The 72,089-nt window shown below is 40.1% G+C and overlaps 2 protein-coding genes and 2 pseudogenes across 3 annotated transcripts; 1 reads left to right on the forward strand and 3 right to left on the reverse strand.

Moving 5' to 3' along the window:
* Positions 1 to 150, reverse strand: part of LOC139450505 (multiple epidermal growth factor-like domains protein 10) — a 20,797-nt pseudogene extending 20,647 nt beyond the window's left edge.
* Positions 151 to 8,793: 8,643 nt separating this feature from the next.
* Positions 8,794 to 27,840, reverse strand: LOC139450259 (protein draper-like). The gene is made up of 10 exons (XM_071231937.1): positions 27,774 to 27,840; positions 26,374 to 26,445; positions 19,843 to 19,986; positions 18,082 to 18,297; positions 16,198 to 16,395; positions 12,471 to 12,614; positions 11,493 to 11,636; positions 11,066 to 11,203; positions 9,378 to 9,507; positions 8,794 to 9,205 (listed from the first exon to the last, which is right to left on the reverse strand). The coding sequence occupies exons 1-10, from the start codon at positions 27,838 to 27,840 to the stop codon at positions 8,893 to 8,895; spliced, it is 1,566 nt and encodes a 521-aa protein (XP_071088038.1). The 3' UTR covers positions 8,794 to 8,892.
* Positions 27,841 to 31,345: 3,505 nt separating this feature from the next.
* LOC139450260 (uncharacterized) lies at positions 31,346 to 38,464 on the forward strand (annotated as a pseudogene).
* Positions 38,465 to 42,093: 3,629 nt separating this feature from the next.
* Positions 42,094 to 56,298, reverse strand: LOC139450506 (uncharacterized). 2 transcript variants are annotated; one of them, XM_071232236.1, is made up of 4 exons: positions 56,256 to 56,298; positions 48,832 to 48,975; positions 43,620 to 43,749; positions 42,094 to 43,446 (listed from the first exon to the last, which is right to left on the reverse strand). In XM_071232236.1, exons 1-4 carry the CDS (start codon positions 56,293 to 56,295, stop codon positions 43,134 to 43,136), a joined length of 627 nt encoding a protein of 208 aa, XP_071088337.1. In that variant the 5' UTR covers positions 56,296 to 56,298; the 3' UTR covers positions 42,094 to 43,133. The 2 variants fall into 2 exon arrangements, with proteins under 2 accessions (XP_071088337.1, XP_071088336.1); XM_071232235.1 differs by lacking the exon at positions 56,256 to 56,298 and adding an exon at positions 49,650 to 49,717.
* Positions 56,299 to 72,089: the final 15,791 nt, after the last annotated feature.

Raw genomic sequence — 72,089 nt, forward strand, 5'->3', positions numbered from 1 at the left:
ATGCAAAATGAGGTAGTGACATTACAGTAATCGACCTAAAGATTTAATGTATATCAAATAAGGAAGCATGGTGTGTCACTCACCAATGATAACCTGTATCCAGCAAGACGATGTGACCACGATGACAGTCAATATCCACACACCCGCCATGTTTGACAACCAGGAAGTTGTTTCCGCTTGACTTGAAAGCTGGGACACCTGACCTTGCCCGCAGTCGAAATATTCATGGACACTATAAGCTAGGGGCTGCTAACATACAATGCGAATGCCTTAGATGCATGTGTGTCTTTGTCTCTCACCATGCAAGTAAACGTAGAGGAGGCTCAGAATTCACATTCAAAAAAACATTAAGTCTCATTTTAGTCAACTCGTCAAAAAAAGGATATTTTAGGTGGCCTCAAAATATGTTGTAACTTGAAGTGCATTGTAATAGATAACGTGGACACGTTAATGGCCAAGTCACAGTTTCTGAGGGGATGTTATTGTTGGGGTCGAGGTTTTTCATAAAGTAAGAAAACTTTCCTCAGTTTATGAATTAGACATGATCATTGTTTTACATTAGTCGCGTGAATGAGACACACAAACAACTCGTGATCTGTGTGTAGGAATCAGGCAATATCCATCATTGTATACTGAGGAGGCAGACAAACCGAAATAATATAATTTATGTGAGTTACACAAACGACCTTTGTATTATAGTAGTTGTATGGAGTCATTGACAGCTGTCGACTAAATGGAGAGTTTGCAGCATATGTTGAATACTTAATTTCTATGCTGGTCATACTTCCTTAATTGTGTGGATAGGTGAAAAGCATCCATACGTAACATGATACATTGTGACTGCATATCCTGTATTCGAGAGAGGGGAACAACTGAAGTGTGTTTTTGTGTGTAACTTAATGGGACGAGGTCATGATCAAGCTGCACTAAAAAGATGGGGATACATGTTTTCAGGAAACAACACACAGCTTCCTTCTAGTGTAAGGTAAAAGTTATAACGCCATGATTATAAATAATAAAGGCAAAGGCTATTCGAGTACGTTATCAGATTGTGGTACGTGTATGTTTAAAACTCACAATGAAAGGGCGTATATTACAGCATAATGTGATTTAGTCTCACTGTACATGAAGAGAACAATATACTTCCCTGTGACATTTTAAGCAGTACCTCTACTACTGGTTGAAAGTTACAACTTACTCACTGTGGATATTCCCTAGGTATGTAATAAACATATTATCGTGGGTTCTATTTCGAGTCCGTTTACTATATTATATTTGTCAATATCACACCATCCCATGCTGACGACCCGTGATGTCATTGTTAGTGAGGAATGCTCAAAGTGGTCGTGAGTGTAATCTCCTCACTCTTATCATGGCGCTTATATTTCATAATAATTAATCATCAATTTCCGCCATTAGTGAAAGTCTACCATGCTTCAGCACCGTTTCCATATTTGCCACAACAATCATGTGGTATGCAAGCTATTCCAAACTTGGGCTGTCCATTGCGTATGAGCATTCTTAGCGTTAACACCGTGTGCTAATTTCCTCAGCTCGCCAATGACTGCCCTCGGTAGATAGTTTTACCCATACATCAGCTGCCAACTGAGAAACAATATACATCTACCATGATTTAGTCGCTTTTTCTATTTATTAACAATATTTATTTGTGAATAACCATCCTCTTTGTTTATATAAATCATTTTAAACTTAGTCAGTGTTTGAGTTGTAGATCAGCTGGAACCTCTTACGCTTGGTCATGTTTTCCCTAACCAGTCAGAGTGAGCGGACTAACATCGTCTCGGTCGGAGGGTCTTACATTAGCAAACTCGGTCATAACTTACACATAATATAGTCAGTAAATGTGTCTCTTTCTTCCCTCATCAAAAAATGCAAATGTGCGGATAGAGAAATAAGTAAAGAAATTCAGATATTGATTAAATAAAAAGAAGCTTACATGGCTAGGATCATGGTTCATAATTACCTTCACAGTAATGGAACCCGATAGCTTTCCGGACCACCGAGTGTATGTACTTTTATACGCATGATACGCGTTTTCCATCACATAAGAACCTGCAGGACATGTTTGTGCCTTCCACACTGCTCAGGTTGAGTCAACTTACCTGTGACACACTTGTCTCACTGGTTATAGCAAGGTTGATACAATAATGTCCTGCTTCGCGACCTGTTTCTGTGGTTTTGTAGACCGTCAGCCTTAGAGCGGGAGGTCGGCGGTTCGATCAAGTGGCTGCGTCATACCAAAATACATAATTAAGATGGTACTTGTTGTTACCCTGCCCGGCGCTCCGCATTACAATCCCAAAACAAGGACAGTTATATTTATTGTAATTGTGTTATTTTTAGAAAGTATGTTTGTGTGTTTTGTGAGGCATATGCTGTCGTCTTGCCTTTGAGTAATCACAGGAATCGGACAAACACAGCCTGTATGTGTTGGAATGGTTTTAGAATTCAGACAATTACAATTCTTAACGCCATCACCAAGTGTTAATATCATTGTATTACTTGTTACCGCATCAAATGTGAACTTTCTCAGCAGACCGGAGATACCATGTCGACAGTCAGTCATCTAGACACCCGCTATTCCCGACGACCGGGAAGTTGTTCAGTGTTTGCCTGCACTAATCACACGGGCCTGGTGTCTCTGACATTATCACAAAAGTACTCGCGCACAAGTACGTTTACAATAGAGAGTCGATCTTTGGTATTGTGATATTGCAAGTCTCGTGCAATTATTAAGGCCCAGAGCATATAATAGTTTTTGTCGAAGCATCATCACAAAATTCACCACCACAGTAGATTTACTAATGTTAACTTTTAGTTGCAAATGAGAGTTGACCCCTTTGAATCCATTCGCCAGGCAATAGAAACATCGTGTTCACTATGTCAGCAGATGCAATCCCGTATCGTGAATTTGGCTGCTCGTAATTTATGTTGTCCTTAGGAAATTACAAGTTTATAGCAAATATAATATCTGTTGACTTGCATGAAATCACATGACACGACGGTATGAGTAGATCGTGTCTCGGACTCCCCTTTCCTACACTAGATCGAGTCTGATATAATGAAGCTAGATAAGTCCTTTGGATGAAGATGTTTCTGTTGATGATGTCTGTGGTAAGGCTATTATTAATACATTTTCAGAATCCTATCTTTTCTTATAATTGATATCATGTGCAAAGTTGCGCCCCTAGGGCACGCCAGGAACCTATGATTGTGGGTTCGAATCCCGGTGCGACACGATTATGTTTCTAGGTTTGTCAGCACCATGCCCGTGCCCTTGGGTTTCACCGAAGTGGTAAACGTCTGAGAGACACTTTTAGTAATGTTTTATTGATTACCTACCGTCAGCCAGTAAGGAGTAAGAAAACACCACCACAAACTGTTACTCATATGTTTATTTACAGCACTAAGAATTCAAATGACATGAGTCATATCAACAAAATCTAATTAATGTCAGCACTATCAATTCAAATCGGAGGAGTCATCTCAACACTAAAAGTCAATAGCACATGAAAAAACCCTTAAACCACCTTAATGAGTGGCAACGGCATCCAGGTACTTCATTGTCATCTTTTCCCCGCTGTCAAGTTTTTCTTTCATCTTGCCAGTCGATTGTCAATTACCTTGTATACTCGCTTCCTAGGAGGAGGGGCTGCATCAAAGTTAATCTGAGAAATCTTGAGATGATCGGCCTTTTTCAATTTTCTTAAAAATATTCAAAAGTCGGTAAACGTTTGGATGTCGGGCCGACAGAGAAGTAATCAAACGACTGTTGTTAGTCCTTGCACCGAATGTGGCGTGATGGTTCCACATCAGGATCGGGAAGAGGGAGTCGTCATCAACCCAAGTCGTATACATGTCGTCATTGAACTCATTGGCACCGGGGACAGCAGGGCAGTCATTCATGTCATCAACCCAAAATATCCTGAACCCAACGCAAGGGGACAAGGGTCAGGGCACACGCGCGTCGGATCCATTGCTCCATTACTCCTGGGCTTTCCTCCACGCGGTTTGACTGAAGTGGAAGAAGTATCCTTTGATGTCGGCAACAGTGGTGCACTTTCCGTTACATGTCTTCACTGTACACCTCCAATGCGTGCATGTATGGCGGATCTTACTGCGGTTGAAGAGATAACCCTGGAAGTATACCCGTGGTGTCTCTTTACATGACATAACATATTCGACTTGTTGCAATCCTGCCATCTTAATACAATGCAAGAGTTCAGAGCTGTTGGGATTATATAGGGGTCATATCCTTCATGGTAAGAACACTGAATGTAAATTGGTAAAATATTGTTTGGTTAACTTAATTAGGAAGTCTCAAATGTAGGTGTGAAATTACTTAAACAAAAGAATAGTTAACAATCTTGTTTAAACTCAAACAATTCAGTAGTAGTAGTTTTAATCAGTATATAGATATATGGGACTAGCCCATTACAACACAGGTAAGCTCACTTTATTTATTTAGTAAATTGTCTAAAAAATGGGTGTCAAGCACATGGTGAGTCTGACGGATGGTGTAAAACCGAACTGGAATACATGTACTGTTAAATCGGCGTTAAACCAACTTATTCACTCACTCACGTGTTATTGATATCAGTCTACTTTCGAATCATTTGCTACCCATGTTATTCATACGCTACCCTTATACCAGCAATGTCTTTTTGTAAGGTTGAAATTAGAAGATGCGCCATAATTTCTCGGGTAATAAATAAATTATCACACTTGTCCTCATTAGAAACGTGAAATGAACTCACTGTAGTAAAAACGGTATCTAGCAGGGACTCGTTTAGTAATCTACATAATTTGCATACATAACCAAAAGAATGATCGTTACTGGTGTTTATAGACATGGCAATTGCTGTAGATAACCAACAATATTTACTTGCATGCTATGTGCACGTTGTAGTGTTTGCTTATATACTTATATGTCATTAAGAGTTTTCTTAAACAATTAAATTGAAAATGAGTGAAGCTGAGTGTAAGTATGAACATAAATTATTGCAGAGGGTAGGCAAGGGAAATACAGCTATTTGATTAGAGAGGTCAAGTGAAATGAAACGTCACATTCAAGGTTATTTTATTTATTTTGCATGACCCTGCGTGTCTGGCTGCTTATACTAGTCCTGAATCAATTCGTCTGTAAAGTGCTTACCCGCTGATATACCTCGCCGGTGTTTTACATTGATACACCTTCAGATACATCACAGTGTACACCGAGCCGGTCCGTCCTCGTTTTATTCCGTAAATCGCGAGTGCTAGGCAGCGTAACAACAACTACCAAACGTCTCTTGGTATGACGCAACCAGGGAATATGAGCACCAAACTTCCGCGATCCACGCCAGGCCGGGTAACATCAACCACAACAGTTCGTTGTAAGCATACACACAGCATACATACAGCAAATGCCCAGGATAAAAAGTACTTCATATCCGTCAGTTTGTTATCAGCATGTTCGTTATAAACGTAGTTTACTGTTGCAAGACGCGACCAGGGAATCTGAGCACCGAGCATCCACAATCTACGCAGGCGCTGTACCCACTACAACACGGATATGGCCTTGAACCATTGACATTCGTTGACAAATGAGTTCGCGTTTTTCAAGGTGGTTTTATCAACGCGATGTATCGTTTTATCCAGCACACAAATTATTTGAAACGTAAAGCTAACTGGGCCAATCATGCTCATTGGTGATGCCATTTATCGTTACTTAAATTGTGTGGCAACAGTGTTACAAGGTAAATGAGAACGTATCTTGTCAGAGAACAGCTTGTATACATGTATTAATGATATAAATCAGACACACGTATTATCCCTCTGTGTCCTATAAGTCATGGCAAATGCAAACACATGCCCTCCATGGCATACTTGGTGTATGAATCAGCGAAGCCCCCGCGGTTTTTCCCGACCCCCGGTGCATGCTCTGTCTACCAAAACCGAGGGAAAGTGTTTTTCCATGCTTATAAACCGAAAAAAGAAACTTAAAACAACATTTATCAACATTTTTATGTTTCGAACATACTTTCCAGAAACCTTAGGAAACGCGCGTAAAATATCTGTTGCTGGCGTACGGATCTTGAAAAGGACATTCTAAAAACCAGTGACGCACATCAGCACCTCTGTAGCCTCGTGGTACTCTCACTGGGCTACAGATATGAAGGTTGCGAGATCGATTCGCGGGAATATAAAGAAAAAAACATTTGTCATTTTATTTTACATTTCATTACATGTTACAATCTGAACGGAAGTTATATTAATAAAATCCCTGGGATATTATATAAAATCCCGGGGACATTACAACGTCCCTGTTAAGGAGATTTAACCCGACTGGAGAGTAAAACCTCACAATAGGTCTTAATGCCTATAGAAAGAAGTCTCTTACTTAATAGCGACCCCAATGAATAGGTTTATAAAACTAGATATGGAAGGGCAACAGGGGATGTTTGGTAAACCAATACTAATTGGCATTGGAAATTTAAATTAAAAGTATATATTATATGTCCACTATTAATTCATCAACAGCTATTGGAGGCTCTATCGTTTTATTTTAAACGTCATAATAGTGGAGACAGACTACTTAGTGAATTGCATGATAAGCATGGGTACCTCAACATGGCAGCGCCAGCCAACGAAGATATAAGAGTGCGTGAGTGATTTAAAACTTTACATGTAGACAATATTGCAGTCAGAACAAGTTAATTACTTATTAAATACCTGTCGAAAAAGGAGGAAAAACAGTGAGGTAAGTATCAAGGTTTACGTATAAAACAAACAAGATCAATATATGAAAACGTATGATTTTCCATTGGATTATTTAGTGAAAAAAGCTAGGCTACAGACCATAATGAACCAAAGCTACGCCACCTCACTGGGGACTAAGATATAAGAGGAAGTGTGAACCCTGAAAACATGTTTATACTGTAAACACCTGCAATAATAACACAGGAAAACAGCATTGTCCATTTGGCAATGGAGCATGTGATGAACCAGACACTCCCCTTATAATAGCTTCCTCTCGTGAAGTGTTATCAACACATCAACATAATACATGCCCAACATTTGAGTTTGCATGTATTTGTTATTGTACAAGGTAAACATACACCACACGGAAATGGTTAGAGATGAAAACATTTAAGTTCTATCAGCAGGTAAAGTTGATCGAACACTATACTTTAATACGGACACGTGTTAGCATATATGTACATGTATGTATATATACGAACATTATTACATATATGTGTGAATATGCACTTAAACTTAATTTTCCGAAAGCATAATTTCTTTCATGTCTAAATTTGTAATAAAATCCGTTTTGAATGACCTGGAAATTACATGTACATGTATTAAACGGCAGTTACTTAATTTCCTGAAGACACTAAAGCCTATATAAAATGTGTCATCTGTAAGAAAATGTAGCTGGACTAAATCCAAACTCCATGTTAACCTGCCCATTATGATTTGCAGACTCGTCCATTGTGGCATGATCTCACCCTTGGACTCCTCACAACCACGTCTGCTTATGGACTTCAGTCGAGGCGCTCCCTCATACAATTGCAAAATTATATAGGTTACCTGTTTGTGCCTAAGTCATGCTTTTACTTTTCACTCTATACTTTACTCGAGATGAACAGCTTAAGGAAACGCCCCACTTCCTGGTGTATTGCAGTGAATATATAGATTGGTTTACTTAAAAACGTTCAACAGATAGCGAAATCGTGACTTCCTTGATGTTTTTCATGGCTTCGTAACGGTAGAGGCAAATGTTTACTTTTTGGACCTTTTAAAGAGAAGGAACCGTGAGTTTGGATTCCGTTTATTGATGAAGCGCCAGTGATCGTATATAATTACAAAATAATTGCAAAGATGTATACTAATCAAAAAGCAATAAATCAAATAAGTGTTTAAGTTATCTACGTTAAGTAATCCAACCTGTGAGTGATATATTTTAGAATTTGTGTAAATAATTCCAGACTGACTACAGTCGTCACACGTTTTCTTATTGACATTGTTTATGCACATAAACATATACTCATATACAGAAAACAAAGCGTGACATTAAAGCAATAACAAACATGTGACTATCATAGTCAAACAATATTAATGACACTAAAGGCTTCTGGGGCATAGAGATAACAAGCGTGGCCTGAGGCTACGGATGCAATAACCCATTACACATACTACTACTCTGGGTTTACCTAGCTATAGGTTTACAACATGTGAAAGGTGGTATTTTTGATAAAATATGATTTGTGTCAGTACGACGTAGACTATTTTCCTGTCAGCATAGCATGTGAATTTGATATGCCTGATGAAAACATGTAAATGTTTTTACTTTTTTGAAGATTATTTTCAAATATCATCAATATAATAATACATAATCGCAATGCATCAAGTGAATCGTCTATTACAAATATTTACAAGTTAACAGATCATATAACTTTGTCCTGTCCATGTATTTCAGTTCACCGTCCACATACAAAGGTGGTGACGCCATAATGACAAGGTCTTCATGCATGCAAAGCCAAAACTATAATTATAAGATAAACGCCACCTATAACTTATATTTAGCAAAATATAAATACATTTACGTTAGGTCTTAAGTATTAATATTATCAGTTCACATCAGGGGACATTGGGTTACAACATAGCTCTCATTGAACTTACACAATTCACATTGTAACTGTATCTGTGTAGTGTCTGTGCGTCAACAGACATCAGGGTACAGAAATACGTAAATAATTAATTTATTTATTACAATTTTAAACCCACAAACATAGAAATAAATCTTAGAGCTAAAGGGCACCTTTTGCGAATATACGTTCAAGTACCAATATATCATTTTATTTGAACAGTAAGTTTGTCAATAGAAAGTCACTTAACCTTCCCGATCTCACTGTATTCACCATCAGTTCCCCGTGACGTGTTGTCAAGGGTTTCATAGGTCCCTGCTGCGATAGAGTCGGACACGTCACATGACGTCAGAACAGTGGCATCAGTTTTTGCATTTGTTTGGCCAGATTTAACGGTGCAGTAAGGCTCTCCTTTCATCTTGGCGTCATATGAGACGGCATTGAGACTGTCGTATGGCCTAGTTTCTGGGCCAACGTCATCACTGGCCTGCGGTGGTTCAGTTGGAACGAGTGATACAGTGGTTGGGCGCGATTCAGATGTCTTGTGTAGGCATCTGGAATGTGAACACAATCGAAGCTTGGTGTAAAGTACATGAAAGACATAGACGCATTATCCAATATGATGTTGTTATTAGATATGATCCTATTTTTTGGACCCCAAAAAACACAATGCTTTTTGATTTTTTAAAATATATATCTTGGAACTATATATTGTGACCCATTGACCTGTTCCTTCTCCTCCAGATAACAGCACTGACGATGGCACCTACTACAGCACCAGCCACGAATGCAAGAACCACTGCGACAGCCAATTGGCTCAAGTTATACCCGGCGGCTTGTACACACCTCGCATCTTCTGAATACATAAAGGACAAGATCACGCAATGATGTTTATACAAATATGTTTATACATTAAAAAATGTAAATTTAACAAACGATAGAGTATAAGCTGTGTCATCAAATACAAACGTGGTCCTGCTTTTGAAATAGTTTGTGACAATTCTCAACCTTGTCTGGGATTTGTGGCATTTCATGTTTTAGGGGGTTTATGAACCTCTCGCTTGCATAGATTTAAAACATAGATTAGTGTGTGAGTAATGCATGTGTACCAGTCGCGACAATTAAAACAGATATGACTTTTTGCATTTTGTTCAGGATACAGCCATTGTGCTGATCAGTACTTCCTTATGGAGCTCCGTTATTTCATTTTATTTTGGTCTGACATGGACATGCATATGTTACTACAGATAGAGATGTTTCATTAACTGCCTTATCTTTTGCATTGAATCAATCTATGAAGGCAGTCTCGAAAAGTAAGAGCTTTACAAATTGACAACAATGTGTGTGTTTGTGTGTGTGTGTGAGTGAGTGCTATCCCACTGAGATACAATGTCGCTGTCGTTTGGTTTGACTTGGCCAGGAGATCGATCCAAAAGACCACGGAGGGTGTTCAATAGGTTTACAGATGGGAATGATGATTAAAACATCAACAACTCTACGGAGAAACGGCACCATCAGTTATAGCCGATGTCAGGAACACAAGCTTTAGTGTTTAACACACGCCTGGTATTGTTTCTGAAATGACTGGGGGCTAACACGCTTTGAATAACACACTTGTTGCAGATTGAGAATTCTCTTCTTTGTCCAAAAAGAAATTCAACTTTGTATTGAGATAAAAGTTTATAGAAAAGGCTGATTACATTTTATAATTTTCCCCAGGGTTATGCTTGTCTTCTTAGGACTAACTATTGTCAACAACACATATTAAATAATAAGCAGCAACTGCAAGTCAAAGTGAAACTTACCTATGATTTCTAACTATGAACCATATTGCCAAAACAAATAATGTTTATATGACAACAAAATGAAGTAACTGTTACAGGAAACATTCAATATTGTGATATGAGAAATCACGCAGATTCAGAGATCGATGCATTGGCCTCTTAACATTATACATGCATAGTTCTGAAAACGAGGTGCAAAACAAAATAATGTGCAACAAAATAATGTTCTATCTTTCCAAATTAAAATGATGGTGATCCCTGTGCTTTTTACTTTGCCTCGAATTCACACCAAAGTCACTGGATACCTCGTAAACATATGAGTATTGATATTATTTTAGTTTTGTTGAATCATCATTTACGTTAGTGTACAAGAAAACAATATAGTCTTAATTTGTCAAAGCAAATACATTTCTCACTGACGTATTTCCATCTATTGCAAACGTGCAGTGCACCGATGAGAATGGCTTTCAATTCCAACTGCTCTTCACAATTTGATTCCAGCGTTTAATGTTGCATTTCTTTGTTTTACAAATATCCGTTACCTATTAAACACATAATACCTTGCCATATTACCCTCAATCCACTGCCAACTCTACAGTCACTGCCTACCTGTTGCCATAACATAATTACCTGTACAGTCCGCTTGTGCCCACCCTGTATCACATCCTCTGTCACAGTCCCCTGTTGAGGCACAGGAAGAGTTTCCCACACAGTGTCTGGAGGCACATGTCTTGTCACAGTTAGCTCCGTAATGATTTATATCACATGCTGTAAAATTATCGAAGGAGCATTATGCCATCATATGCCGTGAACCTAAGATTGGAAACATGGCTGAATTTATGTCAATGTTTATCTTCATATGTTAACTCTGATCTTAGCCTTTTTTAACATGTACAAAATCTAGCCTCCCTAATTTGTTTTTTATGTCTGGAATACTATCATTACATAGTAAGCCTCTCATAAAGGAGAATCATTACGTCCAACAGTTGCTTACAGTTGTGATACATATTTCAATGTTTCACTGTGTTCAATTTATAATGTAAACTACGGTTGTCACCTTCTCTGCAGTCTTCACTCATCCACCCTGGCGCACACCCGGAAACACATGTCCCTCGTACGTGATCACATGGCGAGTCTCCTGCACACTTCCTGTCTGTGCAATAGTTTCCGCAGCTCTGTCCATAACTTCCAGTTGAGCATGCTGTGAAATCATAATTTCATAAGTATATTACCAAGCATCTATTGCTAATAAGTGTTATGTTACTGCTTCAAACACGTACGGCTACCATAGCTCAGCATCACACCTGATTCATTATAAAGTATTCAGGCCAATTTTTAAGAAATAATTTACTATCTTTCCGAATGAAAACGATGTTGATCGGTGTTCTTTTTGCTGTTTCACTAATTCACTCCTTACCTTGTCAACATAATTTAGTTTTTCAGAATGATTTAAGTTAGTGTTTTAAGGAAACAATATATTCTTGATATGTCAATGTATCTACATTATAGCAAATAGTTACACACGTCCTCATTGGCGTAATTCCATTAATTTGAACAGTATAATAGTCGGATTTGTACCATCGACTCTGCTTCATGCAGATATTTCTATTGGATATGGAAAGGGTTTTGTCGCTGTATTTCCATTAATTAAGAACGTGTAGCGCATCGATTACATCAGCTATCAATTCCAACTGCACTTCACACTTCGATTCCAACTCTTGATGTTGTATTTCGTTGTATTACAGCTATTCAATATCTTTTCAAACATATACTACCTTGCTATATTACCGTCCAGCCACTGCCAACTCTCTACTCACAGCCAGCCTATTGACATAACATGGTTACCTGTACAGTCCGCTTGTGTCCACCCTGTTTCACATCCCACTGTCACAGTCCCCGGTTGAGCTGGAATACTATTATAAAATAGTAACCCTCTCATAGAGGAGAGTCACAACATTCAGCAATTGGGTACAATTTCGATACATATTTCAAAGTTTTGCTGCGTTCAATATATAATATAAACTACGGTTGTCACCTTCTCTGCAGTCTTCACCCATCCACCCTGGCTCACACCCGGCAACACATGTCCCTCGTACATGATCACATGGCGAGTCTCCTGCACACTTCCTGTCAGTACAAGCGTTGCTGCATTTCTGTCCATAGCTTCCACTTGAGCATGCTGTGGAGGAATAACATGAGTATATTACAAAGCGTCTATTGCTAAGAAGTGTTATGTTTATTACTTATCTTAATTATCGCATCTTTAATGTTATCTAACTCCTCTATAAACATAAATGTAGTTTGTGCCATCGCCATGGATCGGTTAAAACAGGATAGCATCAGCGGTAATGTGTTCTAAATGGTTAGTTTTTAAATGTATGATCAAACCGTTTCCCATTGCCCTGAAAGGAAAACCGTAAGCAGGCAACATCACATCATACAATGGTTAAATTATATTTAACAGTGTTTGAACATAGCTGTCATGAACATAATACAAAAGGTATTATTTCAGTTTTTCCTGGATGAATCCCTATAGTACTTGTTCTGATTATAAGTCGGTCTCCAAGCAAGAATGCATCATTCAGAATGCATCTCAGATGTTCTTCATTTTTTTGTTCTTTAAGCGACGTTTCGTGACCTCGATGTTTTTTGTTTGCGATACGTTTTATGTTAAAACTCGGGCTTGCATTTGTCTTTAACGACGAAACGTGTCTCAAGAGCCTGTAAACTGATTTTGTCCAAATGTTGGTCGTGTATGTAGACTAAGAATTACATATTCAAAGGTCTCATGAAATAATTAATTTAATATGACATAACTCCATATGACATAACTTCGAACGAAATATGTCCATTACTTAAACTCCATAGCTACTTCTGGCGTGATTAAGGCAACTCCAGTTTCGGTCGGTTTCGTTATTCTTTCTCAATTTGAAACAGAGATATTAGTACTTCTGGTGCATTACAACTAAAACCCAAGTCCTATGTCTCTGGTTCACAGTGTAATAAAGGTCTTACTACTTCCGATTTTGTAGAACTCCCTTCCAGTTTCTGAAAACACTACACTAAAACTTTAACTATTCAAATTTGTCTAAGAACGTAATTAACTCTTGTTGTAATTAGAGGACACTATGACACCAGATATCGCTGTTTACAGAACTGGACTGACCTTATTTTTGAAATATGTGAGGCGAGAAAGGGTGTGTGGCGTGGTCTTGGAGACTAGATATTTAATAAAAAATAGATATTTTACATATAAAAGTAACAATATGAGCCTTATTGTTCTTAAAGCCAACTGCGTGGTATGTTGCACATAATATACACCCCTAGTATGTCTTATTTAGACTCGAATATTTACAGGTAGAACATAGTTACGTGCGTCATTAAACATGTGCAAGATCAAGATTGTTTGCAGTGGAGTACGACAGATTTAATGGATGCTCTTTCAATAGTTCCAACCTTGTTTGTCATACATGGGTCTCACTTGTATGATCACACAATTTTAAGATTAATATATTGAGTTGTTGGGTGTTTGTGGAATAATTCATTGTCATGTTGCCATAACGTAGCTGTAGTGTTGCTGACTAATATACATTTTACTAACATATACCAATTTATCAATCACGTTTTGTTAATAGCAACGACGTGAAAATAGACCAGGACTCCTAATCCCGAGGAATCAATGTTCTGGGCAATGGAGAAGTGGTCTACAGTCTCCAGGACAGACACCACCACCGACTGCATCTCCTCACCTGTATCACACCTGTCTCCCTGCCACCCTGATCTACAGTCTCCAGGACACACACCACTAACTGAATCTCCTCACCTGTATCACACCTGTCTCCCTGCCACCCTGGTCTACAGTCTCCAGGACACACACCACTGACTGAATCTCCTCACCTGTATCACACCTGTCTCCCTGCCACCCTGGTCTACAGTCTCCAGGACACACATCACTGACTGAATCTCCTCACCTGTATCACGCCTGTCTCCCTGCCACCCTGGTCTACAGTCTCCAGGACACACATCACTGACTGAATCTCCTCACCTGTATCACGCCTGTCTCCCTGCCATCCTGGTCTACAGTCTCCAGGACACACACCACTGACTGAATCTCCTCACCTGTATCACACCTGTCTCCCTGCCACCCTGGTCTACAGTCTCCAGGACACACACCACTGACTGGGTCACACGTTGCTTGGAAGCAATGGCAGGACTGATTGCAGCTATCGCCGAAGACACCTGGGCTACAAACTTGAAATAGGACGATAGTGAATATTATTGCTTCCAATGTCTGTATTAACAATTTTATCGGTTAGCTTAACAGTACCAAATATGATATATTATCCAACTTAAGAAAGAAATCAATAAAGATGTTTGTTGGGTCTTTACTATTTTGTTTTACAGCTTGCTTAATTTAGATGTAGCTGGGTGTGTTGGAGGGTGTTACTGTACATTAAATTTCTCTATATATAAAGAATGTAGGTCATCCGCCTATGGTCACTAATTAGTATGTTTCAATACGAAAACGTACTTGTTTTATGTGGCTATATTATATTGTCCGCTATGACGTCAAGACACGAGGGAGTTGTCAAATATACAAAGAGAAAACGGCACAACTGCGCTATGTTTAACTGTAAGCCATTGTAAATCCGCATGCGTCATGTGCGTGGTGAAAATTTGCTTTGGATCACGACGATGCATTCTATTTTATTTTTGATCCTGTGTACCCAAACAGTTCCCATACAGCTATCGATTTTGATTTAGATTATCATCTTAAATGTCCTGAGGACATAAGTTGGTAATGATAAAGAAGAGTGTCCAGTTGAAATCAGATACGTTGAGGACAGAAAGTGAGGGTTTCTCAACAAACAGCTCCCCACTCCCCAGCCGACCAACCAATGTTCACCCAAAGCCAAACAGAACATGACCCGTCTCCACCCAAGAATAGCAAATGGTCGGCCCCAGGAAACGGGTAAAACAAATTGTTTTGTCCACACTTGTGCATACATAATAAAAATATAATGTGACGACTTTTCTTCAGGTAAACATTTGTTTTAAATTTAAGAAATGAAGTGGCTTTTTTATTGAACCTACTTATATAAATTCTCACGATTCTCCAGAGGAAATATGTACGTGCTACAGTGTGTTAATTCACAAAGCATCTTTTGGGGAGAATATGCGTTACACCACACGATGAATATCATTTCTGTGTTCAAAGAAACAGCAGATGATCAAAGTTTTAAAAAGTGTATGTCATTTTAGAAAATATGGAAAAATGTACTATTGAAGCAGAGAAAATACAAATATTCAATTCACGATTGAAACAGTAAACCACTTCATGAAATGAATGTGTTGTGTACTGATTCACCCGCACACCAAAGTAAGTAAGAAATATGTACAATGGTGTTGATGTTGACAGTTGGTTTTTCCTTGATGCAGGGATTGCATCAAGCATACACGAGTCATGTAAGTTAAATAATCAGAATCAATCTGCGCCATTTGTTTTTATATTACCGTTGATACTAAGTAGAAAGGAAGAGAAGTACCGTTACAAATAAAACTATGAGACGTATAACCTAGAGAATGCAAATGACAATTTTTAAAATTTGTCACAGGGTTATCCTACGTACTTCCCTTTCATTGGCCCTATTTTGAGTGGTGACACTTAGGCAAGCGAAAAGCAGAAGTTACCGACGTAAATCGGAGTAGCCATTTTTTGTTTGAAATTAACGTGTACATATGCTATCAACAATTATCCGTACCATAAATTTCCACCTCACACAGATTTAGCCGTATGCTGTGTGTGATGGTGAAGTATCTCCCTGTGCCGTCACACGTCACGTCGTACACGCTGTTGTTTGTTTTGACTGTGTCATTGGGGAAGGTGTAGCAGGTGACGCCGGGTGTGAAGCTGCTGGAGTTACTCAGGGAGAGGACAGCAGTTCTAATTAATTGAATATCTAAAACAGGCAATGAAAGAAATGATATGCTGACTGACGGTGACATTGTGCTCTTGAACAATGACAAATAGCTAGCAAATGACACTTTGTGTGATCCAGTTCACCTGTCATCTTATTGCTGAAACATGTGTGAACGTCAAATAAGACCATGTGACCACATTCAGTTTAAATGTGTAGGAAACATTAATTTGTAAGTCGTTTTTGATCAGCATGTGTGGCAGAGTGATATTTTGTACATAAAAGTTAGGTTTTAATTCTATTTTAGCCATAGCTTTATACACATTCTATTTCAGATTTGGATTAAGTAAATAGTTTATTTACTATGCCTTACTTTTGTCATATAATTGTATTTCAGCTTAAACATTAATACCATAGCTTATCTGTTCATTCAGTCTATTATTTATCAAGCAATTACTAACCATACAACTGCATGCTTTTCACCCACAGCACTTAGTATCCCACCCAACGTTTAGACTACTCTATTGTTCTCTGTGGTCACTCACAGCTGACCACAGGTACATGTATACCTTTGTACTCTTGTGATCTGGGGCAGTTGCCAGATTACACATGAAGCATATACATCAGTCATTATGTGTATAGTCCTGGATGGATCTCGTGTTTAGAATTATATTCATGGATCCAATGGATGTGTTAATTTCATGGATTTTAAGGTTTGTTGTGGTATATTTCTTGTGTGATGCTTTTTTATGTATTTGTGTATTCTAATTTTTAAAGTTAGAGCTAGTTTATTGCTAGTCAGGTTATGTATTGAATTCACAGTTCAGTGTATTATGGTTATGATAATTTTATATGATAACGTATTATAAAGCAGTTTCTTTAATTGATAAATAGCTAATTTAGCCTGGGCTATTATCATCGTACTTGAACATGAACTAAGTAAAACTAAACCCTAAATAAACTATACCTCATATCACATTAAGGTAATTGTGCTAATTATGTATAAGAAAGTATGCATATGTGTGAAAGTGCATTATTTAAGTTATTTGATAAATCTCTGTTTTAAATACCTATTTTACTTTTGTGTTGTGTATAGTGATAGTGTAAATAGTATCTGCATTACTTTATACTTTGTCAATGCAGATGTAACTGGCATTATTTTAGAAGCCTTGGTGTCATGGCATAGGTTTCACCAATCTGGTAAGTATTGTTTATGTGTTATTCATGAATGTATAAATGTATGTATCTATATATATGCTGACGTTGTATATCTTTGTAATTATCACGTAGTCATGTACTTGTCTAATGTTATGACAGTAGACAGGGTTTATGTTTAGTTTACATTGATTATAGCATCATAAGCATATATATTACTGTATCATTGTGCAGGTTACTTACTACATGAGTAACATAGGTTTCTCGCTATTTTAAGTTCATATAATTGAATGTCCATTAGATGTAAGGCCCTTATCTATATCATAACAATGTCAATGTTCTATATCTTTTGTGCAGTATGTCTTAATATGTATACATTGTTTCAGGCCGTATTTTTCGCCTCTCACATTTGTCTTCTGAGAGAATAAAAAAAATCAGCTCATTCCCTGTAGCCGTTTGCGGTGTGAAACCGTCTCGACAAATAAGTGCTACTATACATGTACTAACATGTTTTGGGACGCCTCATCATAATATCCAAATAAATCAAATAACGCTGTCTAAACTGATACATACATCCTGCCCTGTTGTATATCCTGACGTCATGTATCCTGTACTGCTGGCCAAGGTCCACTGTCCACACAGGTTTAGGGTCCTGATACGCAGAGTGAAAACAGGAGTTGTGGAGCACATCCTGGTCCCGGTTCCCATCTACAACTTTGTCTGCAGTCCAGCCGTGCCTTGCGTAATCAGTTGGGGACGAGGTTGCTGTCTGGTTGTAGGCAATGTTCCCTTACACGAAAATAAGTACGAAGATAAATTACTTTTAAAATTGAAATTTATTATATGTGAAAAGTAAGGGTTTTAACTTCCAAGGAATATGATCTTGGTGGATCCAACAGATCGTATTTTCAAAGATATGTCATACAAGTACCAGGCCTTCACCAGAACTGGTTGTATTGTCCGGAAGGTGCCTTTTTCTATTGTAGAAAAACTGCTCTGCATAAAAAGCAATGTTTACCTATGTCTTATACAAGTTTACATAATTTTGGCATATATTTATTTGAGAGGGCTAACTTCATAGAAAAGAATATTTCCATGAGAAAGAGAAAACTACGGGAAATCAGCAATTACTTTTTGTATTTACTATGTCCATAAACATGATGTATTTTTCGATTGGTATTGAGTATTGATGCACAGCATATTCAACATTGAAGCCCCATCGTCATTTGATAACCTAATCAGGGGGACATCAAAATAACAGATATAAAACAAACCAGGACAAAATTCAATCTAGCTTATCGAAAATGGCATTGTGATCACTTTCAAATCGTACCCTTATAGGTACCACATACATGTATGCGATGTCGGCAACATGCTGTAATTGTTATTACCCCACTCAGACATAGTATAATGTCTCCGAAACGACTAGTGAATGTTTTTGCCGCTTGATACCGAACGTCAGACAGGTGTTACAACAAGTAGAAGTCTCGTGGTATGACGAGGACGGTGATCGAAATCCTGACATAACGCTCTCCTGGCGGATGCTGTACCAAAAGACAACAGAGGCGGTCCTTGAAAATATGTAAACTGCTTGGTTCCTGAACATGATTGCCTCACCAGTGTCATGTGACGTAAACCACATTTAGACGATCTTGTTGATGAAGCCAGTGAAGTGGCGCTGGAGAGGCTTGTTCGAAAATAGTCGGAAAGATGAAATAGTAAAGATGCATAGTTGGTCTTAAATAATGCAAGATACGAAAATATACGGAAGTTACGTTTGTAAAAGGGCTATCCAAGTTTTGACTAAACTTAGTATCTTATAAATGGTATTTCCATGCTCAATATACGAATCATGTGCAAGAATGTTATGCAGAGTGTCTGGTTGATTATGTTTGGATCTCTGTATTCTCTATTGATTTTGTGTGAGGCAATATATCGTCCGGAAGACTAAGTTTGGTTTTAAAAGTATGTGAGATAGCAATAGCGGATACTCGGTACTGCTCTACTTTTATGTGGAGTGCAAGAATCATGTTTGTTTGCCATTTGCGACGGTACTTCTAGACACCGGTGCCGTAAAAATACCACAATGTATGGGTGGTATCCAGAGCCATGTTCCACAAAGCGATCGTAGCGCTACGACAGTCGTAAGTCTATGTTAAAGTTTGGGAGTTACGATCACCTCACCACTACAATCGCTTTGTGGAACTGGGCCCATTATCTGTAGATTGGATTGTTCATCATTCGGGACTGATTCAGAAGGGGTGATGGTCTTATAACGCCAGCAGTTCGTTAGGTATCGTCTTTCAAATCTAACCTTGTGACAGTAACACCCACCTTTCTGACAGGTTTGCCCATTCCCACCAAACCATCCAGGATCACATGCACCGTTACAGACTCCAGTTGTCTGGTTACAGGGCTGAGTACAGTGACAGGAGTAGCTACAGGTGTCTCCGAACTTTCCTATCGGGCAGCTGGTACCTGTAAAATGTAGAACAAAGGTTAATGTTCATGCAATGCTCTCCAAGCCCCATTACCCATAAACACATGTTCAAATGTAAGCATGGCTCAGTCACAAACTTCTTACAGCCAGATAGGATGGTCGGGTGGTTAAAGCGTTCGCTCGTTACACCGAAGACCCGGGTTCGATTCCCGACAATTGATTTACGTATGTTTCACACAACTGAAGAGATTGAAAGTGATCACATTATTAATTAATCTTTCAGATTTACCTGGGTCCAAGATAGAGCTGACATCTTTAGATATAATTTGACAACAGATGAAGTATCTTATTTACTGGAAAGGGCAGTAAGTACAGCAGTACATACAGCATTCGTTAGCAGAAAGAAATATGGTCACGTTTCTTAGCAGTAAAATTTGATAGTTAATGTGTTGTATGTATCAGAATGTAAAGGTTTGTGCGCGAAATAACGGTATTGTGTCTGACACATTTGAAAGCGAAATTGGCGTTAAGCATGGATACATTTTAAGTCCGTTTTTGTTCACCTTCTTTAACAATGAATTTGCTCAACAAATTCAGCAGAACTGTTCTGATGGCATCCAACTTCACCCGGAAACTATAGAGTTATTTCTTCTTTTGTTTGCCGATGATATAATAATTTATTTATTGTCATGGAAGTTGCATGCTCACACAGCTGCAGTACAAGCTAAGAAGATCCTAATTGGAATTCTTCAACATATGAAAGTTCTTGGAAGTATATCCTATAATACATTCTTTAAGATTTTCGATATAAAAATAAGCCCAATTTTGTTATATATAGCAGAGGTTTGGGGATTAGAAATGACTGATGTTATGGAAAAGGTACATTTATATGCATGCAAAAGATTGGTGTGAAACTTAGAACGTCTAATCTAATGGTTTATGGAGAATGTGGACAATACCCATTAATTATATTTGCAAAGTTAAAGACGATAAAATACTAGATTAAATAAGTTAAAATGGCTCAACAAGATATCGAAAGAAATGTTATAGCATGTTATAACAGAGTTGAAGTTGTGAGAGAAGTTGGGAATTGGGCATGTCGTCACAATGTTGTCGAGGTGTCTATGAGTAATACATGTATATGCGTTGCAGTAAGCTAAGCTGTGTTAACCTTGCATGCATGTTTGTCCAGCGTTACTGTAAATAACGCAAGTTTTTGTTGTTGATATCAGTATAAATTAATAATATTTTCAAAGGATTATTTTACAAAGTATCATGTTCGCTGCCCACAAGAAAGAAACCTGTAGTTATTACCTACCCAGCATGAGTTGTATCCACCACCCTGACACAGCCGCAGTAAGTATCAGCCACCTCACACCCGCCATGTTTGTGAACCAGGGAGCTTTAACACTAAAATGATTTGTTGACACTTAAAATGCGTACATGCATATATGGCATCTATTCAAAGCTCAACATTCAATACAAATTGAACGGGCATTAGAAACCTTTACGATTATTGTTATCATTTTTCATATCGTTTATATATGGCTAACAATATCCTAAACACTAATGTCGATATGGGCGTATGGTCTATGGAGATAGGTTTGTCTTGTAGTTAAGCATATTGTATCTGTTTGCGACACATCATGAATGTTTAGTCGTCCAGACTGCGATAGTGCACATGTCAATGTCAAATGCACACCCAGGTCAGATATTGCCTTTGGATAACTGAGAGAGTTTCTCTGATAACGTAATTCACATCAGCAAGAGAATAAAATGATTTAATTTGTGATTGGGTGTGTGTTTTTCACATGCCACTGTCACAGTCTGAAGGTGCACAGGAAGAAATGGTAAGAAAACAAAAGAAATAGGCATGTGGCTATAGACTGTCACAAATATTCAAGCTATATATCACGGTGATCTGAAAATAATAAAAGCTAGACCAGATCAATCAGTTGTTGATAGCACGACCAACACACATCAACAACACCCGTTCCTTGTTTTATTCTTATTTATAAAGATGATGTACTGGGAACCAATGGAGTAAGAATGATAATTCTTTGAATGAATGTGTTTAAAAGTTCAAAGTATAATTTCTGGAAATGATGTTTCACCTAAATGAAGTTAAGGCTATATAATGTATTCATCGTTATATGTTAAAGCAGTTAAACATAAGTAAATGAAACCCATTACCTTTGTTATAGACGACGTAGCGCTATTTTCTGGCCGAAGCAAAAACAAAAGAAAACATTGTGAAAATTTATTTAACATGTGATGGGATCTTCAACGTTTATTACTAATTTCCTCTTCTTGAAATGTCTCAAGCTCAGTAATCCTGACGTCTAACACATAGAATTCGCGACCTGAGTGTCTTGGCTCTTGTTGAGTTCATGCCATGTGGGGATGCTATTCAAACATTGTCCCCACGACTAACATGCATATGATTAGCTGGATGTTAATACATTTCATGTGTGGGTCTCCTAAACGATTGAGAAACACCATTCGTAAATAAAATTTACACACATCCACACCTTTTGAATTAAATGAACGTTTCCTAACTAAATAGTCTTAAGTATTGATAATATTATGTTCTCATTATGATTCTAACACAATAAAATACATTGCTCGGATCATTCAGCAGATCTATTGCTATTGCATACAACAATTGTAACAACACTTGAACGAATTTTTAGACCATACAGAAAGTCTGAAATCAGAAAATATTTCGCAGTTTTGTCCGACACATGCATTTTGACGACATTTAATTAAAAATTGATATTTAATTAGGAAAACCTAGTTTATAAATATATTTTCTGAACAGTGCAATTGTCAATCATACAAGTGTCTAAAATGTGTTCGAGCAATTAAAATAGGAAAATATAGCAGAAAAACAGAATATGTGATTCACTAAGTATATCTAGAACTATTGATACTCACATTGATGAGACCCGTGAAGATTCCGGGGTAGAATAGATCTTTAGCAACCCATGCTTGCTGTAAAAGGTGACTATGCTTGTCGTAAAAGGCGACTAACGGGATCGGGTGGTCAGGCTCGCTGACTTGGTTGATGCATGTCATCGATACCAATTGCGTGGATCGATGCTCATGATATTAATCACTGGATTGTCTGGTCCAGACTCGATTATTTACAGACCGCCGTCATATAGCTGGAATATTGCTGAGTACTGCGTTAAACAACCAGCCAACCAACCAACCAACCAACCACATTGATGAACGACATGGTCTGGTCTGTCTACCGGACTTTTTAAAAAAACCATATATATATATGTTTTAATACACATGCAACCTCGAAATCCTGTCATTATGGAGCAAGAGTTGTGTATGCATTGGTACCCGAGATGGAATGAGTACGAAATTGACCTTCTGCGCCAATCAACTTTACCTCACTTTACGTGCTTTGCTCTTGTTTCTTATTTATGAATGATTATTGCGTAATTAATTTACAAACCATTTAATACCAACTGTATACTGTACACAGAAAAACAGCAAATTTACAATATAAGTAAATGGGCGAATGATTGATATGTTATAGGTCGATACTTTCAGTCACGCACTACAGTTAACAGGTTAATGTTACCAAGACAATATTACCAACTAAATCTTGAAAGATACATCAGTAATCTAGGAACTGACTTCTGCGAAGTGGATTTACACCAGTTTTTACTTTTGTCACTCAGTAAATGCAAGAACTTAATTGAGGTCATTTCTGTTAAAAAAATCAAAACAAATAATAACAACTTTCACAGAATTCTTATTAATCACTTAATCGTCTTATGAAACTTGATGTCTTTGTACCTGTGGATGAACCAACAGATTGGGTCAGCTCGTTAGTGATAGTACCAAAGAAATCAGGGGAAATTAGAATTTGTATTGACCCTAAGCGCTTAAATGAGGCACTTCGTTGTGAGCATTTTAAGATGCCTACGATCGAGGAAGTCTTTTGTACATGTGACTTGTCTGCTGGATTTTTGCATCTTGAACTTGATCACGAATCCAGTTTGCTGTGTACTTTTGGAACTCCGTTTGGACGGTACAGATGGACTAGACTACCATTCGGACCATCCCCTGAAATCTTCCCGAAACCCTCAAACCAAGCTTTGGAAGGACCACCAGGTGTCAAATTCATTGTGGATGACACGGTTGACCATGATAAGAATCTGGAATGCCTTATGCAGCGTTGTCTTGGTATCAACTGAAGTTGTGCAGAAAGGAGGTTACCTTCCTTGGTCACATCTTCACTGATCAAGGACTTAAGTGTGACCCACAGCAAATAAAGGCTGTGTTGGAAATGCCAGCACCACAGAATGTTGAGGACATTCAATGCTTCGCAGTTAGTCAACTACCTTGCAAGATATTAACCTCGTCTGTCAGGAGTAATGCAACCACTTCGACAATTAACACATACTGACGTGGACTGGACATGAAGTGAAAACAATGGTCAGGGAAGCTCCAGAATTGGCATACTACAATGAAGAAGTAGAACAGATACTGCAGTTTGATGCTAGTTCCACTGGACTAGGTGCTGTGCTGTTACAACAAGACAACCAAATTGCATACGCTAGCTGTGCCCTAACACCGTCTGAGCCAAGCTATGCACTGATTAATATTGAAAAGGAAATGCTGTCTGACTTCAAAAGTTCCATACATACACAATTGGTCGGACAGTTACATTGAAAAACGATCAAAACCACTGGAGGCGATAACCAGCAAACCCTTAAATTGTGCTCCCACATGACTACAGTCCATCATTCTGGCTATGAAGCAGTATGACGCCACTGTCAAGTACAAGAAAGGTGCAGATGTTGTCTTCGCAGACACATTGTCAAGAGCGTATTTGCCAAGCACAGAGCGAAAGATTGAAGAGCCTTTCAGACAGGTGAACATGGCAACGTTTGCCGATAACGGATGACAGGATCAAGCAGATCTGAGAAGAGACTGAAAAAGACGAAACTCAAATAAGTTTTGTTAAGTGGGTTGCCAGAGGAGAGATGCTCTTTGCCGATGGAGTTATACCCATACTTCAACTGTAGAGACGAGATCACAGAACAAAATGGTCTCATATACAGGGGAGAAAGGCTGGTCATACCTTACAACCTAAGAACTACAATGAAAACCAGGATCCATCCTCTCTCCAAGGGATTGAAGGTTGTTTACGGCGTGCAATAGTTGTATTGGCCGCACAAGTCTGACGACATTAAACAGTACATCAGAAAATGATGATCAAGAACTTATGGACACCAAAGTCCTGGCTGACTTGGTCGAGGAGCTAAAGCATCTTTCAAGTCAACAAAGAGAAGCATTGCAGACTATGATCATTGATCACGTTGGCTGCTTTCCAGATGCCCCTGATACTGCCAACAGCATAGTGTAAGTGAGTGAGTGAGTATGGTTCTACGCCGCTTTTAGCAATATTCCAGCAATATCACGGTGGGGGAACACCAGAAATAGGCTTTACACATTGTACCCATGTCGGGAATCGAACCCGGGTCTTCGGTGTGACGAGCGAATGCTTGAACCACTAGGCTATCGGGACAACAGCCCCCCACCCTGGTACATTTACAGTTGTAAAATTAGTGATGCAGTTCCGACAGATCAGAGACATACGTGTCTCACTACACATACGTGATTCATGATGTATACTTATTATATTGTCCACCCATGTCACAAAAACTGGATTGATCATTGCTATTATTCAGGACAACGTAGCTGATCATAAATAATATATATATTTTATAATACCTCCACTAAAACAGAAGCTTTAGCAAATACACCCCACAATCATCCCGTTCAAATTTCAGTGAAGAAAACAGCAATTGCACTTCTTGGTCCTCCCTCTAATTTCAGCTTAACAGCTCCACCTTTTGTTAATCAAGAAAACAGTTGGAGATTAAAAGGGTATTTAGGTGAAATTAGTCGTTTCATAACCTTTACATGAATTTCACCCCACTGCAATAATGTTCTCAGAACAAGAGGAGAACAAGAATACCAGCAGCTACATGCTTCTTTTAACATTGTGATATTTCCACAAAATGTATAATTTCGTTGTGCCCTACTTGAAACGTATTGCCCCAGGTATTAATTGAGTTATAATACAAACGTACCACATTTGTGTACCACAAAATGTAGACTTTTCAAGGCCGACATCATCCTATTTACGAACTTGCAATTGCTCCACGTTAACAGGGCCTCAGTAAGGTAACCTGCCAGAACATCCACGAAGTGCAGCAAGCTACGTCTATAGTTACTAAATGATATATGGTATATCAAACTTGTTATAAAATACAAATGATTAGATGTTTAAAATGTTACCCTATCTATAGTTAAATGCTTCCTTATTTGGATTTCGATACCATTAGGTATTAGTAACTCTACTTGAAAGAGTAACTCGTCCCGTGACTACTTACCCAGAGTGTGGTGTATCCAACAACCTGACACAGCCGCCATGAAAACCAACCACCCTTCTCCCGCTATGTTGACTAACCAGGAAGTAAAGCTCGCACGTATGTTAGAGTAGGCGTGAATGGAAAGTTCCTATTGACATGTACAGGAAAGTAGTGTTCATGTCGTACATTTGTTACCAAGAGGATATAGTTTACATGTAAATGCTGGTGCGCTCGCCTTCATTACAAATCCATCTGAAAATACCACCAACACTTTCATGATAACTAGGCTGGAATTGAAACATAATTATAATTTTGCCCAGCTTTTCAATAAAGATTTCATCAAGGAAGACTTGGTTAAGTCATTCAAGGAATGTTAAGGTAGACAATAAGAGGAATTTACTGAAGATGACACGGAGCTTCATAACATGATACGTAAATCTATCCAATACTTTGAGTTTTCATATTTTACACACTGACACTTGTAAAATTAGGTTGGTTGATCTTGTGGCCAGGCTAAGTGACTTGTATGATCGCGTGATGTTGTATTCCGACGCGTGGAAGATTGGTCACAATGGCAATCACTAAGTTGTCTGGTCAAGACTCGATTGTTTGCAGGGTGCCGCCATACGGTTGAAGTATTGCCAAGTGTTACTTCAGGCAACTAGCAGACAAAAGTATGCTTTCAGGACAAAGTGTGTGAATGGTGGGTGCTATCCATAGACCAGGAGATGTTTACCCTTTTCGCGAACAGGTGTTATCACACATTTTTCGTCACTAATGATGGGCAGTTAAAGTTGCATGAATCAGGTACATATTCGCTGAAAGGAACCTGGTCAAATGAGGTGAGGTGTGGTGAGGTGAATGTTAACGTCACGTTCAAGATTATTTCACTCATAAATGAAGTGCATGAATTAGTCCGGACTTATGTCTTGATAGTGCAATCTCATTTAGATACCATGCAGCACTTTGTAAGTTTGACTCACACATTGTAGAACCTCCGAGTCGGGCAGTCCTTACTTTACCCCTAACACTGAGCCCCAGACAGCGAAACAGCAAGTGTAATCTTTTAATGTCTTTGGTATGACACAACTCGGGAATCGAACCATCGACCCCTTCCCCTCTTCAGACACAGAGGCGGTTTGGTCAACAGATGGTAGTAATCAAATTATATTACATGCATTTTGTCTTAGCCTTTGCTATAAGACATCGTTATTGATTCACTGCAAACCATCATCTTCTACAACTTTACTCCCCTTTAAGCAAGCCATTAACTGTAATACCGTCGTGCTCAGTGTTGTTTACAATGATTGTCTTTGCTAAAACTCTCGTGCAAGAATAATGCAAAATGAGGTAGTGACATTACAGTAATCGACCTAAAGATACAATGTATATCAAATAAGGAGGCATGATGTGTCACTCACCAATTATAACCTGTATCCAGAAAGCCGATGTGACCACGGTGACAGTCAGTATCCACACACCCGACATGTTTGACAACCAGGAAATTGTTTCCGCTTGACTGTATAGCTGGGACACCTGATGTTGCTCACTGTCAAAATAAACATGGACATCTATGAGCTAGGGGCTGCTTACATACAATGTAAATATCTGAAATGCATGTCTGTCTTTGTCCTGTATCCGTACTTTGATACGCATGATACGCGTTTTCCATCACATAAGAACCTGCAGGACATATTTGTGCCTTCCACACAGCTCAGGTGGAGTCAACTTTCCTTGGACACACTTGTCTCACTGGTTATAGCAAGGTTGATACAGTAATGTCCTGCTTCGCGACCTGTTTCTGTGGTCTAGTAGAGCGTCAGCCTCAGAGCGGGAGGTCGGCGGTTTGATCAAGTGGCCGCGTCCTACCAAGATTAATAATTAAGATGGTACTTGTTGTTACCCTGCCTGGCGCTTGCATTACAGTCCCAAAACAAGGACAGGTATACTTATTGTAATTGTAATTGTGTTATGTTTAGATAGTATTTTTGAATGTTGTGTGAGTTATATGCTGTCGCCTTGCTTTGAAGTAATCATTGTTAATTTAATATTTTTGTTTGTGCAATGATAATACCATCCATGTCATTATATGCAGTTCATCTCGTAGTATCTCAACCCTAACGCCTTTACTTTACCACTCGCCACTGGTATATTTATTTGTATCCTTTGCCATGTGCTCGTACGGCAGTTTGTTTACACTTCCGGTGGTCTCGCTCTCAGTGTATCTCTTAAATTGTAATAATGTTTGTTTATCACTCTTGTCAGGCCAATTGACCTTGTTTTAGTATTATTCTCCCATAGCCGTGTTATCGTTAACCAACATCCACGTAGATACATTTCTTATATACTCCCATGATATCTTTCACTACCGGGCATGCACAGTGTGAAGGAATGACGTCACATGTGTATTTATGTAAATTCCTTTCAGCCTCCATCTTGCCGTTTAACAATCGTTCTGTCAAGTCAATTTGGTAAACACCACCATTTGACTTCTTATCCATCTGCAATCTTCATCCCTGTCAGCAGAGGGATACTTTACAGCCTTATGCTTTGAAATGGCTGACAGGACTACCAGACGTCGCAGCAGATCTGCTAGTTTCAACACAAGTACTGCTAGGGTTAACGTGGCGACCCTTGACCCAAACTAAGATGGCGACCACCGCAGCATGCCCAGAACTAGGAAGGCTCCTTATTTCACTTTAGCTGACCTTCGACTTCGTCTCGCCAGTCAAGGTGTCAGCGTGCCTGCATCGTGGAACAGACAGTTCCAGCTGTATACTGAAAACAACCGAGGGATTTCCATGTCACATCCCATAACAGAGACGACAAGCAACCTTGGCTTCCGTTTCCGAGTGTCAACAAGACTTACCAAGCAGTAATCGCAACACTAACTTGCCGGGTACCATTACTAGTTCATCAGTTCATCCAACAAGTCCCCAGCCTGATGTATCTAGCTTGACAGATTCAGTCCCTGTGATCCCCTCGGTGGCGGGATTGCAAAAAGAAATCGCCGAACTTAGACAACTGATCACAACCACAGGGCTCAGCGCGATGCCTCTACTAGGCCACCCTACACCGAATACCCTGAGTGGTATCGAGACTTCTCTCCTGACCCCCGCTAGCAACTCAACAGAGGTTCCATCAGACTCCTTACCTCATATCCACACAGTGTCCCCCACCTTAAGGAAAAAAGATCCAGGAAGATAAGGAAGGAAGGAAGGAAGGAAGGAAGGAAGAAGTTAACTTGGCTTTGTTGACATTACCTAACCAGGACAGTTTGGATACTAGAGTAAATGAATTCGACGGGAATGTATACTCGCTCAAAGATGACCCCAGGCCGAATAGGACACTGACACTCGGAGAGTTTATCCAGGCATTCGGTATTTACAAAGACATTTATTGTGAGAACAATGATGCCAAAAGGAAACAGCTGGATGGCCACGAGCAGACTGTGATCGAACTTGCTACTCTGTATGGTGTGACATGCTACTACGACTACCACAAACTTTTCGCAGCTCGTGTGGCAGCTTTTCAAGCAAAAGCAGTTGTCATTCGATGGGACATGAGAGACTCAAAACTCTACAGCCTGTGTTCCTCAGGGCGCCATACCAGGACGTGTTCAGCGTGTCAAAGTGTAACCCACGGCACCGACGTCTGCCCGAGTATAGCTACAGCTCGCCGACCAATTGGCAGGCCTCAAGGCAGACATGTTCCATATGACCAAAGAAATGTGGACAGTGATGCCACGTACATAGACTCCAGAGGTAGACCTCGTGTTCGATGTGATGGACAAGAGATCTGTAACAAATTTAATGATAGCGGCTGTAACCGCCAACAGTGTCCTTTCATACACACCTGCCTCATTTGCCTTTCAAGAAAGCACGGCAAGACAAAATGCCAGAAAGCACAGAAGGATTGACTACACTAAGCCTTAGAGAGAAAAAGTACTAAGCAGACATTGACGTTAACACCTATTAACATTGAGAGATTAAAAGCGGACTTACAATTCCACCCAGACAAGGGTTTCATCGATTATCTCATTTCTGGCCTGGAGACAGGATTCAATCCAATGTTAGACTCTGTGCCTAAATCGACAGTGGAATGCCGCAACAACCTTAGTGCCAGGAGAAATCCGGTGGATGTGTCCGCAGCTGTCAAGAAAGAATGTGCCAAGCAGTACGTTATCGGGCCTTTCCAGGAGTCCCACTATGACACATACAGGGTTAGTCCGCATGGACTTGCCGAGGGGAAATATTCTCGGAAGAAACGTTTGATATTGGACTTATCGGCCCCCCATGATGATGATACCGACCCAAGCATCAACCAACTAATTGACAAGACATGATCATGCCATTTCTATCATTATTCAGCTCGGAAGAGAGGCCCTCATGTGTAAGGCAGATATAACTGATGCCTTCAAGCAGATTCCATTAAGCCCTGAATACTGGCCATATTTCGGGTTCAAGTGGGAAGGACTGTACTATTTCTACACCCGGCTAGCCTTCTAGCCCCAAAATATTTGACACTGTCTCAGGCTCTTTGCTGGATTCTGAGACACAATCACGACTTCCTTCATGTGCTACACCTCCTGGACTACTTTCTAGTCCTTGACCCTCCAGGCCACGACGCTGTATCGACCATGAGCACTAGACTGTCTCTCTTCAAGAGACTCAACATTCCACTAGCTCTCCATAAGACACAGGGACCCCTTACAGAGATCGCGTATTTAGGCATCATTCTTGACTCAAATCTTATGACTGCTATGTTACCTCAAGATAAACTGCAACGTATAGCAGAGCTCCTTCGCAGATACTCCACAGAGAGAAGTTGCACCAAGAGAGAACTTCTCTCCCTGCTCGGACACTTGAACTACACTTGCAGAGTGATCGTGCCAGGCAGGTCGTTTGTCTCCTATTTGATCGAACTTTCCACAACTGTTGATAAGTTGCATCACCATGTTAGCTTGTCAGGCGATTGTAACATAGATTTAGCTATGTGGAACAAGTTCTTGATAGAATGAAATGGTATTTCCCTCTTCCACGACCTCCACATCTCACCTACCCCATACATTGAGCTTTTCACTGATGCAGCTGCTACAGTGGGACACGGGGGCTATTACCAAGGTGCCTGGTTCCCTGAAAAATGGTCGGAGGAAGTGCTATGTAGTATGTCCGGTCAATTGTCTATGGCCTTCATGGAACTCTACCCAATCGTCGTGGCGGCTATTCTCTGGGGTCATCTCTGGGAGAAAAAGCGTGTTATTGTGATAATCAGGCTACCGTGTTCATCATCAAGAAGGGTAGATCTAAATGTAAAGGTATCATGTCCCTCATACGCCGACTCACTTGGACAACAGTCCACAACTTTGTGGTACTGGCCCATCACCTTCCTGACTCAGATAATAACATTGCTGATTCACTATCTCGTTTGCAGATCACCAAGTTCCAAGCCCTGGCGCCACATGCACAACCATGCACACAACAACCCCCCCCCCCCCCCCCCAGTAATGTGGCCCTGAATGCGCATCTCAACAGACTGTGGTCCGCGGTCGTCAGCAAGGGTACTCAGACCGCCTATTCGACTGGTATGACCTGTTATATAAAGTTCTTGCTGACTTTCGGACTGTTTCAAACCATGTTCTATCACAGACTCCCTCCTGTGAATGAGGTATATTTACAGTACTTCATTGCCCATTGTTATGGCGTGCTGCAGTTGAAACACGTCACTGTTAAGACCTACCTAGCTGGGGTGAGGTTTTTTTACCTGCAACGTGGCATTACCACGATATTCGACCATCGTGGATCCGGGGCATTGAACTGACTGCAGTCCATCATGAGAGGTTACAAGAAGTTGCAAGCTCCGAACCCAAGAAAACGACTTCCCACCACCTACACAGTGTTGGCGCGAATCGTGTGTACACTGCGTGCAGGAGTACTTGGACCGTTAAATGACCTTGTAATGGAATGCATGTGCTTAACTGCCTTCTTCGGGTTTCTCAGATGTGGAGAAATCACGTGTGCTGCCAGGTGTGCTGTTTGAGTGACATCAAGTTTGACTTCGCTAAGAGAAAGTGCACTATCCTGCTGAAAGCTTCCAAGACGGACCCATTTCGAGTAGGCGTCCTCATAATATTGTTTTCTAATAGTCGCTTGTGCCCTTTCTCAAGTTTGAGGAAGCTCTTCCATACCAGAACTCTTCAGCGAGCTTCTAGTGAGGATGCACTATTTGTGGACGCTCAACACCAGCCCATCACACGGGCAATGTTTCTGTCCTGGCTCAGCAGAGTGCTGACTAGGGCCGGTTTTAACTCAAACGAGTATAGTGGGCACTCGTTCCGTATCGGTGCTGCCACCACCGCAGCTAGCGCCCGGGTGGAGGACCACCTAATTAAGACTATGGGCCGCTGGAATTCAGACTGTTTCCAGAGATATATTAGAACTTCAGAAGAGACTCTGCTTAACGCACAGCGGTCGTTATGTGGACCCTAATCTACAATACAGATTCCATGCCATATTATTCATGTATTAGTTCCCAGTTATCAGGTTTCGTGACCGTGTATCTTACTCATCTTTTGGGGCACTCGGTCGTACACAACCTCGTTTTGGCGTCTCAAGCCATTGCATGCCTCAGGCAACAGCATTCCATGGCTTGGAGCCCCCCAAAATTCCTTACCTACCTGGTCCGGCGCAGCCACCAGTTCACATTCCATACCCGCAGGGTACCCTTATCATTCAATCTAATAATAATCTGCTCCTTTTCCTCAACACCTCTCTACCCGCAGGTGAGCCCTATCCTCGCAGGCCAGCATGGCCCTAGAACTAACCCACGTCCGCTGGACATTCCGTGTACGACCGAGCAGCCCCCTTGTATATATCATATATATCCCAATGTGTATTAAATTATATTGTTTGCTTTACCCTTTGTCGTGTTTTCATTGCACAAAATGTTAATGTAATATTTTTGTTTGTGCAATGATAATACTATCCATGTCGTTATATGCAGTTCATCTCGTAGTATCTCAACCCTAACGCCTTTACTTTATCACTCACCGCTGGTATATTTATTTGTATCCTTTGCCATGTGCTCGTACGGCAGTTTGTTTACACTTCCGGTGGTCTCACTCTCAGTGTATCTCTTAAATTGTATTAATGTTTGTTTATCACTCTTGTCAGGCCAATTGACCTTGTTTTAGTATTATTCTCCCATAGACGTGTTATCGTTAACCAACATCCATGTAGATACATTTCTTATATACTCCCATGATATCTTTCACTACCGGGCATGTGCAGCGTGAAGAATGACGTCACATGTGTATTTATGTAAATTCCTTTCAGCCTCCATCTTGCCGTTTAACCATCGTTCTGTCAAGTCAATTTGGTACCCTCCATCCACCCTCTAACCACCTTGGGGCTGCTTAGTTTAAGCACATTATGTCTAGAACTAACCCCCGTCCGCAGGACACTTACCTACCTGGTCCAGCGCAGCCACCAGTTCACATCCATACCCGCAGGGTAGCCCTATCCCTCTACCCGCAGGGTAGCCCTATCCCTCCAGTCGCATGTTAGCCCTATCCCTCCAGCCGCATGGTAGTCCTATCCCTCCAGCCGCATGGTAGCCCTATCCCTCCAGCCGCAGGGTAGCCCTATCCCTCCAGCCGCAGGGTAGCCCTATCCCTCCAGCCGCAGGGTAGCCCTATCCCTCCAGCCGCATGGTAGCCCTATCCCTCCAGCCGCATGGTAGCCCTATCCCTCCAGCCGCATGGTAGCCCTATCCCTCTACCCGCATGGTAGCCCTATCCCTCCAGCTGCAGGGTAGCCCTATCCCTCTTCCCGCAGGGTAGCCCTATCCCTCTTCCCGCAGGGTAGCCCTATCCCTCTTCCCGCAGGGTAGCCCTATCCCTCTACCCTCAGGGTAGCCCTATCCCACTTCCCGCAGGGTAGCCCTATCCCTCTACCCGCAGGGTAGCCCTATCCCTCTTCCCGCAGGGTAGCCCTATCCCTCTACCCGCAGGGTAGCCCTATCCCTCTACCCGCAGGGTAGCCTTGCAACTTACCCCCGTCCGCAGGACACTTACCTACCTGGTCCAGCGCAGCCACCAGTTCACATCCATACCCGCAGGGTACCCCTATCTCACTAGCCGCAGGGTAGCCCTATCCGTCTTCCCGCAGGGTAGCCCTATCCCACTTCCCGCAGGGTAGCCCTATTCCTCCAGCCGCAGGGTAGCCCTATCCCTCTACCAGCAGGGTAGCCCTATCCCACTTCCCGCAGGGTAGCCCTATTCCTCCAGCCGCAGGGTAGCCCTATCCCTCTACCCGTAGGGTAGCCCTATCCAACTTCCCGCAGGGTAGCCCTATCCCTCTACCCGCAGGGTAGCCCTATCCTACTACCCTCAAGATACCCCTATCCCTCTACCCGCAGGGTAGCCCTATCCCACTTCCCGCAGGGTAGCCCTATCCCACTTCCCGCAGGGCAGCCCTATTCCTCCAGCCGCAGGGTAGCCCTATCCCTCTACCCGTAGGGTAGCCCTATCCCACTTCCCGCAGGGTAGCCCTATCCCTCTACCCTCAAGATACCCCTATCCCTCTACCCGCAGGGAAGCCCTATCCCACTTCCCGCAGGGTAGCCCTATCCCTCTACCCGCAGGGTAGTCTTATCCCACTTCCCGCAGGGTAGCCCTATCCCACTTCCTGCAGGGTAGTCTTATCCCACTTCCCGCAGGGTAGCCCTATCCCACTACCCGCAGGGTAGTCTTATCCCACTTCCCGCAGGGTAGCCCTATCCCTCTACCCGCAGGGTAGTCTTATCCCACTTCCCGCAGGGTAGCCCTATCCCTCTACCCGCAGGGTAGCCCTATCCCACTTCCCGCAGGGTAGCCCTATCCCTCTACCCGCAGGGTAGTCCTATCCTTGCAGGCCGGTTGGCATCTCAAGCCATTGCATGCCTCAGGCAACAGCATTCCATGGCTTGGGGCCCCCCAAAATTCCTTACCTACCTGGTCCGGCGCAGCCACCAGTTCACATTCCATACCCGCAGGGTACCCTTATCATTCAATCTAATAATAATCTGCTCCTGTTCCTCAACACCTCTCTACCCGCAGGTGAGCCCTATCCTCGCAGGCCAGCACGGCCTTAGAACTAACCCCCGTCTGCTGGATATTCCTTGTGCGACCGAGCAGCCCCCTTGTATAATATCATATATATCCCAATGTGTATTAAATTCTATTGTTTCCTTTACCCTTTGTCGTGTTTTCATTGCACAAACAGGAATTATACAAACGCAGCCTGCATGCGTTGGAATGGTTTTAGAATTTACAATTACAATCGGTGTAGCATTAATAACGCCATCACCAAGAGTTACTTTCATTGTACTATTTGTCACCGCATCAGATTTGAACTTTATAAGCAGACCGAAGATACCATGTCGACAGTCAGTCATCTAGACACCCGCCATTACGAATAACCGGGAAGTTCTTCACGGCTAAGTGTTTGCCTGCACTAATCACACCGGCCTGTTGTCTCTGACATTATCACAAAAGTACTCGCGCACAAATACGTTAACAATAGAGAGTCGAACTTTGGGATTATAATAATGCAAAGATCGTGCAATTATAAAGGTTCAGAGCATCAAAAATAAAATAGTTTTTGTCGAAGCATCATCACAAAATTCACCGCCACAGTCGATTTACGAATGTTAACATTTTGTTGCAAATGAGAGTTGACCTCTTTGGATCCAATAGCCAGGCAATAGAAACGTCGTGTTCACTATGTCAGCAGATGCAATCCCGTATCGTGAATTTGGCTGCTCGTAATTTATGTTGTCCAAGGAGGTTACAAGTTCATAGCAAATATAATATCTGTTGACTTGCATGAAATCACATGACACGACGCTCTGAGTGGATCGTGTCTCGGGCTCCCCTTTCCTACACTGGGTCGAGTCTGATATAATGAAGCTAGATAAGTCCTTTGGATGAAGATGTTTCTGTTGATGATGTCTGTGGTAAGGTTATTATTAATATATTTTCAGAATCTAATCTTTCCTTATTATTGATATCATGTGCAAAGTTGCGACCCTTGGGCACGCCAGGAACCTATGACAGTGGGTTTGAATCCCGGTTCGACACGATTATGTTTTTAGGTTTATCAGCGCCATGCCCGTGCTCGTGGATTTCACCAAAGTTGTAAACGTCTGAGACCTGCATCACTTCGGGCTTTCCTCCCATATTAAGCTGACACGCCGTGATATAACTTGAAGATGTCCTCCCATCTGTCAGACATCCCACTTGTTAGACACTTTTAGTAATGGTTTATTGATTACTAATCCCATGCCTGTTACCTACCGTTTAAGTGGACTCTTTCTTCACCTATTTGTCAGCCAGTAAGGAGCAAGAAAACACCACCACAAACTGTTACTCATATGTTTACTTGCTAACAAAATTAAATTAATGTCAGCACTAAAGCACACATATCAAGTCATTTACAGCACTATCAAGTCATTTACAGCACATATCAAGTCATTTAAAGCACTATCAATTTAAATCGGAGGAGTCATCTCAACCCCAAAAAGTCAAAGCACATGAAAGTCACTTAAACCACCTTGATGGGTTTGGCAACGGCACCCAGGTACTTCATTGTCGTCTTTCCCCGCTGTCCAGTTTTTCTTTCAGTAGTGTCCATCGATTGTCAACCTTGTATACTCGCATCCTAGGAGGAGGGGCTGCACCAAAGTTAATCTGAGAAATCGGAAGTCGCTAAACGTTTGGATGTCGGGTCGACAGAGAAGTATTCAAACGACTGTTGAATCCCTTAATGATGTTGTTAGTCCTTGCACCGAAGCTGGCGTGATGGTTCCACATCAGGATCGGGAAGAGGGAGTCGTCGTCAACCCAAGTCGTAACCATGTAGTCATTGAACTCATTGACACCGGGGACAGCAGGGCAGTCATTCATGGCATCAACCCAAAATATCCTGAACCTGACGCAAGGGACAAGGGTCAGGGCACACGCGCGTCGGATCCAGTGCTCCATTACTCCTTTGCTTCCCTCTACGCGGTTTGACTGAAGTGGAAGAAGCACCCTTTGATGTCGCCAACAGTGGTGCAGTTTCCACCACATGTCTTCACTGTACACCTCCAATGCGTGCATGTATGGCGGATCTTATTGCGGTTGAAGAGATAACCCTGGAAGTATACCCGTGGTGTCCCTTTACATGACATGACATATTCGACTTGTTGCAATCCTGCCATCTTAATGCAGTGCAAGAGTTCAGAGCTGTTGGGATACAGGGGTCAGTCATATCTTTAATGGTAAGAACTCAATATAAATTGGTAAATTATTGTTTGGGTAACTTAATTAGGAAGTCTCAAATGTAGGTGTGAAATTACTTGAACGAAAGAATAGTTAACAATCTTGTTTAAACTCAAACAATTCAGTAGTAGTAGTCCTTATCAATCTAGCGAGATGGGACTAGCCCATTACATCACAGGTAAGCTCACTTTTTTTGTTTAGTAAAGTGTCTAACAACTGGGTGTCTAACACATGGGGTGTCTGACCGATGGGGCAGAACCTAACTGGAATACTGTTAAAATCGGCGTTAAACCAACTTATTCACTCACTCACTTATTATTGATATCAGTCTATTGTCGAATCATAAGCTACACATGTTATTCATACGCTACCCTTATTCCAGCAATGTCTTTTTGTAAGGTTGAAATTAGATGATGAGCCACATTTTTCGAGTAATAAATAAATAACTACACTTGTCCTCATTAGAAACGTGAAATAAACTCACTGTAGTAAAAACGGTATCTAGCAGGGACTCGTTTGGTAATCTACATACATTGCATGTTGCATACATAACCAATAAAATTATCGTTACTGGTGTTTATAGACAGGACAGTTGCTGTAGAAAGTGCGATAACCAACAATGTTTACATGCATGCTATATGCACGTTATAGTGTTTGCTCTTATACTTTGACGCATTAATAGTTTTGTTAAACTATTTAATTAAAAATGAGTGCACATATTTTCTAAGACGGTTCATATTGCAAAGTTCCATTGCTGTACTAACCAGCATTACAGTATTTTTAGTGATTCCTAACAAAACAGACCCGTGAAGATTTCGGGGTAGAATAGGTCTTCAGCAACCCATACTTGTCGTAAAAGGTGACTATGCTTGTCGTAAAAGGCGACTAACGGGATCGGGTGGTCAGGCTCGCTGACTTGGTTGATACATGTCATCGATCCCAATTGCGTGGATCGATGCTCATGATGTCAATCACTGGATTGTCTGGTCCAGACTCGATTATTTTACAGACCGCCGTCATATAGCTGGACTATTGCTGAGTGCGGCGTTAAACAACAAACCAACCAACCAACCAACCTAACAAAACAGCAACCCTGTGTGACGAAGGGATGTGTTCAAATGTCATCATTTATTTCAATTTTCTAACCCAGAGCCTGTATATAACATAGCATTGCTTCCAGTATCAGTAACGGGTATTGATACATGTCAATGTGTGATGTGTCAACAACATTTTCTACCATTCTCACATTCGATGGAACAGTTGGGAATATGTAAGCTTAGATTAATCTCCACACAATTTAGACATTTTAATCTGATGAACAATGTTTTGACAATTCTTGTTATATGTTCAAGGTAGCTGAGTGTAAGTATGAACCGGCATTATTGCAGAGGGTAGGCAAGGGAAATACAGCTTTTTCATTCGAGAGGTCAAGTGAAATAAAACGTCACGTTCAAGGTTATTTTATTCATTTTGCATAACCCTGCGTGTCTGGCTGCTTATACTAGTCCGGAATCAATTCGTCTGTATATTGATAACCCACTGACATACCACGCCGGTATGATACACCTTCAGATACATCATAGTGAACACCGAGTCGGTCCGTCCTCGTTTTATTCCGTAAATCCCGAGTGCTAGGCAGGGTAACAACAACTACCAAACGTCTCTTGGTATGACGCAACCAGGGAATATGAGCACCAAACTTCCGCGATCCACGCCAGGCCGGGTAACATCAACCACAACAGTTCGTTGTAAGCATACACACAGCATATATGCAGCAAATGCCCAGGATAAAAAGTACTTCATATCCGTCAGTTTGTTATAAGCATGTTCGTTATAAACGTAGTTTACAGTTGCATGACGTGACCAGGGAATCTGAGCACCGAGTTTCCACGATCTACGCAGGCGCTGTATCCACTACAACACGGATATGGCTTTGAACCATTGACATCCACTGACACATGAGTTCGTGTTTTTCAAGGTGGTTTTATCAACGAGATGTATCGTTTTATCCAGCACACAAATTATTTGAAACGTAAAGCTAACTGGGCCAATCTTGCTCATTGGTGATGCCATTTATCGTTACTTAAACTGTGTGGCAACAGTGTTACAAGGTAAATGAGAACGTATCTTGTACTTGGTGAAATAAAGAGAACAGCTTGTATACATGTATTAATGATATAAATCAGACACACGTATTATCCCTCTGTGTCCTATAAGTCATGGCAAATGCATACACATGCCCTCCATGGCATACTTGCAGTATGAATCACACACACACAATCCCCTGAGTGTTAGATTACGAATTAGTGTTAGATTCATAAAATAAGTGTGATATATCCTCTGTGTTGCATTGGTCAAAGGAATCAGACGAACACACTGCGCGCACTCTTCATCCATCTAAGCATACACCATTTGTGTTATGTTGGTAATAGGTCAGACAAAATAACCAGTTTTTATGTATTGGAGAAAACACGCTCACGAGGTTTTGGTAGACAGAGCATGCCATGTTTTTCCCGACCCCCAGGGCATGCTCTGTCTACCAAAACCGAGGAAACCGAAAAAAGAAACTTAAAACAACATTTATCAACATTTTTAAGTTTCGAACATACTTTCCATGAACCTTAGGAAACGCGCGTAAAATATCTGTTGCTGGCGTACGGATCTTGAAAAGGACATTCTAAAAACCAGTGAGGCTTCTTAACACATCTGTAGCCTTGTGGTACACTCACTGGGCTACATATATGAAGGTTGCGAGTTCGATTCTCGGGAATATAAAGAAAACACTTGTCATTTGATTTTTCATTTCATTACATGTTACAATCTGAACGGAAGTTATATTAATAAAATACCCAGGACATTATATAAAGTCCCTGGGATATTATATAAAATCCCAGGGACATTACAACGTCCCTGTTAAGGAGATTTAACCAGACTGGAAAGTAAAACCTCACAATAGGTCTTAATGCCTATAGAAAGAAGTCTCTTACTTAATAGCGATCCCAATGAATAGGTTTATAAAACTAGATATGGAAGGGCAACAGGGTATGTTTGGTAAACCAATACTAATTTGCTTTGGAAATTTAAATTAAAAGTATATATTATATGTCCACTGTTAATTCATCAACAGCTATTGGAGGCTCTATCGTTTTATTTTAAACGTCATAATAGTGGAGACAGACTACTAAGTGAATTGCATGATAAGCATGGGTACCTCAACATGGCAGCGCCAGCCAACGAAGATATAAGAGTGCGTGAGTGATTTAAAACTTTACATGTAGACAATATTGCAGTCAGAACAAGTTAATTACTTATTAAATACCTGTCGAAAAAGAAGGAAAAACTGTGAGGTAAGTATCGAAGGTTTACGTATAAAACAAACACGATCAATATATTAAAACGTATGAATTTCCATTGGATTATTTAGTTAAAAAGCTAGGCTACAGACCATAATGAACCAAAGCTAGGCCACCACACTCGGGACTAAGGCATAAGAGGAAGGGTGAACCCTGAAAACATGTCTACACTGTAAACATCTGCAATAATAACACAGGAAAACAACATTGTCCATTTGTCAATGGAGCATGTGATGAACCAGACACGCCCCTTATAATAGCTTCCTCTCGTGAAGTGTTATCAACATATCAACATAATACATGCCCAACATTTGAGTTTGCATGTATTTGTTATTGTACAAGGTAAACATACACCACACGGAAATGGTTACAGATGAAAACATTTAAGTTCTATCAGCAGGTAAAGTTGATCGAACACTATACTTTAATACGGACACGTGTTAGCATATATGTACATGTATGTATATATACGAACATTATTACATATATGTGTGAATATGCACTTAAACTTAATTTTCCGAAAGCATAATTTCTTTCATGTCTAAATTTGTAATAAAATCCGTTTTGAATGACCTGGAAATTACATGTACATGTATTAAACGGCAGTTACTTAATTTCCTGAAGACACTAAAGCCTATATAAAATGTGTCATCTGTAACAGAATGTAGCTGAACTAAATCCAAGCTCCATGTTAACCTGCCCATTATGATTTGCAGACTCGTCCATTGTGGCATGATCTCACCCTTGGACTCCTCACAACCACGTCTGCTTATGGACTTCAGTCGAGGCGCTCCCTCATACAATTGCAAAATTATATAGGTTACCTGTTTGTGCCTAAGTCATGCTTTTACTTTTCACTCTATACTTTACTCGAGATGAACAGCTTAAGGAAACGCCCCACTTCCTGGTGTATTGCAGTGAATATATAGATTGGTTTACTTAAAAACGTTCAACAGATAGCGAAATCGTGACTTCCTTGATGTTTTTCATGGCTTCGTAAAGGTAGAGGCTAATGTTTACTTTTTGGACCTTTTAAAAAGAAGGAACCGTGAGATTTGATTCCGTTTATTGATGAAGCGCCAGTGATCGTATATAATTACAAAATAATTGCAAAGATGTATACTAATCAAAAAGCAATAAATCAAATAAGTGTTTAAGTTATCTACGTTAAGTAATCCAACCTGTAAGGGATATATTTTAGAATTTGAGTAAATAATTCCAGACTGACAACAGTCGTCACACGTTTTCTTATTGACATTGTTTATGCACATAAACATATACTCATATACAGAAAACAAAGCGTGACATTAAAGCAATAACAAACATGTGACTATCATAGTCAAACAATATTAATGACACTAAAGGCTCCTGGGGCATAGAGATAACAAGCGTGGCCTGAGGCTACGGATGCAATAACCCATTACACATACTACTACTCTGGGTTTACCTAGCTATAGGTTTACAACATGTGAAAGGTGGTATTTTTGATAAAATACGATTTGTGTCAGTACGACGTAGACTATTTTCCTGTTAGCATAGCATGTGAATTTTATATGCCTGATGAAAACATGTAAATGTTTTTACTTTTTTGAAGATTATTTTCATATATCATCAATATAATAATAATACATAATCGTAATGCATCAAGTGAATCGTCTATTACAATTATTTACAAGTTAACAGATCATATAACTTTGTCCTGTCCATGTATTTCAGTTCACCGTCCACATACAAAGGTGGTGACGCCATAATGACAAGGTCTTCATGCATGCACAGTCAAAACTATAATTATAAGATAAACGCCACCTATAACTTACATTTAGCAAAATATAAATACATTTACGTTAGGTCTTAAGTATTAATATTATCAGTTCACATCAGGGGACATTGGGTTACAACATAGCTCTCATTGAACTTACACAATTCACATTGTAACTGTGTCTGTGTAGTGTCTGTGCGTCAATAGACATCAGGCTACAGAAATACGTAAATAATTAATTTATTTATTACAATTTTAAACCCACAAACATAGAAATAAATCTTAGAGCTAAAGGGCACCTTTTGCGAATATACCTTCAAGTACCAATATATCATTTTATTTAAACAGAAAGTTTGTCAATAGAGAGTCACTTAACCTTCCCGATCTCACTGTATTCACCATCCGTTCCCCGTGACGTGTTGTCAAGGGTTTCATAAGTCCCTGCTGCGATAGAGTCGGACACGACACATGACGTCAGAACAGTGGCATCAGTTTTTGCATTTGTTTGGCCAGATTTAACGGTGCAGTAAGGCTCTCCTTTCATCTTGGCGTCATATGAGACGGCATTGAGACTGCCGTATGGCCTAGTTTCTGGTCCAACGTCATCACTGGCCTGCGGTGGTTCAGTTGGAACGAGTGATACAGTGGTTGGGCGCGATTCAGATGTCTTGTGTAGGCATCTGGAATGTGAACACATTCGAAGCTTGGTGTAAAGTATATGAAAGACATAGACGCATTATCCAATATGATGTTGTTATTAGATATGATCCTATTTTTTGGACCCCAAAAAACACAATGCATTTTGATTTTTTTTAAATATATATCTTGCAACTATATATTGTGACTCATTTACCTGTTCCTTCTCCTCCAGATAACAGCACTGACGATGGCATCTACTACAGCACCAGCCACGAATGCAAGAACCACTGCGACAGCCAATTGGCTCAAGTTATACCCGGCGGCTTGTACACACCTCGCATCTTCTGAATACATAAAGGACAAGATCACGCAATGATTCAAAACAAATATGTTTATACATTTTAAATGTAAATTTAGCAAACGATAGAGTATAAGCTGTGTCATCAAATACAAACGTGGTCCTGCTTTTGAAATTATAGTGTGTGACATTTCACAGCCTTGTATGGCATTTGTGGCATTTCAGGTTTTAGGGGTTTTATGAACCTCTCGCTTGCATCGATTTAAAACATAGATTAGTTTTGTTTTGTTCAGGATACAGCCATTGTGCTGATCGGTACTTCCCTATGGAGCTCCGTTATTTCATTTTATTATGGTCTGACATGGACATGCATATGTTACTACAGATAGAGATGTTTCATTAACTGCCTTATCTTTTGCATTGAATCAATCTATGAAGGCAGTCTCGAAAAGTAAGAGCTATACAAATTGACAACAATGTGATTGTGTGTGTGTGTGTGTGTGTGTTTATGTGTTTATGTGTGTGTGTGTGTGTGTGTGTGTGTGTGTGTGTGTGTGTGTGTGTGTGTGTGTGTGTGTGTGTGTGTGTGTGTGTGTGTGTGTGTGTGTGTTTGGGTGTGTTTGGGTGTGAGTGCGTGCTATCCCACTCAGATACAATGCCGCCGTCTTTTGGTTTGACTTGGCCAGGAGATCGATCCTAAAGACCTTGGAGGGTGTCCAATAGGATTACAGATGGGAATGATGATGGAAACATCAACAACTATAAGGAGAAACAGCACCATCAGTTATAGCCGATGTCAGGAACTCAAGCGTCAGGCGTCAGTGTCTAACACACGCCTAGTATTGTTTCTGATATGACTGGGTGTTAACATGCTTTGAATAACACACTTGTTGCAGATTAAGAATTCTTTTCTTTGTCCAAATTGAGATAAAAGTATATAGAAAAGGCTGATTACATTTTATAATTTTCCCGAGGGTTATGCTTGTCTTCTTAGGACTAACTAAACTGACGTCCAAAAGAAACTTTACCAACTGAAAATATGATTTTCAGACAAAGCATAATATTTTTTTTCGATGAAGTCTATCTAAAACACATAACCTAAATACAACAATAGCGTATACAGAAAATGTTAATCGTCTGTTACATGTTTGCGACATTACACGCGAAAAAGTGAAAAACACCACGGACAACTGCAAATGCACGTGCGGGTAAGGGTATAAAACGATTGCACCGGCAAGTCAGACATCCACAGTGATAAAAAAACACAAAAGAAATGCCACGACTCAAAGTCAAACAATGTGAACGAGCCTTGGGTATTGCGTACCTTGCACCTCCGAAATCGCTTCCTGGCAGTGACGTCATCGGCGACAAATGGCTTAGATCACAGGGTTAGTCGACAGATAGTGGCCAGGAGACTCAGGGCTCATTGAATCAGGGCTTTTAGACCATACAGAGGACAGCTATTGACAGCGCAACATCGTCGTTAGCGATTGAGATGGGCCCGGACCTTAGACGTTGGCAACGACGTGACTGGCAGAGGGTTGTCTTCACTGACAAAAGTCGATTCTGTATGTTTAGGGCTGATGGAAGACAATGTGTTTACCGCCGTAGGGGTGAACGAACGGCGGCGTGTTGCGTGCAGGAGGTCGTACCATATGGTGGAGGGAGTGTCATGGTGTAGGGAGGGATCTGTGGGCAGGAGAGGACACCGCTGGTCATCGTTGACGGAAACTTGACAGCTCAGCGTTACATGGATAACATTCTTCGTCCAGTTGTCCTACCTACCGTGCATTTGCAGTTGTAATATTTCGACACGAAGTATGAACAAGTATGGGTATAAGAGGTCACTCTGACGACAACTTCTGGAAACACTAAAGAATTCAGGGCCGAAGCCATTTCCCATTCGACAATATCAGATGCCTTTTCGAAGTCGATAAGGAACATCAATCCTGGTGTCTCTCTGTATGTTCCATCAAGTCATAGACAAGTCCAGTTATATAACATTTTTTTATCTTCATTAGCAATGATGTCAAGTACTGATTTAATTTTTTGGATATAGTTATTTATCCTAAATAATAGAAGATTGAACGTTGTGATATCGGCCTCCAATTTGTAAGAAGCTGTTTTGGTTTATTTCCCTTTAGAATGCAAGTTATAAGTCCTTGTTTCCGAGACGTGAGACTGATAGTGAACCCTGTCTAAAGGCTGCATTCAACTTTACGAGGTCTAACCAAAAAAACTTAATACATTCTGCTGTAAAACCACTGGGGCCAGGACTTTTCACATTTTTACAGCAAGTAGTACTTCGTCATAACTGAGTTCCCCTTCTAATTTATTATCTGTATTATCAGAAAGTTTAGGGATATGAAGTCATACTCAACAACAAAAGTTCCTGTGACGCCAATATTTTAGTGTATTTTTCAAACAAGTAAAGTTTGGTTTTCAATATTGCAGTTCATGTACGGAATCACAAAAGCGCAACTGCTACAGAAAAGCGTGCATTCCATGAAAAGTTGACTTTTATGCAAGCCCCATGCATTTCACTACCCAAGAATGGGTATAAAAACATGTGCGTTAACGGGATTCCATATGCATTGTTTAGCATCGTGCTGACAACAACCACTCAGAAAAACAACAAAATTACGCAATTATTCAACATTACGAAATGCCACGCTTGTCCAAAAAATAGCGTCTAGGAGCCATTGGTGTGCTTGAAGCAGGATCGAGTCAACGTGATGTTGCAAGACAAGTTAACGTCCACAGAAACACCATTTGGTGTTTATGGCAACGTTGGCAACAGGCGAATGCAGTCAGAGACCATCCTCGGAGTGGCAGGCCACGCGTAACCTATAATCGACAAGGCAACTGGAGTCGAACATCACACATACGAAATCGATTCCAGCCAGCAGTAGTGACTGCAAGAAGCATCCCTGGCCTTCGACGAATATCTTCACAAACCGTACATTGCCGCCTCAGATGTGCAGGGATTGTCGCTAGAAGACCCACCAGACGTCCCATTTTGACAGGAAACCACCGTCAAGCACGTCTACAGTGGTGCAGACAGCGTTTACGCTGGACGGCCTTGCAGTGGGGACAAGTTCTATTCACTGACGAGTCTCGTTTTCACCTCAGCCACAGTGATGGACGGATTCGAGTGTACCGATCAATCAATGTGTCATGGAAGAAGATCGGTTTGGGGGCGGCAGCGTTAGGGAATGGGTGGGAAAACAGCAAGACAGAGTACTTGTTTCATAGTGAGGGAAATGTCAATGGACAGCGCTACCGCCACGAGATCATCGACCCTGTTAATCTACCGTTTTTGCGTCGTGATGGCCCAGGCATTAACTTTCAACATGACAACGCCCGGCCTCATATTGCTCGACTTGTTCAGGATTCTCTTCAACAAAACAACGTGAACGTCATCCCCTGGCCGACTAACTCCCCTGATCTCTCACCAATCGAGCACATGTTGGATGAGATGGATCGGCGCTTTCGACGTCAACCACGTGTTCCACAGACACTCAAGGAACGTCGAAACATGCTCCAGCAGATATGGACAGATATCCCACAGGAATTTGTGCGACGCCTGGTCCATTCCATGAGACGAAGATGTGTTGCTTGCATCGCAACCAGAGGTGGACACCCACGCTATTGATTTGTAAAGTGACATTTTGGCATGATCATGCTTTTTTATGAAATCACGCATTTTCTGAAGTCAGCATGGCAAATAAAACAATTTGAACACTTACAGTAGTCTTTACATTAAATCTTATTCAGTGTCACAGGAACATTTGTTGTTCAGTATTGATTGTTTAGATTGTTTGAAAGAGTTTTCTGTAGAATGATCTCACTTCATTCCTAATCTCGTGTTGCTTCGTTATTATATTGCCACGAACAGTTTCAACGTGCATGTATGTTTTAATTGTTTGTAAAATTACTTGTTTCCAGGTTCAAGAAATATTTAGATGGTTTTCCCATTTCCACCCATAAAGCTTTTGATCTCATTAACACTCCATTTGTTTTAGCCCGATTTATTTCTTTAAGTTCTCCATCAATCAGTTCAATTTCATGTACTAAGTCCATTCTTACGTCTTCATTAATTTCATTATCAAGTGACATTGTTAGCTGTTGTAATGTTTGTCAAGTGTTTCATTTTTTTCACGTCCCTTTTTCTAGGCAGACGAGTATGAAATTGTCCTACCGCGAATCATTCATCTTCACCAGTATGTTCATTATGGTATTGTTCATTTGTTTCCATTATGACGCATCATTGATGAAATTATGTCCGATGCAATTTCCTAAAAAAAATTCAGGTGAACAATTGACTTGCAAATGCATGTGTTTGTGACGGATGCCACCGGTGGGGCAGGATACGCTCACCTTTTCGCGAAAACCTGGTATCATTACTATTTGATAGTGATTCATAAACACATGTTCATGATATATTCGGAATCGTAAATCGACTCTTTATACAGATATTTCTATTGGATATGGAAAGGGTTTTGTCGCTTTAATTATATGAATATGGAAAGGGTTGTGTCACTTTTATTTCTGTTCATGTCTGTTCTGGTGCGTTTATATCACAATAATTTATAACGACATGTCACACGAAACATGATACCTCCATAATATTATTAATTGTATTTTATCCCCTGCTTTTTGTTTCCTTAGGATCCTCATGCATTTTCTAACCGACAAACGTTATATTTGAACGATTTGGCATTAGTCGGTGTTCTATAATTTCTACTGCTCACATTTACTGTCAATTCATACATCAAAATCTCGAAGGTAATCTTCATTGATTTATAGAATGTCCGTGACATTTCATTAGTTAATGTATTGGTGAGTAATAAATAAAATACCACACTCATTCTCGTTAGATACCATTTTTACGAAACTCGTGAACTTTCTATGGCCTCTGACCTCGCTTTAGCTCGGTCAGATACCATAGAAAGTCCCCTCGTTTCGTAAAAATGGTATCTAACGAGAATGAGTGTAATATTCTTTATTATCTGTTGATTGGATTCTTCATTATTCGGGAGCGATTCATAAGGGGTGATCGTCTTATAACGCCAGCAGTTCGTTACATATCTCCTTTCAAATCTAATCTTGTGACAGGAAAACCCACCTTTCTGACAGGTTTGCCCATTCCCACTAAACCAGCCTCGATCACATGCACCGCTGCAGACTCCGGTTGTCGGGTTACAGTGCGGAGTACAGTGACAGGAGTAGCTGCAGGTTTCTCCGAACTTTCCTATCGGGCAGCTGGTACCTGAACAAAGGTAGAACAGAGGTTGCAATCAGGTTTATGTTCTTGCAATGCCCCACAAGCCCCATTACCCATAAACACATGTAAGCATGGATCAGTTACATACTCCCTACAGCCAGATAACTTTGATAAAATAGATAAAGAGTCATTGTGGAGTAATTTAGGAGCAAATAAGCTTAAGACAGATTAAGACAAAATCCAGTATGGGCATAACTAAGACAAAAATGTTATGGATGAGCAACGTCTTTATTACAATTGGGCAACGTTTCGGTGTAGATTCTAACACCTTTATCAAGCAAATGAATGACACTCAAAGCAGTATGGGCATACTTAGTAAAAATACAATTGTTGTAGTTTAACACTTCTCTCTCAGAGAAGTGTGTGTGTGTGACAGAGAGAGAGAGAGAGAGAGAGAGAGAGAGAGAGGGGGAGAGAGTGAGAGTGAGGGAGAGAGTGAGAGAGAGAGAGAGAGAGAGAGAGAGAGAGAGAGAGAAAGAGAGAGCACATAGCTTTATTGTTTTATTCCTCGGATGTTTATGAGAGACGCTGTCCAGCTTTACTGTAAACAACGTTGTTTTTGTTACTGATATACCTGTATAATGCATATGTTCCAAGGAGCATTTTACATAGTATCATGTTCACTGCCCACAAGAAAGAAACCTGTGGTTATTACCTACCCAGTATGAGTTGTATCCACCACCCTGACACAGCCGCAGTAAGTATCAGCCACCTCACACCCGCCATGTTTGTGAACCAGGAAGTTTTAACACTCAAATGATGGGTGGACTAGGCTGAAAGGGGAGCTGTTTGATTTTCAATTGACTTTGTCCTTACTCTTCAACTCGCTACCTGTGTTATCCCGAGCCTCGTTTTATTCTGTTCTTAAAACAAACATGATGTACTGGGAACCTGTTTGGACCCGGGGTCGCAATGGAGTAAGAATGATAATCCTTTGAATGAATGTGTTTATAAGTTCGAAGTGTTATTTCTGGAAATATTGTTTCACCATATGTGTTTGATTGAGGCGAATTCAGACTACATAATGTATTCATCGTTATGTGTTAAAGCTGTTAAACGTAGGTAAATGGAACCCGTGGCTCTACTTTCTGGCAGATTCAATGCCACAGTTTAAAGGCCACACTCTCTATTGCACGAACTAATGAGAGCTCGATGTGCATGCGATAGCTCCCGGGACTTCGGGTTAACAAAACGTCAATGCATATCATTGTTCAAGTCGCAAACACACAGCTGCTTAATATTGAGAGAGAGAGAGAGAGAGAGAGCGAGAGAGAGAGCGAGAGAGAGAGAGAGAGCGAGAGAGAGAGGGAGAGGAGAGAGAGAGAGTGAGGGAGAGAGTGAGAGTGAGAGAAGTTGGGAATTGGGCATGTCGTCACAATGTTGTCGAGGTGTCTATGAGTACTACATGCACATGCGTTTTAGTAAGCTAAGCTGTGTTAACCTTGCATGCATGTTTGTCCAGCGTTACTGTAAATAACGTAGTTTTTGTTGTTGATATCTGAAAAACATTAATATTATTTTCCAAGGATTATTTTACAAAGTATCATGTTCACTGCCCACAAGAAAGAAACCTGTGGTTATTACCTACCCAGTATGAGTTGTATCCACCACCCTGACACAGCCGCAGTAAGTATCAGCCATCTCACACCCGCCATGTTTGTGAACCAGGAAGTTTTAACACTAAACTGATTTGTTGACAAGACTGAAAGCGCTTTTGGTATGAATTTCACTTAAAATGCGTACATGCATATATGGCACCTATTCAAAGATATATCAATACAAATTGAACATGCATCAGAAACCTTTACGATTATTGTTATCATTTTTCATATCGTTTATATATGGCTAACAATACCCTATACACTCATGTCGATATGGGGATATGGGCGTATGGTCTATGGAGATAGGTTTGTCTTCTAGTTAAGGGTATTGTATCTGTTTGCGACACATCATGAATGTTTAGTCGTCCAGACTGTGATAGTGCTTATGTCAATGTCAATTGCACACCTAGGCCAGATATTGCCTTTGGATAACTGAGAGAGTTGCACCGATAACGTAATTCACATCAGAAAGAGTTGAAAATGATCAAATTTGTGATTGGGTGTGTGGTTTTCACATGCCACTGTCACAGTCTGAAGGTACACATGAACAAATGGGGAGAAAACACAAAAAATAAGCATGTGGCTTTAGACTGTCACAAATATTCAAGCTATATATTACGGTGATCTGAAAATAATAAAGTCTAGACCAGATCAATCAGTTGTTGATAGCACGAGCAACACACTTCATAACCACCCGATTCTCGTTTTATCCCGTTCTTAAAACAAAGATGATGTACTGGGAATCAATTTGGGACCGGGGTCGCAATGGAGTAAGAATGATAATTCTTTAAATGAATGTGCATAAATGTTCAAAGTATAATTTCTGGAAATGATGTTTCACCTCCATATGTGTTAGATTGAGTTCAGACAACATCACGTATTCATCGTTATATGTTAAAGCAGTTAAACATAGGTAAATGAAACCCATTACCTTTGTTATAGACGACGTAGCGCTACTTTCTGTCCGAAGCAAAAACAAAACAAAACCTTGTGAAAATGTGTTTAAAATGTGATAGGATCTTCAACGTTTATAACTTTTTTCCTCTTCTTGAAATGTCTCAAGCTCAGATCTTGACGTCTAACACATAGAATTCGCGACCTGAGTGTCTTGGCTCTTGTTGAGTTCATGCCATGTGGGGATGCTATTCATACATTGTCCCCACGACTAACATGCATGTGTAAGCTGGATGTTAACACATTTCATGTGTGGGTCTCCTAAACGATTGAGAAACAACATTCGTAAATAAAATTTACACACACCCACACCTTTTGAATAAAATGAGCGTTTGCTAACTAAATAGTGTTAATTATTGTGATTGTTTTCATTATGATTCTAATAACACAATAAAATACATTGCTCGGATCATTCGGCAGATCTGCCGACCAAGGTTTCAAGATGTAGATTACTATTGCATACAACAACTGTAACAACACTTGAACGAATATTTAGACCATACAGAAAGTCTGAAATCAGAAAATATATCGCAGTTTTGTCCGACACCTTTTATTTGGCGACATCTTAATTAAAGATTAATATTTAATTAGGAAAACCTAGTTTATAAATATATTTTCTGAACAGTGCAATAGTCAATCATACAAGTGTCTAAAATGTGTTCGAGCAATTAAAACACGACAATACAGAAGAAAAACAGAATATGTGTTTCACTAAGTATATCTAGACTATTGATACTCACAAAGATGAACAACATGGTCACGCATAGTGTGGAAAAACATGAAAACCTCCAGAATAAAATGCACCATATCAGGCTTACAAGTAAACAGATTATCTTAAAAACTGTCGAAGTGGATGACAAATTAATGTTGGAGCTGTGGTTATTCTTGTCTGTCTACTGGTACTTTTTAAAAACCCATATAATTATATATATGTTTTAATACACATGCAACCTCGAAATCCTGTCATTATGGAGCAAGAGTTGTGTATGCATTGGTACCCGAGATAGAATGAGTAAGAAATTGACCTTCTGCGCCAATCAACTTTACCTCACTTTACGTGTTTTGCTCTTGTTTCTTATTTATGAATGATAATTGCGTAATTAATTTACAAACCATTTAATACCAACTGTATACTGTACACAGAAAAACAGCAAATTTACAATATAAGTAAAGGGGCGAATGATTGATATGTTATAGGTCGATACTTTCAGTCACGCAATACAGTTAACAGGTTAACGTTACCAAGGCAATATTACCAACTAAATCCTGAAAGTTACATCAGTAATTTAGGAACTGACTTCTGCGGAGCGGATCTACACCCGTTTTTACATTTGTAACTCAATAAAAGCAAAAACTTAATTGAGGTCATTTCTGTTAAATAAATAATAACAAATAATAACAACTTTCACAGAATTCTTATTAATCACTTAATCGTCTTGTGAAACTTGGTGTCTTGGTACCTGTGGATGAACCAACAGATTTGGTCAGCTCATTAGTGATAGCACCCAAGAAATCAGGGGATTTAGAATTTGTATTTACTCCAAGTGCTTAAATGAGGCACTTCATTGTGAGCATTATATGCTGCCTACGATCGAGGAAGTGTTGCCTGATCTGACAATTGCGAAGGTCTTTTGTACAAGTGACTTGTCTGCTAAATTTTGGCATCTTGAACTTGATCACGAATCCAGTTTGCTGTGTACTGTTAGAACTCCGTTTGGACGGTACAGATGGACTAGACTACCATTCGGACGATCCCCAGAAATCTTCCCGAAACCCTCAAACCAAGCTTTGGAAGGACTACCAGGTGTCAAATTTATTGTGGATGACACGGTTGACCATGATAAGAATCTTGAATGCCTTATGCAGCGTTGTCAGAAACTTGGTATCAAGTTGAAGAAGGAGAAACTGAAGTTGTGCAGACAATTAACACATACTGACGTGGACTGGACATGGATGGAGGCACACGAGAAACCCTTCACTGGAGTGGAAACAATGGTTAGGGAAGCTCCAGAATTGGCATACTACAGTGAAGAAGTAGAACTGACACTGCAATGTGATGCTAGTTCCTCTGGACTAGGTGCTGTGCTGTTACAACAAGAAAACCAACTTGCATACGCTAGCTGTGCCCTAACACCGTCTAAGTCCAACTATGTACTGATTAATATTGAAAAGGAAATGCTGTCTGTTCTTTCAGACTTCAAAAGTTCCATACATACACATTTGGTCGGAACGTTACACTGAAAAACGATCAAAATCACTGGAGGCAATAACCAGCAAACCCTTACATTGTGCTCCATCATTCTGGCTATGCAGCAGTATGACGCCACTGTCAAGTACAAGAAAGGTGCCGATGTTGTCTTCGCAGACACATTGTCAAGACTGTATTTGCCAAGCACAGAGCGAAAGATTGAAGAGCCTTTCAGACAGGTGAACATGGCAAAGTTTTTGCCGATAACGGAAGACAGGATCAAGCAGATCAATGAAGAGACTTAAAAAGACGAAACTCAAATAAGTTTTGTTAAGTGGGTTTCCAGAGGAGAGATACTCTTTGCCGAACTACAATGAAAACCATGACCCATCCTCTCTCCAAGGTATTGAAGGTGGTTTACAGCGTGCAAGAGTTGTATTGGCCTCACAAGTCGGACGACATTAAACAGTATATCAGTACTTGCGAGTTGTGCTGAAAATACCAGGCGGACCAGCAGAAGGAGACCATACAGACCACTGAAGTACCAGAACGACTTCTAGGAAGTGGACTACCTGACAGACACCAAGTCTACTACAGCTACCAAGAAGCTATAGGTACACTTTGCCAGATATGAGATTCCGGACCAGCTGGTCAACTGGTTAGACGATAATACGCCCAAGACTTTGTTTGGCTATGTGGCTAAGATAAAGTATAGGCTCTGGCAAGCTACCAATTTCCCTAAGCAACTCTTGTTTACTGGTCAGCATAAAGACTCACTTTGACAAGAAGGCTCGTGCTCTACATTTCAAAGGCAATGACCAAGTGTTACTCTATCTGCCCATCCAAGCAGTTTGGGTCTCACACAGTTCAGGTCAATGATGTAGTGTATGATATCAGAACACCAGATTGAGGCAGGAGATCACGCTAATTCCCTGAAGGAGCTGGAGTGCTTTGCAGCCAGTCATTCGAAGAAAATGATGGTCAAGAAGTTATGGTCTGACTTGGAGAAGCAGCTAAAGTATCTTCCAAGTCAACAAAGAGAAGCATTGCAGACTATGATCATTGATCACATTGATCATTGATACTTTCAAGATGCCCGTGGTACTGTCAAGACCATAGTGTAAGTGAGTAAGTGAGTGAGTGAGTGTGGTTTTACACCGCTTTTAGAAATATTCCGGCAATATCATGGTTGGGGAACACCAGCAATTGGCTTTACATATTGTACCTATGTCGGGAATCGAACCCGGGTCTTCGGTGTGACAAGCGAACACTTTAACCACTAGGCTACCGAGACCCCACCGTCCTTGGTGTTAGATGGTTATACTTTTGAATGTATCCAGATGATCATGCAGTTTATGACTTGATTACTGATGAGGCATGACTCAGTCCCTTTGACTGCCTGATATAGATCATTCACAACAAACATACAAATGTTTGACGTATATAGCGTTTCTCTATAACCTTTCATGTGAGTGTGTATTTGAATGATGGCGTGTGTCAATTTGTCAATGTGTCTCTAAATTGATTCAAAATAATATATTTTAGCTTATGTTGGAGTAATAATGTCGATGTAATACTGAAATCATAAAACATAATTTATCAATTTAAACATAACATTTAGATATTTGTGCTCAATTTTATCCTTTATCCTGGACCCTGGTACATGTGCACTTGTAAAATTAGTGTTGCAGTCCCGTCAGATCAGAGACATACGTGTCTCACTACATCCCATACGCGATCACACTGTCCACCAATATCACAAGAGCTGGACTAATCATTGCTATCATTCAGGACAACGTGACTGATCATAAATAATATACATATTTTGTAATACCTCCACTAAAACAGAAGCTTTAGCAAATACACGTACCCCACAATCACCCCGTTCAAATTTCAGTGAAGAAAACAGCAATTGCACTGCTTGGTCCTCCCCCTAATTTCTACTTAAAATTGTCCGCCTTTTGTTAATCAAGAAAACTGTTGGAGACTAAAAGGGTGTTTAGGTGAAAGAAGTCGTTTCATAACCTTTACATGAATTTCACCCCACTCCATTAATTTTCTCAGAACAAGAGGAGCAAAACAATACATACATGCTTACATGCAGCTACATGCTTCTTTTAACATTGTGACATTCCACAAAATGTATAGTTTTGTTGTGCCATACTTGAAACGAATGGCCCCATGTATTAATTTAGTTAAAATACAAACGTACCACATTTGTGAATCTAAGATAGTGAAAATGTAGCCTTTTCAAGGCCGACATCATCCTATTTACGAACTTGCAATTGCTGCACGTTAACAGGGCCTCAATAAGGTAACCTGCCAGAACATCCAGTGCAGCAAGCCACGCCTATACTAAATATTATATGATATATCAAGCGTGTTATAAAATACAAATGATTAGATGTTTTAAATGTTACCCCAGCTGTAGTTAAATGCTTCCTTATTTGGATTTCGATACCATTAGGTATTAGTAACTCTTCTTGCAAGAGTAACTCGTCCCGTGCATCGTTACTACTTACCCAGTGTGTGGTATATCCAACAACCAGACACAACCGCCATAAAACCAACCACCCTTCTCGGGCCATGTTGACTAAACAGGAAGTAAAGCTCGCACATCTGTTAGAGTAGGCGTGAATGGAAAGTTCCTATTGACATGTACAGGAAAATAGTGTTCATGTCGTACATTTGTTACCAAGAGGATATGTCGGCCATCACGTTGCATCATGTGAACAAACAGAAAATTCGAGGAATAAAACAATAAAGCTATGCTCTCTCTGTTTAATGTTAAAACTTCCTGGTTCACATCCTAGCGGGTGTGAGGTGGCTGACGCTAACTGCGGCTGTGTCAGGATGGCGGATACAACTCATACTGGGTAGGTTATAGTCACACTACGATATAACTTTAAAGGTCCCTTCGTTCTTGTCCACAAATCATTTTAGTGTTAAGACTTCTTGGTTCACAAAAATGGCGGGTGTGAGGTGGCTGATACTTACTACTGCTGTATCAGGGTGGTGGATACAACTCATACTGGGTAGGTAATAACATGATACTATGTAAAATAATCCTTGGAAAATAATATATATTTTTTCAGATATCAACAACAAAAACTATGTTATTTACAGTAACGCTGGACAAACATGCATGCAAGGTTAACACAGCTTATCTTACTGAAACGCATGTGCATGTAGTACTCATAGACACCTCGACAACATTGTGACGACATGCCCAATTCTCAACTCTCTCTCTCTCTCTCTCTCTCTCTCTCTCTCTCACTCCCTTTCTTTTCTTTCTTTCTTCCTGACTATAAGACACAACAGGCCCGATAACACCCACTTTATATGAACATACGTTTATCCTCCTGCGAAACATTTAATCACAATATTCTTCTGAATTATCAACCAATATAATAAAAGCCATGTTATGATACCGAATTATTCATAATTATATTGACCGAAGTCAATTCATGATATTATCTGATATACAAAATTATTCCTCTATTTTCCGACCGCCTTCGTGGTCTCGTGGTTTTGCGTCCGCCCTTAAAATAGAAGGTTGAGGGTTCGATCTCTGGCCGCATGATATCGAAACACGTTATAAGATGGTACTTGTTTTTATCCTGTCTGGCGCTCGGCATTAAGGGGTTAAACCAATCCTTAATTGGGCGATTATAAAAAAAAACTCGTTTTCTTTCAAGGGTTAAAAAGATAAAACTTCATAGAAGGGAAGTAATATGTCATTGTTTGTCCATAATAGTGAACGTTTGATTTAGGCCACTGTTTCATACAGTTGCGTCTTGTAAGAACATGTGGTTGTCACATGTCACAACTACTAGTGTCTCCAGTCGCCCCAGACATGGATCTTGGAATAAGGAATGATTCCACATAAATAATAAAATAGATTATCGTTAAACTGTATTGATATGATGTCAGGTGAAATGGGATTTAACGTCGCGTGTAAGAGTATTGCACTTCTATACCGACATGTGTGAGTGTGTGTGTGTGCGTGTGCGTGTGCGTGTGTGTGTGTGTTTGTACTAGTTCAAGCGACACTCCTTCACACAGCTGAAATACACACAGCCATACTCAAAACATGTCATGTATTCGGTGACAGAGTAGTTGTTTTGTTGCAGAAAGGTGATCAAGTGTTCAGATGGTTCCGCATATATTTACTCAGAAATGATCATGCTGCAGACCCGTCCCGCATCATTGGTCCATGGCAGAAGGCTGTCAATAAGCAAATCAAGTTCTGCATCATGTGCACGGTGTTGTGGTAGTGCTGAATGACAGTGACCTCGCTCCTTTTCTTGAACCATAAATGTAGAAGGTGATTTTGTTAAAAGAAAGATTGTAAGTTCTTACTTAATCTATTTTGACACAGTTAAGATTATTTTTATTATAATACGTAATGAATTAAGATGGTACCATAAAACAATTATATCATATAAAACAAAAGGACTATCATTGCCTAGATTAAATGCCTCCAGTAAGTTACCAATTAAAAGTCCAGGTTTATAAAAGGATTGCATTCTACATTTATTTTGTTAACATTGCATACCTCTTGGATGTCAATGAAGTTTTCAGCTGTTGGTAGATAAAACTGTAGGAGAGTCATTTATGAGTTGGTCTGTATTGTTTCGAGATAGATGTTTCCTGTTACACTGTTATGTCATTGTTCTTGTGTCGTGCAGACTCCCTATTGGACCTAACTTCTGATGGTGAGTATGCTTCGGGAACATTTCACCTAATGAGGATATCAATAACAGATTCAACTTGAGGGACTTTGCGATTTGATAGATGAGACCAAGTTCGAGGAAGGCATAGGTATTATACACTTTCAGACAATCCTTTCGTAAAACACAGACTGGAATAATAGCTGATGTACTTTCTGGCCTCCTCTCTCATACTCCCCTTTACCACAAGCACCCAATGTCTTTTCTTCCGTGTTCAGAATGGTTTGATAATTCCCTTTGTACTTGTATTTCACTTGCTGAGTACATGCTCTGCTGATGTGTCCTGGAGAATCCCTTTGATCTCATGATGATAAGTCTATCGAAGTGGGACTTCAGTGACAAGTCATGACGAGAGTTACCTCTTCTTTGGCAAAAGATGCAGGACTTGTGATCTTCTTGAGTGTGTTGTCCATGTTTGTCTTGTGGATTTGTTTTATTTCCAGTCTACTTCTCTTATTGTCAGTATTCATCATCGCTCCCTCCATTCATTCAAAGTGTTACTACTTAAGGAACCCACTCGCATTTCTTTTTAAAGAGGGACGCTGGGGTAGCCTGGTGGTTTAAGCGTTCCTCACACTCCAAGGAAAAGATACCACATACCTCTACAAGCAGGTACGTAACTGTAACTGGTCATTATGCCATTGGCTTCACCTATGGTATAGTGCTCGATATAACTCATTCATTCATCATCAGAGTCAATGTTTGCAAGAAGTTTCGTCTTAAACTGTCTGACAAACTTTGAATCGTTCTTGGGATCGCTTTCTTTCAAGAGATTTTGCATCAGAATGGTTTTTCTCTAATGTATCTAACACTTTTGTTTGACTTTTCAAATTTCAAACTTCAATAATTATCCTTCCAGCACAGTTGAACAAACAATCAACAGCATCTTCAGCCACAGAGAGCGGCCTCAACGACAACAGACAGCCCCGTTTGTCATCAGTCTTCCCTACATAGGAACAGCCAGCCACCAGAGCCGCAGACTGCTCAAACACCACGCCAACATTGATACAGTATTCCAGAGAGGCAGGACAATCCAGAACATCCTCAGTGCCATTGGCATGCCCTCTACATCAAAGAAAGAAGACCCAGCTGGTATCGTATATCACATACAATGTGACTGTGGCGACTCCTATGTAGGAGAAACATCCAGGCCCCTACACATTTGAATAAAAGAACACAAGACCTCAGTACAAAAATGACTCAAAATGAGCCATCTCCGACCACACCCAAACCCACCCGACCACAACTTCCAGTGGAACAACATCAAGATCCTGGCCAACAATCAGTCAGACTACAAAATAATAAAACTCCCAGAAGCCATCTACATCAAAAGGATCCAGCCAGCAATGAACAGAGACCAAGGCTATTTCATCCCGCCTGCTTACCATCACCTAATTGCTAAATACCTATGTCCATCCAATTAATCCACTAGCTTCCATCATCTCTATCAGTCTGCTTGTCCATTAGACAATTCACTGGCTTCAAATTCACTGGCTTCCTATCATCCCTATCAGCTTCCGTGGTTATTTACCCTGTCCCATTAGTCATTCCCTTGCTTCCAATTATCTTAATCAGCTCTCTGTTTCCATCAATCAATTTACTGTATAAACATTGATGTTAATAAGTTTATATACCTATGTTGTTCAACACTATCCCCTTTCGGAAACACATTAAATGGCCTGGCCGGGTCCGTGTGCGAAATACGCATCAGTCGGAAAGCGCACGTTAAATCTCCAAAGTAAGTAAGTAAGTAAAGTAAGCCGACCTAAATTAATAAATCTAATACTTAAAAGCTCCAACGACCTATCTAAAGCAGGCAAACAAATAACCTTCTTGTGGATACCCGCCCACGTAGGAATATAGGGTAATGAAAACGCCGATAAAGCAGCTAAACTATCCCTCAAAATCCCAGAAATAAGCTTAAACTTACCCATCTCAAAATCAGAAATTAAAAAGTGTAAACAAGCAAAAAATCACAAAAAATGGCATAACCTATATCTAAACTCAAATAGCCAAATCAAAAAAGTACTCAGCAAACCACTAACCAAACCAAACATTCTCCATCCATCAACAAAAATCGACAAAGTAATCACTAAACTCCAAACAGGACACACCAACCTAAATAACCACCTATAATTTTTTTAACAACACACTACAGGTAACTGCCCACACTGCAAACAACTAGAAACCCCAGAACACGCACTCATCCACTGCACACACTACCTAACACATCGAACCGCATTACAAACCACCCTCAATCTAAACAAGGTTCTCACTCTAGAAGCAATACTAAACCCACAAAATAAACCAGAAAACTTCAAGGCCTTAGGCGTATTCTTAATCAAAACGGAACTAATAAAACGCATCTAAAAACATAATAACCTACCAAATCAAAATCACATAAACAAACAAACATCCACCATACCCAGCTCCCTTAGTTCTCCTCCCCAACCCCATCGGCATCTATTCCAAATCTCAAAATTCCCAAATTCTATATAAGCCTCCCTCTTGGGTTGCACACACCACTTTCGCCCCTTTCGGAAAGACATTAAATGGCCTGGCCGGGTCCGTGTGCGAAATACGCATCAGTCGGAAAGCGCACGTTAAATCTCCAAAGTAAGTAAGTAAGTAAGTTAGCACTATCCACATCAACCAAACAGAATCACCCACACCTTCGGAAGCCCACAACACTTCCGGGATGACATCCATCCCACTCATACCTGACGGTTTCCGCTTGAAATAACCAGTACCTTCACCCACTAAAACAGCCGAATCGCCGATCCCCACAACAAACACAAAAAAAAAGAAGCTGGACAGTTCCAACACACAACCACCACCAAACATGTCGCCCGCATCCATCATCACCACATTCGCCCTTTACTTTTGCGCTACAGTCCCCATAAACGTCCTTTCTAAATGTCTCACAGCCAATAAAGTAGGAATCTGGTTCAAACAGCACAAAATTCACTTCGACAAAATTAAAGAGGCTAACAAAGGTTTCCAAATAATTTTCCCAGACCAGGACTCCCTAAACGCAGCAAATGAAAATCACCCAAATCTTCCAATACACAGTAACTCATCAAACCCCAAACTGGCAGCTATTCACCAGGGGCGTAATCAGAGTAAATCCTAAAGAAAACAACGAAGACTTAGACATGTACGCACAAGACGCTAACGATAACCAAGATATGTACCCCCAACCTAAAATTACTAGCACCCGAAGAATAACTTCAAATAGAAACGGTAAAATCTCAAACACACCAATAGTCATAATCAATTTCCAAAAATCAGCTAAATATCCAGAAGCACCTAAATTTATCTCCTTCGGAGCAACCACTAAATTAGAAGTCATACCATACATAAAACAAGTTAAACAATGCTCTAACTGTCTCCAATACAACCACACAGCCTAACCAATGTAAATTCCAAAAAATAAATGCAGGAAATGCGCCCAAACTGACTGCCCAGGGACATGCACACCCTGGTGCATACACTGTTAAAAGCATACAACATTCCTCACTATCCAACCACTGCCCTTATAGACACACCCTCACACAACAGGCCAACAAACACATCAATATCGACACGGCCAAACTCCAAACAAAAAGACAAACACAGCATACAAAACAACCTCTGCTACCCACACCACAATCAAACAACACCCCACACTTAAACTCGGCATGGGATGGCATCCTGCAAAGAGTACACCCAGCACCCAAAACACACATCCACCACACATCCATCCCACAACCCTCCACCTCCACTAGCACATTCACAACATCCACACCTGCACGCAAAACAAGCAACAATACGCCCCCCACAACCCAACCCGGCACCATACAAACCACAGCCGCTACGGCAACAACAACCGATCCCAAGCAATCACAACCCGAAAACCCAGACAGTAAGGAAACCACATCCACACCACTACCACAAACACAAGCACGCACGCAAACCACCCCTATGGAATGTGAGGAAACTAAACTTAACAACACAGAAGAATACGAATGCACAACCGAGGAAGACATAAACGAAATAACTCTCTCAGTCCCCCCAAAAACCAAAAACTTTAAACGCAGGCCTCAGCAAATGTCAAACAACAAACTAAACAACTTAACCATCCTTCTCGCATACATGCTAAAGGAAATAAACCCAAACGCTAGAACTAAAGCTTTCTATACCGTATCAAATAAGCTTTAACTGACAACCCTTACCTACGAATCCATGAAACCAAATTCTAAATTTACTCTACCAAACTACAACTCAGTTAGAACAGACCGAGCCAAACCTAAAACCGCTAGAGCCGCAGGAGGATTAATAATACTAATCAGAGAAGACATTAACTATGAAGAAATCAAAATAAACACACCAAACCTAGAAGCAAACGGCATCCAAATAACTCTCAAAAACCAAAAAATAAACATTATAAACATATACTACTGGGCAGAACTAAAAATTCAAGCTGAGGACCTAAACAAACTACACCAAATGAGCAATAAATCAACTATATTCCTAGGAGACTTTAACGCTCACCACCCCACCTGGAGCATAGATGAAAAAAATAGATAATCATGGCACACTAATCTCTGAATGGATAGAAGCAAATAACCTTGTACTCCTAAACAATAACCAACCAACTAGATACGATAAGAAAAACCATAAAATGTCGGCTATCGACCTAGCCATATGCACCCCAGATCTGGCCCAACGTACTCAATGGGAAGTTCACGACGCCCCACTAGGTAGTGACCACTTCCCTATAAACATTACCATAGGAAATACAAACGTTCCTACCCAAACAGAAAACCTAGAACCAAAATTCAACTATAACCAAGCTAACTGGGACAAATTTCAGGATATCTGCAACCAAGCCAACCTAACCAAACTAGAAAATAAGGACCCAGAAATCTACTGCAAAAACCTAACAGAATACATTATTAACGCAGCCAAAGCATCAATACCTTATAAAACAAATAAAGTAGGCAAACCCTTGGTACCATGGTTGAACGAGGAAATAGAACAAACTAGACGCAAACGTAAAACAGCCTTCAATAGAGCCAAAAGCGACCATAACCATATAACGGTAGCTCACGAACTAAACCACAAGGTCCAAAAACTAGTCAAAAAAGCTATAACCAGAGATTGGAATTTTTTTTGTGAAGGAGTAAATAATCTCACAGATGCCAGAACAGTCTGGTGAAAAATCCACGCCATTAGAGGCTTAAAACGTCACAAAAAAACACCCAACATAAACAATTCAACCAACCCTACCGAAAAGGCAAATAACCTAGCAAACCACTTCTCGGCCATAAGCAGCAACAATAACTTCAGCGAAAAATTCCAACAAAAACTTAAAGCAGAAGCCAAACCTACTAAAGAACCAAATAATGATAACCTCGAAATAAACCAACCTTACTCAATCGAAGAGCTCCAGTGCGTACTCCAAAATAGGAAAAGGGGAACTGCCCCAGGGCTAGACCTAACATCCTACCAAATAATCAAAAAACTTCCCCCCAACCTACTCCAGGCACTACTTAAACTGTCACAATATGGCTGAAACACTGCCGATGTGACGTTAAATCTTAACTCACTCACTCACTCACTACTTAAACTATATAACCTAATCTATCAAAACGGACAGGTACCAACTCCCTGGAAACAGGCACTAGTCATCCCTATCCCAAAACCCGATAAACCAACTAACCAGGCAAATTCTTATAGACCAATATCCCTAACCTCAAATCTATGTAAAGTAATGGAATCTATGGCCAAAAATAGACTACAACACTACTTAACTCAAAATAACATCATAAACACAGATCAAAGCGGTTTCACTCCTGGCCGCTGAACCTTAGCATTCGACATGGTTTGGCACAACGGGCTAATACAAAAACTTTAAAAAATAAGACTAAAAGGACAAATAATAAACTATGTTCAGGACTTTCTAAACGAACTTAAAATAACAGTGGGGATAGACCATACTCTATCGGACCAGTGTCCCCTAGAAAATGGCACTCCCAAGGGCAGTATCCTCAGCCCCACACTCTTTAATATCATGATAAACGATCTCTTCGAGGGCCTATCCCCTAAAATAAACACATCCAAATTCGCGGATGATGGAGCCCTCTGGATCCGCACTAAAAGCATTAAAATGGCCCAAAATTTACTTCAAAAATCTTTTAATAAAATACAACAATGGGCTGACAAATGACAAACCACAATAAAATCCTAATACTTACCGACTCCCTAAGTGGACTGCAAGCCCTCCAAATCAAAAATACCCAAAACCGACCTAAATTAATAAATCTAATACTTAAAAGCTCCAACGACCTATCTAAGGCAGGCAAACAAATAACCTTCTTGTGGATACCCGCCCACGTAGGAATATAGGGTAATGAAAACGCCGATAAAGCAGCTAAACTATCCCTCAAAATCCCAGAAATAAGCTTAAACTTACCCATCTCAAAATCAGAAATTAAAAGCGTAAAAAAGCAAAAAATCACAAAAAATGGCATAACCTATATCTAAACTCAAATAGCCAAATCAAAAAAGTACTCAGCAAACCACTAACCAAACCAAACATTCTCCATCCATCAACAATAATCGACAGAGTAATCACTAAACTCCAAACAGGACACACCAACCTAAATAACCACCTATAATTTTTTTTTTTAAAAACTACAGGTAACTGCCCACACTGCAAACAACTAGAAACCCCAGAACACGCACTCATCCACTGCATACACTACCTAACACATCGAACCGCATTACAAACCACCCTCAATCTAAACAAGGTTCTCACTCTAGAAGCAATACTAAACCCACAAAATAAACCAGAAAACTTCAAGGCCTTAGGCGTATTCTTAATCAAAACGGAACTAATAAAACGCATCTAAAAACACTATAATCTACCAAATCAAAATTACATAACCACACAAACATCAACCATACCCAGCTCTCCTCCCCAACCCCATCGGCATCTATTCCAAATCTCAAAATTCCCAAATTCTTTAAAGCAACCCAAAAGCCTCCCTCTTGGGTTGCACACACCACTTTCGCCCCTTTCGGAAAGACACTAAATGGCCTGGCGGGTCCGTGTGCGAAATACGCATCAAACGGAAAGCGCACATTAAATCTCCAAAGTAAGTAAGTAAGTAAGCAGTATCCATCACTTGCTTTATAAAGGTGCTAGGATCTACACCGAAACGTCGCCGTATTGTAATAAAGAAGTTGTTAATCCATAGAACTTGTCTTTCTTCATCAAACCAACTTCTAAATGCCACTGAAAGAAGTGCTTTACTTTACTTAAGTGCTTTACTACTTATATGGACTATAACCCTAATTATCTTCCTTCACTTAATACAGTATAGTATAACTGAAAGAGAAATCAAACTGGTTACTCAGGTCTGAGCTACATATAGGACAAAACTGTAAACAGATTAACCCTTCTTATTTAAGCCACTATTATGTTAACCCCTCTAATCCAACCTGAAATAAAATGTAATTCAAAACTTGTTTTTGTCCATTACGCTCTGTTTTAAATAGAGAAATGGAGAAAGAGGAATTTGTGAAAGCTATTACCAATCAGAATAACAAGGCACCTGAAGTAGATAGCATTTAACATGAATATCTGCAGGGAACTGTACATATATTTGCCCCTATATATAAACTGTATTTCAATATTTTACAAGAAATTGGCATAGTGCTTTATCATGGTTACAATCAACTGAACCTCAAACAATTTCAGTTCCGTTTAAACAGCAGTGGAATGCCACAGTAATTGACTCGCCGAAAGGTATATTTTACAGGTTCTTCAAACAACATGTTGTGTAACAAAGTGATTTATTTGACCTGCTAAGATAGTTATCCATGACACTTTTTAAATATAGAACTTGAACCTTAGACTTTCAATAAAAGTGAGTAGAATTTCCCCGTAATGAAAATGTTTCTATTATGTAATCTAAATGGCATCGGAGATGAATATCACAATATTCTTATTTGTCCTCACACGCATTCTTTCAGGAAGAAATATGTGCACTCCAATTACTTTGGAGGATATAATATAATAAATAGCCATAATCAATACTGATAAGCACATGGAACAATGCAGCTGAGCTAGATTTCTAAATGATATCTTGAAAGCTGTGAATTACATAAAAGTATGGCAATGAATTGTTGTTGATACTGTTGTTACTTTCACCCTTAAAAACCGTACAGGTAGATTTTTAGTAAACCCAATTACCTAATAAAATCGATATATTTAATTAAATATCATAGATATAAATATGTAATTTTGGAGCTGGATAGGCACATGTTGTCTTTGTACAAAGGCATTGAAAACTGTTCATTGACATGTCACACACGGCCACAAGGTTGCGCCGAACTCAGTATTTCGTGTGACCGCCGCATCATGGTCGTAGATTACGGTGACACCGCCCCCGGATTTGTCGAATTCACGTACACAATTCGGGGCAAAATGAGGACGATAAACACGCGTCGGTGAAGAAGAATTCGTGATTCATCGCTAAACCCCACTCGTCTGCAGTTTCTCAAATTCCAAGGCTGTAAGATATGGCACCAACGCAAGCGTCGCTGTCGATGGATCTATTGCTAAACAGGGACTATAACTTATCATCTGGGTCGGATTCCAACCTCGCGAAGACGGTTTCTAACTGTCTTATTCAATATCCTCCTTAAACCAGGGATGCGTCCTTCAGTCACTGTAGCTATGGCATTGCGGTGACGTAGGTGGAACAGTCGAATGTAGCGATCCTGTGCATGGGTGGTAACTCTTGGTTGGCCGGTTCTCTGGCGGTCTACAGTGGAATTGAACTGTGTGTATCGGCAAATGTGCTGTGGTGGACATTGAAGTGGCGTGCAACAGAAGATTCCCCTCTTTGAATACGTACTATGGCGATGTTCCCATAGGCAGAGTTGAGTCTCGGCATTTTCGAACTTGAAAATTGATGTCAACTGAATGACAAATTATTGACTCATGCTTGCCTTTTTATAGCCACTACCACGAGTTACGAATGCCATAACTTGCACGTGTAGTTTGCTTCACTGTTTTCCTCAATGACATTTTTGAACAAGTGTGAAAACAATGCCGTTTTAGACATTGAAAATCGACAATGGCTGCTTTTTGACGAACCGTTTGTCGAATATCAGGCCACCAACATTTTCTAATAACATATATCCAATTTATATACCGGATATTTCTGTGTAGTCAGGTTCAATGAACTACATACTATGCCTGTGCGTTTCTTTTTTTAAGAGTGTAGTTATGGTCTTCAGCAACCAATCTTTGTCATAAGAGGCGATTAAATGTCGGGTGGTCGGGCTCACTGACTTGGTTGATGCATGTCATCCTGTCCCAATAGTGTTGATCTATGCACACCATGTCAATCACTGGTCTGTCTAGTTAAAACTAAATAATCGCCGTCACACAGCTGAATGAACAAAACAGATATGTTTATAACACTTTGTACGAGGAACCTTTGGCGTTATTTTGATAACCCAATATTGGAGATAGTTTGACATTTTGTATCACTAATAATTATCATTCTCTCCCGTGGTCTCAATGCTTATTTCCAATACAAATACGATAATTTTGGTTCAGTTCCAGATTGTATGTAATGTGTTAGGATGTGCCTGAATTTTAAAATACAAGGAAAAATAATAAATCCAGGAAACCCCAACCGTTTAAGATCCAAGAATGAAATGTTGCACGAGACACAGTCACTGAAAGTCAAACTTTGCTCGTTGCACATGTATAGCTTGCCGTCCACACATACTCGTTAATGACATGTGCCCCAAATCCACATGGCTCATTGAACAAAGAACGAAAATACCTCCAAATTTGTACAGAACAGAACAAGTACAATTACGTGCATGATTAAGGCATGACTGAAGCCGGCAAATCACAGAGTGCAGCTGCCATACATTTTGGTAAATCTTAAAGACGTCTGATGAGACGATATTGGCAAACGGATGGGGTTAAGATAAGGGTGGGGTATCGGAATGCCGAGAAAGACAACTCCCTGTCAGGATTGACATGTACCGACCATTGCATTGAGGAAAACATTCATTTCTGCGCCTGAGCTAAAGGACAACTTAGGGCTACCACCGGACTCCGACTTTCGATGTCAACGATACAAAACAGGTTGAAAATTGTGGATCTGAAATGAAGACGCCCTTCGAGAGAAAAGCGTCTAACTGTGGCACACAAGCGCCTAAGACAACAGTGGGCACAGCCGTTTGGAGGTCGTCAACAGCGGAGATACACCATGTTTTAGGATGAACCGAAGTTCCGTTTACGCATTACAGACAACGTGTTTGGAGACAGCGTGGAGAGAGGTACCATCAGACAGCTGTCCAAGCACGACAGGCTCGGCGGTTGCAGCATCATGGTCTCAGCAGGCATTATATACGACAACTGGACGTATCTGATGATATGTCAAGGGAACATGACCGTTCAACGTTATGTGGATGTTACGTCCAGTGGTCGTCCCAGTGCGTAGGTCAAATCTTTGAGTTCCAGGATGACAATGGACGTCTCAAAGACGATGCTCATTGGGCATGGACCAGATATTGGTTATTGAATTTATAAAGAAAATTGTATTTCTTAAATCATTTCTGAATAAATTTTGGCGAGCCCTTAAATAATGCTCGCCCTAGTATCTTATTGAATCGTGCTTGGTTATAAAACTTACCACCTCTATGGTCCATGAAGACAATGCAGACAAACCCCGTTACTCCGGATTGTAACGTCCAGTGAAATTGTCTGGATTAACGAATTCAGGACACTTGAATATGTGTCGTTGATAATATATAAATGATTCAAAATGTACGTGTCCGGAATGACGGAATCCAGACTCAAGAGGTTACTCTGTATGAAGAAATGGCAACCGTACCGAACTTGTCAAAACTCACCCGTGGAATCTAAGAGATGGATTCTTAATATGAAATGTGTAACATAAACGCCGTCTTGAATGAAAATCACTCCCTTTATCTTTTATTCAATTCGCAGTATGAGTATGGTAAAAGCAATTAAAAGCATTAGAAGGTATTCGTTCTGCCATTCTGTCTACATTAAGGCGCTCACTGGTTTTAGTGAGTGAGTGTGAGTGAGTGAGTGAGTGAGTGAGTGTGGATTAACACCGCTTTAAGCAATATTCCAGCAATATCACGGCGGGGGACACCAGAAATAGGCTTCACACATTGTACCCGACCGCCCCATCACCGCTTTCAAATAATCGTGTCACGCCGTATATAAATCCATTAGAAAGTCACAGTGTTTTACATGTGATTGTAGCATTATATACAAGTCTGAAAATATGTGTATGTGAGTGTAAATTCAAGCTATCTTAAAATACTTTTCAAAGTATTAAGTTTTGAAATGAAATACCATGAAAATAAGTTAATTATTACGATTGTTTTTAATTTTTATTGCATGTAGATAATTTTCACAATTACATGAAAAGCATATGACATTTCGACCAGAACTTGTATCAATATTGCTGCCCACAGCAGCTACCCATTTCGTTACATAATAGCATCCTGACAGTCTAAGTTGAATATTTTGGAAAGTTGTCAGTCTATCCTGTTTTTTTACGTTAAAGAGTTTCTTAACAAATATAAGTATTATATTTAAAGGGTTATTACTTTCCGGGAAACCAAGAAGTACATTCTCCTTGTTAAGAACGATTTTCAATTCTGTTTTCTCAAGGGGCCAACTGTCCAAGTATTTCCAAAGTGGGCGAGTTTTTCTTTATTCCGAAAACACATGTGTTTCTAATTCTAATTTACAAACGTCTCATGTTTCATTGTTGACATAATCCATTTTTTAAACAAATTGTTAGTAGGTAGGATATTGTGTAAGATTTTGTATTGAAACCACTGTAGTTGAGTGTGCCCTGTAGTTCTCAATGGGATCATGTTGTATTGTTTCCATTCAGGAAATTGTGAAATGTGTCTGCAGTTCGTGTTATGTTTATGTTGAGTTTCTCAATGTTGTGAAATAATAACGTGAGCCCTTATTGTCTTTTAGTAGATGAATTCAATTGGGTGGAAGAGGAGGAGAGTTCAATCTTCTTTCAATCTGAAGTTTCGACACAGATTGGTAATATGTTGATGCAGAACTTATTATTCCTAAGAATTCGAGAAGATTGGTAAATCTGTTTGAATTCCGGAAAGGTAAGAAAATGGCCATTTTTATCTATTAAATCGCCAATAATCAAATTTTCGTTGTGTTCATTGACATTTTTTGGTGGTTTGTGTTCATTGAAACTTTTGTAAGAGTCCACTACGCGGATTCATACAGTTTGCACATCGGTTTTTCGTTCATACCTCAATGAACCGAAAACAATACACAGTCAATCCTTAAGTGAACCGGACCCCCTTCATGTTCCATCTTTCATAAAATGTACTTTCTTTATTAATTCTGATGTGGTTGTTGTGCCAAATCATTAGACCGAGAATGTCCTCATTGTGTATTGGAAGAATACCTTCACTGAAGTCAAACCAAGCTAAAATGAGATCATAGTAAAATGTGTTTTTTTATAATTATGTGGGAGAACATTTGGTTTCAAACGATTACAGTTTAGTTTCATTATATTAAACGAATTAAACCTTGGTATATTTTTTTAAACATCGCTCACCATTTTGATCTTTCCTTGTAATATCGTCTTATTATAGACAACTTTTGAGCTTGAGTTAATTCTTTGATTTTTGGGGACTTTGAATCCTCCGTCTTTTGCACAACAATTAATTGTTTACTTATTTATCTTATTGGGCTTTCATCAAGAAACAGCATATATTTTGAAAAAATGTCAATGCCATTATCTGGTTGATTAGGTATAGAAGAAAACAGGTGGTTTATTTTCGGTTCTAATATGGTATTTTTTCCCAGTGGTGTCAAGTTCCTGTAAGACTAAATTTTCATCAGAGTTTTCATGATTGAAGTTCATCACCATAGTTACCATTACCATCACGGTCTAAAATAAATTTCATACCTAAGAGTGAAAAGGGCCCCTGTTCCAAGTCCAATTTCCACTTCGGACTTCTATTCTTGAACGTTTTTTGGACCCCATCCATTGAATTCTAGTTTTGTCTGCGTTTGCTTTAAGTCCGTTAAGTCTGCATAGAATTGGGATACCTGCATATAGGCAGTGTTCGGTACCATCTAACATACATGTGGTGTCATCTACAAACTGTGCCAAGGGATTTTCAAGATTATCAATATTTAATTATCAATACGTTTATTATTTCTTATCACATTTGCTAATATTTCGACACGAAGTATGAACAAGTATGGGCATAAGAGGTCACCCTGACGACAGCCTCTGGAAACACTAAAGAATTCGGAGCCGAAGCCATTTCCCATTCGACAATATCAGATGCCTTTTCGAAGTCGATAAGGAACATCAATCCTAGTATCTGCTAGCTCTCTGTTTATTCCATCAAGCACAGACAAGTCCAGTTATATAACATTTTTTATCTTCAAAAACAATGATGTCAAGTACTGATTTCATTTTTTGGATATAGTTAAGTATCCTATTTTATAGAAGATTTAACGTTGTGATATCGGCCTCCAATTTGTAAGAAACTGTTTTGGTTTATTCC

This window comes from Haliotis cracherodii, unplaced genomic scaffold (assembly GCF_022045235.1).
Source record: "Haliotis cracherodii isolate W230 unplaced genomic scaffold, xgHalCrac1.p SCAF_8, whole genome shotgun sequence".
Classification (NCBI taxonomy): Eukaryota; Metazoa; Mollusca; class Gastropoda; order Lepetellida; family Haliotidae; genus Haliotis; species Haliotis cracherodii.

Excerpts from the sequence above, each read along its gene's own strand:
- LOC139450506 (XM_071232235.1), bottom strand. The coding sequence starts at position 49,716 with ATGGCGGGTGTGAGGTGGCTGATACTTACTGCGGCTGTGTCAGGGTGG. Across the intron at positions 48,976-49,649 it reads GTGGATACAACTCATACTGG|GTACCAGCTGCCCGATAGGA; the intron begins GTAGGTAATAAC and ends ACCTTTGTTCAG. Across the intron at positions 43,447-43,619 it reads ATCTGGAGGAGAAGGAACAG|ATGCCTACACAAGACATCTG; the intron begins GTAAATGAGTCA and ends TTCACATTCCAG.
- LOC139450259 (XM_071231937.1), bottom strand. The coding sequence starts at position 27,840 with ATGTCGGGTGTGTGGATACTGACTGTCACCGTGGTCACATCGGCTTTC. Across the intron at positions 11,637-12,470 it reads GGGTGAAGACTGCAGAGAAG|CATGCTCAACTGGAAGTTAT; the intron begins GTGACAACCGTA and ends ATGATTTCACAG. Across the intron at positions 9,206-9,377 it reads ATCTGGAGGAGAAGGAACAG|ATGCCTACACAAGACATCTG; the intron begins GTCAATGGGTCA and ends TTCACATTCCAG.